The 72,089-nt window shown below is 44.6% G+C and overlaps 1 protein-coding gene across 1 annotated transcript; it reads left to right on the plus strand.

The window, feature by feature from the left end:
• Window positions 1-11,959: 11,959 nt before the first annotated feature.
• Window positions 11,960-52,723, plus strand: CHPF2 (chondroitin polymerizing factor 2). Its single transcript, XM_068126042.2, has 8 exons — window positions 11,960-12,448; window positions 17,583-17,883; window positions 25,002-25,277; window positions 28,576-28,758; window positions 31,571-31,912; window positions 34,885-35,139; window positions 35,827-36,093; window positions 51,811-52,723. Exons 1-8 carry the CDS (start codon window positions 12,135-12,137, stop codon window positions 52,204-52,206), a joined length of 2,334 nt encoding a protein of 777 aa, XP_067982143.1. The 5' UTR covers window positions 11,960-12,134; the 3' UTR covers window positions 52,207-52,723.
• Window positions 52,724-72,089: the final 19,366 nt, after the last annotated feature.

Genomic DNA, 72,089 nt, shown 5'->3' on the forward strand with positions numbered 1-72,089 from the left:
GCTCCGCCCATATGCCATCAGCACCGCCCATAAGCCGTTAGCTCCGCCCATATGCCATCAGCACCTCCCACATGCAGTCAGCACCGCCCATAAGCCGTTAGCTCCGCCCACATGTTGCCCACAGTTTACTTGCTGCTCCTGGAGTGACTCGCTTTCGTTGGCCAAGCAATACAAACCGTATTTCGTACACACATAACGGTTTAATTACAACCTGATAACGCGTCCCTGCCACAGCGAATACCCCATTTAAATACGTCATAAATCTTCCTAGTGACGTAGCGTAGCTTACCTAAGTTCACCATGACCACACCTGTTTTCCATATTAAATGAGGACAGAGTAATGTACCTTCCAGATTTTGTCCGCGGTTATCAAAGATTGAGAAGTGGAGGATTTTGTGAATCCATTTTCAACACAATGGAAATATTCAAAGGACTTCAAAGGTGTTAATTGTCAGTGTGGATTAAAGGTAGCCAGTGTGGATTAAAGGTAGTCAGTGTGGATTAAAGGTAGCCAGTGTGGATTAAAGGTAGCCAGTGTGGATTAAAGGTAGCCAGTGTGGATTAAAGGTAGTCAGTGTGGATTAAAGGTAGTCAGTGTGGATTAAAGGTAGTCAGTGTGGATTAAAGGTAGTCAGTGTGGATTAAAGGTAGCCAGTGTGGATTAAAGGCAGCCAGTGTGGATTAAAGGAAGTCAGTGTGCATTAGAGGTAGTCAGTGTGCATTAAAGGTAGTCAGTGTGGATTAAAGGTAGTCAGTGTAGATTAAAGGTAGTCAGTGTAGATTAAAGGTAGTTAGTGTGGATTAAATGTAGTCAGTGTGCATTAAAGGTAGCCAGTGTGGATTAAAGGTAGTCAGTGTGCATTAAAGGTAGTCAGTGTGGATTAAAAGTAGCCAGTGTGGATTAAAGGTAGTCAGTGTGGATTAAAGGTAGTCAGTGTGCATTAAAGGTAGTCAGTGTGCATTAAAGGTAGTCAGTGTGCATTAAAGGTAGTCAGTGTGGATTAAAGGTAGTCAGTGTGGATTAAAGGTAGTCAGTGTGCATTAAAGGAAGTCAGTGTGCATTAAAGGTAGTCAGTGTGGATTAAAGGTAGTCAGTGTGGATTAAAGGTAGTCATTGTGGATTAAAGGTCGTCATTGTGGATTAAAGGTAGTCAGTGTCGATTAAAGGTAGTCAGTGTGGATTAAAGGTAGCCTGTGTGGATTAAAGGTAGTCAGTGTGGATTAAAGGTAGCCAGTGTGGATTTACGAAAGACAGGTGTTTATAGATGTATTGTGTTACGTGCTCCTCCCCGACCCCCTGGTCACGGTGTACCTCCGAGCCCCGAGAGGAGTCACGGCAGAAAAATGGGTTATTCTTTATGTCAAAGATCAATGGTGAAGCCACACCAATTGTTACTCACGAACAAATATTGTATTAAGATCCCACAAGAATAACAGTACAACAATAATAGTAATCAAAAGTACAATCAATATATCCTATGATGGTACCATCAGTTTCACAATATATAACTCACTGTGCTCCAAGTGAGTGAAACCAGAACATTCCCAATGTCTCTTCCCCGGCCTCAAACCCAAGTTGATTCCGGTTTCAAGCCGAAGTCGATCCCGGCTTCAAGCCAAAGTCTATCTGCTCCAGCGATCGCCAGAACGATGTCCAATCGAGACCAGAAACCCGTTCGGATGGCAAGTACAGTCCCACTGCCAAAGTGGGGCAAAGGCGCCCTCAAGGCGACTGGGAAATCCAAAGGTGCCCCCCAGGCGACTGAGAGATCACACCCTCGGGTATGGACGTTTCACAGCTCACAGTTGGCGAACCGCAAATTAATCTTCAAAAGCCGCGTTGCACACACACACACCAGATACATCTGAATGCGGTGAAAACTGCTGAAGTGAAGCAAAGAAAAACCTTGTGCGACGCGCAAAGGCTGAAGTGAAGCAAAGAAACCTTGCTCGGCGTGCAAAGCGCGCCAGTCAAAATGGCCAACGGCCCGTGCTCGAGATGTAATGGCCCGATGATAATTCTCCTCGGAATCCACCGCCAAAAACCTGACACTCAGGTTGATCAGTCACAGCGATGACAACTCTGTTGCAGGAATCCCTTTCCCGGGAAACCCGAAAGTTCGCTAGTGACTCCCGTTCGACAATGTTCACTTCAGAACTCGGAGCAGCTCGGCTTTCTTGTCCGACTCCACTCTCTCCGCCTTCTTTTCTCTTCCCTCTTCGTCGTCGTCCGGTTCCCGATCCGGTTTCCGATTTCTTTTAACACTAACCTTTTCACCTTTTGAAAACAGTTCATAAACAATAAACCTTTTGAAAACAATAATAGTACATGGAACCAAAAATGTTTCAAGTGGATGAAAACCACCACAACGGAAGTGACGAATCCGTAACAATTGGAGTTGATGACGCAGTTTCTGATTGGGTGGATGATGGAAGTGCTGTGGATGTATTTTATCCAATCACAGGGCCAGATTTAGGTCATTGTCGGCCCAAGGCCCTTCTGTTTCCTAGGTCATTTGGTCGATTCATTTTATGTATTTTTACCTCCCCCATTGAAGGTGTATGAGGTGATGTTTTACTCCTGTTTGTTTGTCTGTGAACACGATATCTCAAAAAGGTGTGGACGGATTCGGACGAAACGTGGTGGACAGGTTGGTTCAGTGACAAAAACAAGCCGAGTCGATCTTGGTTCAGGTCCGAATCCAGGTCCAGCTTATCAGTGGATGCAAAACGTAACCTGTTCAGCCGGCGTAGGTATACGCTCTACCGAGTGCTGTTCTAGTTCCGGTTATAGCCATTTCTAGGGGTAATTAAATACTTGACCAAATGCAGCACTGGAGTATAAGGATGAACACAAAAAGACAAAGATGGAGTCATCAGGAGGAAGATGGATAGGATTCGGACTTCAACTGCTGCTCCTACACCCTCAAACCCAACCAGACGTGCTCAGGTGAACCCTACAAAAACTATTTGCAAGATTCACCCCTCCATAGACAAAAAATGAGAAGGAACGATAAAAATGGAGGGGAAATGAACAAACAAGAAGACGTCATGCAAGGCACGATACTTGCAAAATACATCCTCTCCTCCACCCCCCCCCCCCCCTCACCTTCACCCCCATCCCCCCAACGAAAGGTTGCAATTGATCCAGCAAATTGTCCATTTCATCAAGATTAAAAATGACGATCTTGATCAAAGCTCAGGTCAATAGAATGAAAACTGACAATTTTCAGATGAAAATTTATTGATGATTTTAGAAGTTTGACCTTTGACATTTTTACCTTTAAAAAGTTGCTTTCCCAATTCAGTAAGCACTGTACCACCTTTAGAGGCCATTAATTCAGTAAGCACTATACAATTGCTATATAATTTTCAAGTCAATCGCATGAAAATTGACGGTTTTCAGATGAAAATTGATTTTAGAAGATTGACCTTGAGTTGACCTTTGACCTCGAAAATAGTTGGTTTCCCAATTTAGTCACTCAATGTGCAAATGTTGTTCAATTTTCAAGTCAATCGGATGAAAAATGGCGATTTTAGAAATCTAACCTCCAGGTGACCTTTGACCATTGATCTCAACACCAGTAGGCTTTTCAATTTTGTCGACCTCTGCAATGTGGTGAAGTTTCATGACAATCGGTTTAGAATTGTGACCTGTAGGCGAGTGACAAACAGACAGAATTAAAAATCACTCACAGAGTGACACTTGGCAAAAGAAAACAAAGTAGGATTGGCACTCGGTAGAGCATACTCTTGTCCTCAAAAATAATTTGTGGTTGAATTATGTGACCTGATATACAAATCTTCTGCAAATTTTAAGTTAATCAGATGAAAATTGAAAATTTTAGAAATTTGGCCGAAGTTGACTTTTGACCTATGTTGACTTTTGGCCTATGTTGACTTTTGGCCTAAGTTGACCTTTGGCCTATGTTGACTTTTGGCCTATGTTGACTTTTGGCCGATGTTGACTTTTGGCCGAAGTTGACTTTTGGCTTAAGTTGACTTTTGGCCGAAGTTGACTTTTGGCCTATGTTGACCTTTTGGCCTATGTTGGTCTCAAAAATAGTTGGTGGTTGAATTCAGTTCGCTGATATGCAAATCCGATTCAAATTTCAAGTAAATCGGATGAAAATTGAGTATTTTAGAAATGTGAGAAAAGTGGATGACCTTTGGCCTATGTTGACCTTGTGATTTATGTTGATCTCAAAAATAGTTGGTGGTTGAATTTCATTCGCTGATGTGAAAATCCTATTCAAATTTCAAGTCAATCGGATGAAAATTGAGGATTTCAGGAATTTGAAACGGTTGTGGACCGTTTGGCCTATGTTGACCTTTTGACCTTTTAACCTCAAAAATATAGAAGATTTTGTCGGAACACGAACTCTACCGTTTCGTGAAGCTTCGTGAAGATCGGTTTAAAATTGCGACCTGTAGGCAAGTATAAGTGAATGGACAGACAAACAAACACACACACACACAAACACACAAACAAACACACAAACACACCCATACACATGCACACACATATACACACCCATACACATGCACACATATATATACACCCATACACATGCACACACATATACAGTATACACAAACACACACACACACATACAGTATACACAAACACACACACACACCCATACACATGCACACACATATATACACAAACACACACACACACCCATACACATGCACACACATATACACACACACACACATGCACACACATATACACACCCATACACATGCACACACATATATATACACAAACACACACACACACCCATACACATGCACACACATATACACACCCATACACATGCACACACATATACACACCCATACACATGCACACACATATATATATACACAAACACACACACACACACCCATACACATGCACACACATATACACACCCATACACATGCACACACATGCACACACATACATACACACACACACACACACACACACACACACACACACACATGTACACACATGTACACCCATACACATGCACACACATATACACACCCATACACATGCACACACATATACACACCCATACACATGCACACACATGCACACACATGCACATACATGCACACACATACACACACACACACACACACACATGCACACACATATACACACCCATACACATACACACACATATACACACCCATACACATGCACACACATGCACACACATACACACACACACACACACATATACACACACACATACACATACATATACACACATATACACACACATACACATGCACACGCATATACACACACACACACACACACACACACACACACACACACACACACACACACACCTAACCTAACCTAACCTAACCGAAACCTAAACCTATAACCAAACCACACCTGATCGTGACTTCAAAAGAATGTCATACTTACAACATTATTTGCCAACATGTTACAGGTATCCCCACCCTGATCATACTATCTATCCTCTTCAACCAAAGTATCAAACAAGGCCGACTACGCTGCTGCTCCACTTTCGGTCTTGTTGAAAGAACAACCAACACCGAGGATTTCTTATTTTCATGCATTCATGTTTTTGGCGGATGTTTGGGGCCTACTTATTGTTTTTTGCCCAAGAGGGCCCAAAAAACCTTTATAATCCGCCCCTGCACTGCATTCAAAAAGAAGTCGGAGTGACAGACATTGTACCAGTGATAGTCGAAGTACCTGGTGTGATGAAGCGGAAACTCAATGAGATTGTGAAAGTGATACCAGGAAATATCACAAGACAAGAACTCCAATCAGAGGCTGTTTGGGATGCAGTGACTCTCCTTAAAAGAGCCTTTTGGAACAAAGTTATGAGAACAGAACGAACACGGTGATGGAACATCAAAACATTCCAAATAAAAAGAGCCAAACAAGCAGCTCACCCAACACAGATAAGGGAGTCGATGGATGTTGGGAATGCGCTCACAGGGACAGCACAATGTGCTCCTTCCACCCGATAAGGCACCAAATTGGGTGCCAGGGATGCAGTACCAGGCCAAGGGGACAAATTAGGTCCCAGGGATGCAGTACCAGGCCAAGGGGGCCAAATTGGGCGCCAGGGATGCAGTACCAGGCCAAGGGGACAAATTGGGCGCCAGGGATGCAGTACCAGGCCAAGGGGACAAATTGGGTGCCAGGGATGCAGTACCAGGCCAAGGGGGACAAATTGGGTGCCAGGGATGCAGTACCAGGCCAAGGGGGCCAAATTGGGTGCCAGGGATGCAGTACCAGGCCAAGGGGGACAAATTGGGCGCCAGGGATGCAGTACCAGGCCAAGGGGACAAATTGGGCGCCAGGGATGCAGTACCAGGCCAAGGGGGGACAAATTGGGTGCCAGGGATGCAGTACCAGGCCAAGGGGGTGTTGATGCCTTCCTTGTTAAAGGGGGGGGGGGTCATTTTTAGCTCACCTGGAACGAAGTTCAGGGGAGCTTATGCGATGGCGCATCATCCGTCCCTCAGTCTGCCAGTCCGTCCATCCGTCCATCCATCCATCCGTCCGTAAACACTTGAAACTTCTTCTCCGAAACCGCTGATGGGATTGCGACCAAATTTGGCACAATTTATATTTGTTGTGTTGTGACTAAAGTTTGTTCACGGCATTAAAAAAAAACGGGTCTAAGGGGTCTACCGGGGGTCAAAGTGAGTCCAGGTTTGACCCCCAAATTAGGTATTTGCTTTCTTCTCTGAAACTTCACACGTAATTCCGATTAAACTTCACAACAACCTTCACCACCCGCGTTGTACCAACGTTCGTTCCTAGCATTTAAACAATCGGGGTCTAAGGTGGTCGATGGGGGTCTTGCCGCCCCCCCCCCCCTCCCCCAAAATAGGTATATGCTTTTTTTTCAGAACCTACACACACAATTTTGATGAAACGTCACCACAACCTTCACCATCCGTGATTTACCAATGTTTATGTTTGTTTGAGGCATTTCATAAATTGGGGTCTGAGGAGGTATACAGAATGGGAGGGGGAGGGGAGTAGGGGTTGCCCCCCAAAATAGGTATTTTTTTGTTTGTTTGTTTAAAGTCTTATGATTATGTTAGTATGATTCTACATGCTGCCCTGTCTCCTAGCAACCATTGAAATTGGTTTAAAATACCTTTATTCAGCTCAGTTTACTGTTTATTCTACCAGGTGAGCACCAGGGGTATTGCTCTTATGTTTTTCTTCTCTCTTTAAATTAGTTGAAACCCTGAAATGTATTTTTTACAGCGCAGCCGATAGGGCAATGCCGTCTGGAACAACGTTTGTCTGTCGGTATGTCCCTCACAAACGTCCACCAATCAGAGATGAGGATCTGGTCACATGACAGGGGGACAGCGTTTAATAATCATTACAGTTGCATATTTTCCTAAAAGGAAATATAATAATCTTCTGTGGAACTTTTTGGGGTCCCAGCAGGTGTAGTAAGGTAGGTAGGAGGTTTCAGAAATACCTCAATACAATTACGATTTTGAAATGTGATCGACACGGACCTTGTTCCTGAATCCGGAAGTGAACAGATGACCATGGTTCGCTGGTTTGATAATATCTCAATACAATCGTGATTTAACATTATATTTTGATATATTAATACTGTTGCGGTTTTGTGTTTTTGCAATAAAAGGTTAATTTCCCCCTCATAGTTAGTCACACTACAACATGTAGCCTCGTTTAAAATCAGTTATTTCTTAGTAAGTGTGAGCATAGACCTTTCCTATGTGTAGTTTTGCGTTGAGTAGAATAATGAGAGTTAGGTCCTTCCAATGCTTTATGCCGCCTCAATACTTTGGCTTTGGCGTGAAATGCCACGAGGCAGGCCTGGACAAGTCGAGGTAGGCCGAAGGAAGGCGGAGGAGGAGCCCACGGTAAGCGCGAGGCACCAATCAGGGCTCGAAGGGAGTGGCTTAGCACTGCATCAAAAGGCGTGGTTAGAACATTCGATGCGGGCTAAGGGCATGGCAATAAACCTTTTTGCGAAAAGCCCCCACCTCAGTTTTTGAGGAGAGAGGCGCTTGAACAAGTTATGGGGAGAGGCGCTTGAGAGTTGAACAAGTTCTGAGGAGAGGTGCTCTGAAACGAGTTCTCAGTTTCGAGGGGAGAGGCGCTTAAACAAGTTGAATGCTCGGTTGAGCTTGAGGCAGATCCTCCCTATTGAGTTACGTGAGTGAAAGCGCGCCGTTGATTAATCGCGCCGTGAGAAACCGCCGAGCCGGGCGAGAGACGTGAATATTCGCCAGCCTGCCTTTGTTCGAGAGACGTGCCGCAAGGATCCCTCCCGCCTGCCTGCTTGCCTTCATCGAGGGACGTGCTGTGACCGCGGGGGGCCACGCCGGCGAGCTGCTCCTGAACAACGGAGCCGGCGCGTTCAGCACATGAACATTTCCTTTCTTCATTTCCCCCTGTGAGTGTCAATAGGCCCGTGTCTGGGAATTAAGCTAAGACTGCTTAAGTGCCTGCCCTGTGTCTCTGCTTCTACCAATCATTGTAAATAATAATTATTAAACCTGTGTTCTTCCTTCTATTCGACCGTCTCGTCCCTTCCATTATTGACTGAGCGTGGTACGAATAATCACTCTAATCGGGTTCCAATACCAGGTAACTGCACGGACCACGTGGTACGCCATCCGCTCGGACGTACTCAAATTACGTATGGTTCGTGCGAGACTTGATCCCCGCTTCCGCGGCAGCGTGAGTACTTAGGTACGTGCGAACATCGTCCCGAAACCCTGTCTCGCATACGACCGGAAGTGGCGACTCAAGTCTCTCGGTTGCGACGACCCAAAAAGAACAAGGGGCTTAATCTCCCCTTGGTAAGGGCAGGAGGGTCGCGTGGAAACCGTAACAATACTATCTTACTTTATATCACCAAATGTCCGTCCGTCTGTCTGCCCGTCCGTCCGTTCGAAGGTACCGCAAAAACGGCTGAACAGATCGCAACGATATTTTGAGTGGGTAATCCTGGGATCTCCTGGAGTAAAATAGGCAAGATTGTTTTTCCAATTTCAGCTTTGGCCTCCAGCATTTTCAGGTTTGGAATCCCGCATAACGTTATTTTCCTGGGTGCCACACAAACGGCTGCACCGATCGCACTCGGTAACCTCGGACAAAGACCTTTTATAAGGACAGGGTTGAATCCCTGCTTGAGAGAATGCCAACCCCCTCCCCGCCATCACGGTCGTCTCTCCAACTCACAATCCCACAAGATATGCGGAAAGGATGACCCAAAACCAATTATCTGCTTTTTGATTCATATATAAACATTAAACATCATTAAAAATAAATAATGACATTGGCCAAAGTTCAAACGATGTGAGTTTAATCTCTACATGAGAGAATTCCACATAGCTATTTGGGCGGTGTATACGCTGACAGATCGTTGTCTCCATCGATCTTGCCAAGGCCGTAACACCTATCGGCTCAAAATCCTTTTAACTGTTGACTTGGTAGTTTTTACAATGAAGGAAACATTAACAATGTTGTTAAAAGTTTATTTTGTGATTAATTTGTGATTGGAGTTATGTTGTTTGGAATTATGTTGTCTAAATGTGAACTTTGCGGATCGCCATATTCCAGATTCGCCACGGACGCCACGGATTTGGGTGTGAGTTTTACTTTTGTTTGTTAAAAGAGGTTTTGCCTGCAAAGAAAGTTTTCACTATGTTCAAACTTTCTTTCTTGAGGGGGGGATGTGTTACGGATTCGTCACCTCCGTTGTGGTGGTTTTCATCTACTTGAAACCTTTCTGGTTCCATGTACTATTATTGTTTTCAAAAGGTTTATTGTGTATGAACTGTTTTCAAAAGGTGAAAAGTTAGTTTTAAAAGAAACAGGAAACCGGATCGGGAACCGGACGACGACGAAGAGGAAGAAGAAAAAAGAAGGCAGAGCGCGTGGAGTCGGACAAGAAGCATAGTTGCTTTGCGGTCTGGAGCAAACGTTGGCGAGCAAGAGTCACGAGTGAACTTTTGGTTTCCCAGGAAAGGGATTCCTGCGACAGAGTTGTTATCGCTGTGACAGATCAACCTGCGTGTCAGGTTTTCCGGTGGATTCTGAAGAGATTCATCGTCATCATCGTCGTGCCGTTGCGCCACGAGACCGGGCCGTCGGCCATTTTGACTCACGCAGGACTTGCGCTTCGCTCAAGGTTTCGTCTCGTTTCGACCATTTTCACTGCATTCAGACGTCGATCTGGGGTGTGTGTGTGTGTGACGTGGCTTTTGAGTGGAAAGTCTGCGTGTCGCCGACTGTGAGCCTTGGAACGTCCATACCCGAGGGTGTGATTTCCCAGTCGCCTGGAGGGCGCCTTTGGATTTCCCAGTCGCCTGGAGGGCGCCTTTGCACAGCTTTGGCAGCCGGACTGTACCTGCCAACCCAACGGGATTCTGGTCTCGATTGGACATTGATCTGTCGATCGCTGGAGCGGATCGACTTTGGCTTGAAGCCAGGGATTAGAGACATTGGGGATGTTCTGGTTTCACTCACTTGGAGCACAGTGAGTTATATATTACAAAACTGATGGTACCATCATAGGATATTGATTGTACTTTTGATTCATATTATTGTTGTACTGTTATTCTTGTGTGATCTTAATACAATATTTGTTTGTGAGTAACAATTCGTGTGGCTTCACCATTGATCTTTGACATACAGAATAACACATTTTTCTGCCGTGACTCCTCTCTGGGCTCGGAGGTACACCGTGACCCGGGGGTTGGGGAGGAGCACGTAACAGAAGTTTCCATACGTGAACGAACCCGTTTGTTTGCGAACGGGTACGTTTTTCATGGAAGTCCTTCACAAACTTGCTGTCCATGTTTGATGTGCGACTGAGGGTGCTACAGGAATGTGGAATTTATTGGTTTCATGCTTTAGCATTCGCCGTATCTGCATTGCCTGTTTGCTTCCGGCCTCCCACCCGTGCCTAGCACGGGTATCTCACTAGTAGTATTAATTACCTTCGCAAAAGCGGAAGGTTATGTTTTGATCGCTGTGTATTTATTTGTATGTCTGTGTGTGTGTGTGTATGTTATTCGCATAACTCAAAAAGTATTCAACCGAATTGCATGAAATTTGGTGGGATGATTGGTTATTATACGGGACACATTTGATTAGATTTTGGGAGCAATCGGGTCAAAGGTCAAGGTCAAGGTCACGAAAAGGTCAAAATCGTATTTTTACCAAGTACAGAACAGTAGCTGCGGCGAAGGTATGCGCTCTACCGAGTGCCCGTTCTAGTTTGTGATTGGAATGATGAATGATGCGGTTTGGAATGAAAATATAAAGAACCTGCTGTCAATGTCTGATTGACACAGAGCATGTGGACCGTTTCCATGGATACCATGTGCTGACATGATGAGACGAGCATGTGCACCGTTTCCATGGATACGGTGTGCTGACACGATTAGACGAGCATGTGGACCGTTTCCATGGATACGGTGTGCTGACACGATTAGACGAGCATGTGGACCGTTTCCATGGATACGGTGTGCTGACATGATTAGATGAGCATGTGAACCGTGCGTGCGGGGGGACTGAAGGTGACACAGGAATGTGGAATTCATTGGTTCACCGTTTGCCATTCACCGTTTTTTTACCCAAGTCATTCACGAACCGGCTGTCCATGCCTGAAGTCCCCCCAAAAAATTAAATACTTACATTATTTGCAAACTGGTATCCCAGACCCAGGTCATACTATCCTCTTCAACTAAAGTATCAAACAAGCCCTCCAAACCCCCCCACCCCGCCCCTGTAGTGGGTTCACTTCACGCGCTCCTTGTTAAACTGGGGGTTGGTGAAAGGCGGGATTTCAGTTTTCTTCGCTTTATTGTGACAAATGTTCTCGCTCGAGTTTTAAATTCAAATCGACGTCGCTGTTACAAAACGCACAATGATCGCGGCGAACGGAAAGACAGAGGCAGGGAATGAAGAAGAAGAAGTAGAAGGAGGAGAGGAAGAAGATTCGCGCGCGCGTTGCCGGTGTCACGAGCCGACGAGAGAATATCCCGGTCGCGGATCGACGTGCCCATCGGCCGCTTGTGGACTCGGCGATCGGCTCGTCATCCTGCCAGGCGGCGGTGCGCGGTGCGCTGCGCTCACCATGAGGCTCCGCGCGGCGCTCGCTCTTTGCCGCCCGCTGGCCCCGGTGCTCGTGGGGATATCTCTGGGCTTCACCCTCTCCCTGCTCGGTCTGAGCTGGGTGGACGAGGCGTGCGGGGGTCTCGGCGCGGACTCGGACGGTTTCCCTGCGCCCGGGCTCGACCCGCCGAGCATCACCGAGCCCGTTCGGAAAGCGAACTCGGACGGCGGGGCCGACAGACCGGGACGTGGAGGAGAACATCGGGACGAGTACCAGCCGCGCATCGTGCCGTACCGGCGACCCGTGGACAAGTCCCGCTCAGGGAAGGTGTACAGGTAAGAAGCGGGTCCGGACGGCGTGTTCGTGAGGGACCGCCCGCTCACTCACTCTACCGGTCGTGACTCCACTGTGTTGTGGCTCTGGGGAGTTCAAGGTTCGTAATCGAGTCCGTCTTGTCCGCCCTATCAGCGAACACCTCTCAGCAGATTCGTCACACGGTGTCCGAATGTAAACGCACGACAAGCGGAACGAAGCACCTCACGGACCGTTTCCATGGATACGGTGTGCTGACATGATTAGACGAGCATGTGGACCGTTTCCATGGATACGGTGTGCTGACATGATTAGACGAGCATGTGGACCGTTTCCATGGATACGGTGTGCTGACATGATTAAACGAGCATGTGGACCGTTTCCATGGATACCATGTGCTGACATGATTAGACGAGCATGTGGACCGTTTCCATGGATACCATGTGCTCACACGATTAGACGAGCATGTGGACCGTTTCCATGGATACGGTGTGCTGACATGATTAGACGAGCATGTGGACCGTTTCCATGGATACCATGTGCTCACACGATTAGACGAGCATGTGGACCGTTTCCATGGATACGGTGTGCTGACATGATTAAACGAGCATGTGGACCGTTTCCATGGATACCATGTGCTGACATGATTAGACGAGCATGTGGACCGTTTCCATGGATACGGTGTGCGGACATGATTAGACGAGCATGTGGACCGTTTCCATGGATACGGTGTGCTGACATGATTAGACGAGCATGTGGACCGTTTCCATGGATACCATGTGCTGACATGATTAGACGAGCACGTCACGGACTGTTTCCACACATACCATCCCATGTGCTGGCATGATTAGACGAGCACGTCACGGACTGTTTCCACACATACCAACCCATGTGCTGACATGATTAGACGAGCACGTCACGGACTGTTTCCACACATACCAACCCATGTGCTGACATGATTAGACGAGCACGTCACGGACTGTTTCCACACATACCAACCCATGTGCTGACATGATTAGACGAGCACATCACGGACTGTTTCCACACATACCAACCCATGTGCTGACATGATTAGACGAGCATGTCACGGACTGTTTCCACACATACCAACCCATGTGCTGACATGATTAGACGAGCACGTCACGGACTGTTTCCACATACCATCCCATGTGCTGACATGATTAGACGAGCACGTCACGGAATGTTTCCACATACCATCCCATGTGCTGACATGATGAGACGAGCACGTCACGGACTGTTTCCACATACCATCCCATGTGCTGACATGATTAGACGAGCACATCACGGACTGTTTTCACACATACCATCCCATGTGCTGGCATGATTAGACGAGCATGTCACGGACTGTTTCCACACATACCAACCCATGTGCTGGCATGATTAGACGAGCACGTCACGGACTGTTTCCACACATACCAACGCATGTGCTGACGTGATTAGACGAGCATGTCACGGACTGTTTCCACACATACCATCCCATGTGCTGACATGATTAGACGTGCACGTCACGGACTGTTTCCACACATACCATCCCATGTGCTGGCATGATTAGACGAGCACATCACGGACTGTTTCCACACATACCAACCCATGTGCTGACATAATTAGACGAGCACGTCACGGACTGTTTCCACACATACCATCCCATGTGCTGGCATGATTAGACGAGCATGTCACGGGCTGTTTCCACACATACCAACCCATGTGCTGGCATGATTAGACGAGCACGTCACGGACTGTTTCTACACATACCAACCCATGTGCTGACATGATTAGACGAGCACGTCACAGACTGTTTCCACATACCATCCCATGTGCTGACATGATTAGACAAGCACGTCACGGACTGTTTTCACATACCATCCCATGTGCTGACATGATTAGACGAGCATGTCACGGACTGTTTCCACACATACCATCCCATGTGCTGACATGATTAGACGTGCACGTCACGGACTGTTTCCACACATACCATCCCATGTGCTGGCATGATTAGACGAGCACGTCACAGACTGTTTCCACACATACCAACCCATGTGCTGACATGATTAGACGAGCACGTCACGGACTGTTTCCACACATACCATCCAATGTGCTGACATGATAAGACGAGCACATCACGGACTGTTTTCACATACCATCCCATGTGCTGACATGATTAGACGAGCATGTCACGGACTGTGTCCACACATACCATCCCATGTGCTGACATGATTAGACGAGCATGTCACGGACTGTTTCCACACATACCAACCCATGTGCTGACATGATTAGACGTGCACGTCACGGACTGTTTCCACACATACCATCCCATGTGCTGACATGATTAGACGAGCACGTCACGGACTGTTTCCACATACCATCCCATGTGCTGACATGATTAGACGAGCACATCATGGACTGTTTTCACACATACCATCCCATGTGCTGACATGATTAGATGAGCACGTCACGGACTGTGTCCACACATACCATCCCATGTGCTGACATGATTAGATGAGCACATCACGGACTGTTTCCACACATACCATCCCATGTGCTGACATGATTAGACGGGCACGTCACGGACTGTTTCCACACATACCATCCCATGTGCTGACATGATTAGACGAGCACGTCACGGACTGTTTCCACATATACCAACCCATGTGCTGACATGATTAGACGTGCACGTCACGGACTGTTTCCACACATACCATCCCATGTGCTGACATGATTAGACGTGCACGTCACGGACTGTTTCCATACATACCATCCCATGTGCTGACATGATTAGACGTGCACGTCACGGACTGTGTCCACACATACCATCCCATGTGCTGACATGATTAGACGAGCATGTCACGGACTGTTTCCACACATACCATCCCATGTGCTGACATGATTAGACGAGCACGTCACGGACTGTTTCCACATACCATCCCATGTGCTGACATGATTAGACGAGCACGTCACGGACTGTTTCCACATACCATCCCATGTGCTGACATGATTAGACGTGCACGTCACGGACTGTTTCCACATACCATCCCATGTGCTGACATGATTAGACGTGCGAAGTAAGATTTGATTGGTGTCGTGTCCTCGGGAAGTAATCTTCACATTGAGTTTTGCAGTTTACAAACAATGAAGTCACCATGAGGGACCACTTCACTCATCTTCAGAAATGTGGTGTTTTCGTCTCACACCTCACCACCCTCCCCCTCAGCCTCCTACCCTCTCTCCCACACAGCACATTGGAAAAGTTCCTGGGAGGTTCAAACTAGGGCGGGAGCACATACTGGGTGGGTAGAGGTTGGGAGCACCGACTGGGTGGGTAGAGGTTGGGAGCACCGACTGGGTGGGTAGAGGTCAGGACCACATACTGGGTGGGTGGAGGTTGGGAGCACGCACTAAGGGTGGTTAGAGGTCAGGACCACATACTGGGTGGGTGGAGGTTGGGAGCACCGACTGGGTGGGTAGAGGTCGGGAGCACATACTGGGTGGGTAGAGGTCGGGAGCACGCTCTAAGGGTGGGTGGAGGTTGGGAGCACGCACTAAGGGTGGGTGGAGGTTGGGAGCACACAATAAGGGAGGGTAGAGGTTGGGAGCACGCACTAAGGGTGGGTAGAGGTCGGGAGCACGCTCTAAGGGTGGGTGGAGGTTGGGAGCACACAATAAGGGAGGGTAGAGGTTGGGAGCACGCACTAAGGGTGGGTAGAGGTCGGGAGCACACAATAAGGGAGGGTAGAGGTCGGGAGCACACACTAAGGGTGGGTAGAGGTCGGGAGCACACAATAAGGGTGGGTAGAGGTCGGGAGCACACAATAAGGGAGGGTAGAGGTTGGGAGCATGCACTAAGGGTGGGTAGAGGTCGGGAGCACACAATAAGGGTGGGTAGAGGTCGGGAGCACACAATAAGGGAGGGTAGAGGTCGGGAGCACGCACTAAGGGTGGGTAGAGGTCGGGAGCACACAATAAGGGTGGGTAGAGGTCGGGAGCACACAATAAGGGAGGGTAGAGGTCGGGAGCACGCACTAAGGGTGGGTAGAGGTCGGGAGCACACAATAAGGGAGGGTAGAGGTCGGGAGCACACAATAAGGGAGGGTAGAGGTTGGGAGCACGCACTAAGGGTGGGTAGAGGTCGGGAGCACACAATAAGGGTGGGTAGAGGTCGGGAGCACACAATAAGGGAGGGTAGAGGTCGGGAGCACACACTAAGGGTGGGTAGAGGTCGGGAGCACACAATAAGGGTGGGTAGAGGTCGGGAGCACACAATAAGGGAGGGTAGAGGTTGGGAGCACGCACTAAGGGTGGGTAGAGGTCGGGAGCACACAATAAGGGTGGGTAGAGGTCGGGAGCACACAATAAGGGAGGGTAGAGGTCGGGAGCACGCTCTAAGGGTGGGTGGAGGTTGGGAGCACACAATAAGGGAGGGTAGAGGTTGGGAGCACGCACTAAGGGAGGGTAGAGGTCGGGAGCACGCACTAAGGGTGGGTGGAGGTTGGGAGCACACAATAAGGGAGGGTAGAGGTTGGGAGCACGCTCTAAGGGTGGGTAGAGGTCGGGAGCACACAATAAGGGAGGGTAGAGGTCGGGAGCACGCACTAAGGGTGGGTAGAGGTCGGGAGCACGCTCTAAGGGTGGGTGGAGGTTGGGAGCACACAATAAGGGAGGGTAGAGGTTGGGAGCACGCACTAAGGGTGGGTAGAGGTTGGGAGCACACAATAAGGGAGGGTAGAGGTCGGGAGCACGCTCTAAGGGAGGGTAGAGGTTGGGAGCACGCTCTAAGGGTGGGTAGAGGTTGGGAGCACACAATAAGGGAGGGTAGAGGTCGGGAGCACGCTCTAAGGGAGGGTAGAGGTTGGGAGCACGCTCTAAGGGAGGGTAGAGGTTGGGAGCACGCTCTAAGGGAGGGTAGAGGTTCGGAGCACGCACTAAGGGTGGGTAGAGGTCGGGAGCACACATTGTAGAGTTTGTTGGAGATCCATAGCGCATGTAAACTCTTATTATTGCACATAATAGCTGAACAAATGTGCTGAGTTCAGTTTGTAAAGTGAATTTGTTTTGTGTTATTAACGTTAATAATTCGCTTTCCTTGCCAATAGATGTAAAAGTAGTAACACCTTTTTCTTGGTCCCTTGCCTGTTTCCGCAGACCTCGTTACATCAGCTCGGAGTTAGGCTTACGTGATCAGCTCCTGGTTTCGGTGCTTTCATCCCGATCCTCGTTGGGAAGTCTGGCAGTAGCTATGAACCGCACCGTGGGACATCACTTCACCAAAGTGCTCTTTTTCACGGATGCACAAGGGGCCAAATTCCCAGGTGGGATGACCCTCGTCACTCAGGTCGACGAGCGCCCCATCTGGAAGATGTTCCAAACGCTCCATTACATACATGAGCACCACGCCGCCGAGTACGACTGGTTCTACTTCGTGCAGGACGACGCTTACGTTCAGGTGTGTGGGATTCATTGGCTACACACGAAGACAAGGACTCGATTGTTGAAGGACTCGGTGTTATGGACACGATAAAGATGTAAAACCAAATGTATATGTATCGATGCACTTGCAAATGTTTTGGGTTTGGAGTTCAGTGCCATTATCAAACTCAGTTTTGGTTTTTTTCCAAAAAAATTCCGAACTTGGGAACGTTTCAAAAAAGGTTTTAGGAACTGGAAAAGAAACGAATAGTGTGGTTTGTGAGGATCACTATGGCAACAGTCGATTGTTTTAATCACAGAACATTTGGAGACAATGGACCAGGATTTGTAAAGAAGAAGAAATGTAATAGGAGGTTTTGTAAGAAGTGCCCCCTCAGATGGCACAAGTTGGGGTGACTGGCATACAAGTGTGACGACCTTTTTTCCAATTTGTATTTTTCCCCATCATTAGCAATTCTCCACAACCTAATTGAATGACGAAGGATACATGGAATTGGTCACTTAAAATGACAATTACATCAATCTCTCTATCCTGTTCCTTGTTTCCACCCTCACACGACAACACTTATTTATCTCAAACTTCCATTTGAGTCTCAAAGGTAGAGCCTGGAGTGGAGCCCAGATTCTCAAAGGTAGAGCCAGGAGCGGAGCCCAGATTCTCAAAGGTAGAGCCAGGGGCGGAGCCCAGCTTCTCAAAGGTAGATTCTGGAGTGGAGCCCAGCTTGAAGGTAGAATCTGGAGTGGAGCCCAGATTCTCAAAGATAGGGCCTGGAGTGGAGCCCAGCTGAAAGGTAGAGACTGGAGTGGAGCCCAGCTTGAAGGTAGGGCCTGGAGTGGAGCCCAGCTTGAAGGTAGAGCCTGGAGTGGAGCCCAGCTTTAAGGTAGAGCCTGGAGTGGAGCCCAGCTTGGAGGTAGAGCCTGGAGTGGAGCCCAGCTTGAAGGTAGAGCCTGGAGTGGAGCCCAGCTTGAAGGTGGAGCCTGGAGTGGAGCCCAGCTTGAAGGTAGAGCCTGGAGTGGAGCCCAGCTTAAATGTAGAGCCTGGAGTGCAGCCCACCTTCTCAAAGGTAGAGCCAGGAGCGGAGCCCAGCTTCTCAAAGGTTGAGCCTGCAGTGGAGCCCAGCTTAAAGGTAGATCCTGGAGTGGAGGCCAGCTTCTCAAAGGTAGCGCCTGTAGTGGAGCCCAGCTTGTCAAAGGTAGAGCCTGGAATGGAGCCCAGCTTGTCAAAGGTAGAGCCGGGAGCAGAGCCCAGCTTCTCAAAGGTAGAGCCTGGAGTGGAGCCCAGCTTCTCAAAGGTAGAGCCTGGAGCAGAGCCCAGCTTCTCAAAGGTAGAGCCTGGAGTGGAGCCCAGCTTCTCAAAGGTAGGGCCAAGAGCAGATCCCAGCTTCTCAAAGGTCGAGCCTTGAGCGGACCCCAGTTTCTCAAAGGTCGAGCCTTGAGCGGACCCCAGTTTCTCAAAGGTTGAGCCTGGAGTGGAGCCCAGCTTGAAGGTAGAGCCTGGAGTGGAGCCCAGCTGAAATGTAGAGTCTGGAGTGGAGGCCAGCTTCTCAAAGGTAGAGCCTGGAGTGGAGCCCAGCTTCTCAAAGGTAGAGCCTGGAGTGGAGCCAGCTTCTCAAAGGTCGAGCCTTGAGCGGACCCCAGTTTCTCAAAGGTCGAGCCTTGAGCGGACCCCAGTTTCTCAAAGGTTGAGCCTGGAGTGGAGCCCAGCTTGAAGGTAGAGCCTGGAGTGGAGCCCAGCTGAAATGTAGAGTCTGGAGTGGAGGCCAGCTTCTCAAAGGTAGACCCTGGAGTGGAGCCCAGCTTCTCAAAAGTAGAGCCTGGAGTGGAGCCAGCTTCTCAAAGGTAGAGCCTGGAGTGGAGCCCAGCTTCTCAAAGGTAGAGCCTGGATTGGAGCCCAGCTTCTCAAAGGTCGAGCCTGGAGTGGAGCCTAGCTTCTCAAAGGTAGAGCCTGGAGCGGAGCCCAGCTTCTCAAAGAGGTAGGGCCTGGAGTCGAGCCCAGCTTCTCAAAGGTAGAGCCTGGAGCGGAACCCAGCTTCTCAAAGAGGTAGGGCCTGGAGTCGAGCCCAGCTTCTCAAAGGTAGAGCCTGGAGCGGAGCCCAGCTTCTCAAAGGTATAGCCAGGAGTGGAGCCCAGCTTTTCAAAGGTAGAGCCTGGAGTGGAGCCCAGCTTTTCAAAGGTAGAGACTGGAGTGGAGCCCAGCTTTTCAAAGGTAGAGCCTGGAGTGGAGCCCAGCTTTTCAAAGGTAGAGCCTGGAGTGGAGCCCAGCTTTTCAAAGGTAGAGCCTTGAGTGGAGCCTAGCTTTTCAAAGGTGGAGCCTGGCGTGGAGCCCATCTCAAATGTAGAGCCAGGAGCGGAGCCCAGCTTCTCACGAGCCTGGAGTGTAGCCCAGCTTCTCAAAGGTCGAGCCTGCAGTGGAGCCCAGCTTCTCAAAGGTAGAGCCTGGAGCAGAGCCTAGCTTCTCAAAGGTAGAGCCTGGAGTGGAGGCCAGCTTCTCAAATGTAGAGCCTGGAGTGGAGCCCAGCTTCTCAAAGGTAGAGCCTGGAGTGGAGCCCAGCTTCTCAAAGGTAGAGCCTGGAGTGGAACCCAGCTTCTCAAAGGTTGAGCCTGGAGTGGAGCCCAGCTTCTCAAAGGTAGAGCCTGGAGTGGAGCCCAGCTTCTCAAAGGTAGAGCCTGGAGCGGAATCCAGCTTCTCAAAGGTAGAGCCTGGAGCGGAGCCCAGCTTCTCAAAGGTATAGCCAGGAGTGGAGCCCAGCTTCTCAAAGGTAGAGCCAGGAGTGGAGCCCAGCTTCTCAAAGGTAGAGCCAGGAGTGGAGCCCAGCTTCTCAAAGGTAGAGCCAGGAGTGGAGCCCAGCTTCTCAAAGGTAGAGCCAGGAGTGGAGCCCAGCTTTTCAAAGGTAGAGCCAGGAGTGGAGCCCAGCTTTTCAAAGGTAGAGCCTGGAGTGGAGCCCAGCTTTTCAAAGGTAGAGCCTGGAGTGGAGCCCAGCTTTTCAAAGGTAGAGCCTGGAGTGGAGCCCAGCTTTTCAAAGGTAGAGCCTGGAGTGGAGCCCAGCTTTTCAAAGGTAGAGCCTGGAGTGGAGCCCAGCTCAAAGGTAGACCCAGGAGTGGAGCCCAGCTTCTCACGAGCCTGGAGTGGAGCCCAGCTTCTCAAAGGTCGAGCCTGCAGTGGAGCCCAGCTTCTCAAAGGTCGAGCCTGCAGTGGAGCCCAGCTTCTCAATGGTCGAGCCTGCAGTGGAGCCCAGCTTCTCAATGGTCGAGCCTGCAGTGGAGCCCAGCTTCTCAATGGTCGAGCCTGCAGTGGAGCCCAGCTTCTCAAAAGTAGAGCCTGGAGTGGAGCCCAGCTTTTCAAAGGTAGAGCCTGGAGTGGAGCCCAGATTCTCAAAGGAGAACGCATTCACTGGAAACGACCAAACTATTCCAACCTTTATCTTGCTTTATCAGGTACCTTATCTCTACCAAGCCTGGTGTTGGGCTAGCGGCTAGGGTGCCAGCTTATGGATCCTAGGATCCTGGGTTCGAATCCCGGTCGATCGCTGAATTATACGCCAGGGGGGTTGACTCAGCCTGTCATCCTTCCAAGGTCGGCAAATTGAGTACCAGTTCACTGGTAAATCCCTGTTTGTCGTAACAAAAAGGCGACAAAAAGGGTTGGCGACAAAAAGGGTTGGCGACAAAAAGGGTTGGTGGCAGGAAGGGCATCCGGCCGTAAAACATTGCTTCAAAAAGGGGACCAACAAAAACAACAACAACCACTGTGCCCGAAAAAGGCCAACCCCCGCTTTGCGGGGAAAAATGGCCTCTAAAGGTGGTTTATCAGGTACCTTATCTCCTGGCGGAGTGTACAACAAACAACAACAGGCATTTTAAAGGCCATTTTCCCTGCAAGAGCGGGGGTTAGCCTTGCGGTCCCCATGACAATGTTCTCCATTTTGCCCTATTTTCTGCATCTCGCCTTGTTAACCCCCTTGCCCGCATTTCTTCTTCGACCATCTTTAGCCAAGTCTTTCTCGGTCTTCCCCGTCCTCTACTTCCTTCTACATTCATTTCCATCACTCTTCTCAACCAGTCACTTTCATCCTTCCTCAACACATGACCAAACCATCTCAACCTGTTCCTCTTCACAGCATACATCACAGGCTCTATTCCCATCATCTTTCCAATTCATCATTTGTCTTCCTCTCTCTCAACGATACTCCGCACATCCGTCGAACCATTCGCATTTCCACCCTTTCCAGCCTTCGTTGCTGCTCTACATTCATTACCCATGTCTCGCTCCCATAAATCATAAGACTTCTCACACATACAGCATACACCTTTCCCTTCAGCTTCAACGACACTGCCCTCCTCGTCAGCACGCCACTCAGTTCCCGATACTTCTTCCATGCACATCTCACTGAGTGTGTTAGCGCCAAATTTTGATCAAGGAATCTCCGGCTCCTCCTATATGGAGCATTCATGTAAATTACCAACAGCAGTAGTTCCTCAACTGATGCATTTGCTCTTGAAGTATTGACTACAGCATGTTGTTGTTCAACATATGCCCATTTACTCAGACTACTTATCTTTGTTTCTTGTCCTTAAACCAACTATCTATACAGACTATCTATACTATCTATACAGGTGAGATACGTCTTGTTGTTGTACTTGTTGTTACAAGAGAGTACTTGTTGTTTAGAATACAGTACCGTATATGCCTAACAGTAGGACAAGGACGGTAGTAGACATGATTATAATCTACATGAATTACAAGGATGTTGGAGACAACTTCTGTTGTCATACCCTTCCTCCCGTCCATGGTACACGGAATCTTGTGGTGAGGCTATTGCCCAGAAACAACTTGCTTTCGTCTCCTGGAAAGCAAATCCAACGGAAGGAAATCTCATTTCCTTTCACAAAGCCCGAAACAAGTGTGTGTCCACCCTCAGGAGAGCCAGGAAACAATATCTCTCCGTTCTCAGGACCGAACTCTCTTATCTGTCTCCCTCTTCCAAATCCTGGTGGCGTCTGGTCAAATCTGTTTCTGGTGTTTGTTCCCCCTCCATCCCCTCCCTCACCTCAAATGGCCACACGGCTGACTCCGCACGTGAAAAAGCTGAATGCCTCAACTCTGTGTTTGCCTCTAAATCTTGTGTCCCAAACCCATCCCTCTCTGTACCCACCGTACCCAGTCGTACCCAGCTGCTCCTGGACTCTGTGTCCTTTCCTCCTGACAAGGTGGAAAAGTTTCTGTCAACCCTCGACTCGGATTCTGCAACTGGACCTGACGGCATCAGCCCACGGGTCCTAAAATCCTGTTCTTCCGCTCTTTCACTCCCTCTCTCTGTTCTCTTCACCCTCTCTTTTGCTCAAGGTCATCTTCCATCTGCTTGGAAATCTGCCAACATCACCGCTTTGCACAAAAAAGGTGCAAAAACAGATCGCAGCAACTACAGACCAATCAGCCTTCGCCCAATTATCAGCAAAGTCATGGAATCCATCATTGCTTCAGATATGAAATCTTTCCTCTTCTCCAATGGCTTGATCTCTGATCATCAATTTGGTTTCAGACCTGGACACTCTACTCTGGACATGCTGCTTCTGCTTTCTCAACAATGGATGGAGGTCCTCAATGCCAAACAGGAAATTAGAGCAGTCTCCCTTGACATATCACGTGCCTTCGATACGGTCTGGCACCCCGCTCTGCTCACCAAACTCTCCTCTTTTGGTATCCATGGAAATCTCCACGCATGGCTGGCGGACTTCCTCTCTAGTCATAGTCAACGTGTGGCCCTGAATGGGTTTCTCTCATCTCCTCTTCCTGTTCAGGCTGGAGTTCCACAAGGCAGTGTTCTGGGCCCTGTGCTTTTTCTGGTCTTCATCAATGATCTCTCTGACTCTCTTGAAAATCCTCTGTATCTCTTTGCTGATGACTCTACTCTCTGTCGCTCCATTCTTCATCCCTCAGATCGGCAGTCTGCAGCCTCCTCACTCTCTGCAGACCTGGACAAAATCACAGACTGGGCAAACAAGTGGAACATGTCTTTCAATCCTGACAAATCTCACACTCTTACGATGTCTCTCCGAAAAGACCGACTGGACAACCCTCCCATCCACTTTCTGAATAATCCTCTCCAAGAAGTTCTGTCACTCAAGCTTTTGGGTCTCACTATCTGCCATGATCTTTCCTGGGAAAACCACATTTCAAATCTGGCCTCCAAAGCCAGTTGCCGACTGGGCATCCTCCGTCGTGCGAAGTCCTTCCTTGGCACACCTGAGCTCCTCACCACATACAAGGCTTTCATCCGCAGCTCAATGGAATACTGCTCTCCCCTCTGGGCTGGTGCTCCTGCCTCACACCTAGCTTGTCTTCACGCTGTTGAAGCCAAAGCATTCAGAATCATTGGAATCTCCCGTGATGAAGCTAACTCCAAGGGCCTCTCACTCACTCACCGCAGGCAGGTTGGTGGTCTTTCCGTCTTCTACCGACTCCTCTCTGGCCTTGCCCCCCCCCCCCAGCTCTCTCTGGGCTCTGTCCCCCAAATATTCCTACAGGTCGCACAAGATCTGCCTGCAACCCTCTTATGGTCAAACTGCCAAAATCAAGACTCTCTGCTCACCTTCACTCCTTCATTCCTCTTTTCTCCTGCCTCTGGAACAAACTCCCTCACTCTCTTCAATCCCACTCCACCCTCCAGGTCTTTAAAACAGCTGTTCACCACCATCTCTTATCTTCCCCCATCCAAAACCTTGATCTTTTCTACCCCCGCTAATTTCACCCCAATTCCACTTTTTTGAAATACCAACTTCTGTCCTCGAAGTCCTTGGTGTCCTTGTGTTTTATACTTCTCCCTCCCCCCCCCCCCCCTTCCCACGCCTCCTCCCCCCAAGCCCTCTCCCTTCCACACATCTCCCTGCTCTCAAATGTTGTGTTTGTGTGCTTCCCCTTCTCTCCCCATCTTGTTTTCCGCTCCCTCCTTTTATATATTTTGTTTGTCTGGTTGATTTGTTTGTGAATTAAATGTTAGCTCTTTCACGAGCCTCGATTCAGTATACAAAAAAAAAAAAAAAATGTCCGAATCGAAACAGTGATCTGAACTTGTGATGTCACGATCATCAGACGAGTGGTCTGCTTTTAATCTTTTGTCTTTTGTGGTTGGACAGGCTGACCGAATTAAAGCCTTGGTGGATCACCTCAGTATTGACGAACTTGTGTACATGGGCTGCCCGGAAGAGTTTATCGGAGGCTCGGGTGGCGAGGCAGGCAAAGGGAGGTACTGCCACGCTGGCTACGGCTTCTTGCTGTCACGCAAAGCCCTCCTTGCTGCGAAGCCTTATCTCAAAGTTTGCCGGGACAACATCGTCGGTACGAGGGGCGATGAGTGGTTTGGCCGATGTCTCGTTGACTCCTTACGTCTTTCCTGCTCCGACAGATACCAGGTGAGATACGTTTTGGTCATAATGAGATGTGAATCTTCACTCAACAACTCGTATCCGTAAACACACGTTCGTTGTGCTTTGGCTTTTCCCCAAAGTGCTTTGCCTTCTTGAGAAAAAAAAAAAAATCGACATGACCCAAATCTTTGTGGTGTTCATAAACTTCATGGGCATTATCTCCATAGCATTTGCTGTGCTGCTGATAAAATTTAATTCGCTCACCCCTCCTCCTGCTCCCTTATCACCCCCCCCCCCTCTTCCCCCCAAAAATAAGTATTTGTTTTCTTCTCAGACACTACAAGAAGGGCAGGATAGCTGAAGACAAGATGGATGAATCTGTGCATGAGAGAGAGAGAGAGCAGGTTTCTGTGGAAGAATTCCCAGACCGAGTTAACATAATCAGCAGTAGATATGGGAGACCAGTCCTGAAGAGAGATGGCTGCTTGCAGTTCCTGCCAATCAGTCTGAGTGAACTGCCAGACACACCATTGCTGAGGTGGCTTTCTGAGAATAGCCAGAGAGATGTTGACTCTCACAATCACATGATCAGATTAACTAGTGGGAGTGGAAGAATAGAAGAACAGAAGACTTATTTTTTGCCATGTGTAGAATTGACTATGTAATTATGCACACCATGTCCTGTGCTGTTTGCGATGGAGTTTTGAGCAGAAAAGCAAGTCTGGCTGCTCGGCACCGCTCAAAAGGGTAAACTCCTTCACATGCTCTCACATCATGGTGTGAATGAGGTACAACAGGCTAGCGCATTCTTTAGTAGTAATTGCATCAAAATTTCGGAATTTTAGTGGATCACATTTATTCACTGGAGTAACGTATTGTTGCGGATACCGTATTCGTCGACGTACTAAGGGGGGGGGGGTTATGACCCCGTTCCCCCTCGAACTCCGGTTCCACAGGCCGTTGAACCAAGCGACTAAACTCGTGATCGACGGGTTGCTAGGCAACTCCGATCACCAACCTCTCAGCCACGCGCCGAAGAGTTTGCTGGTCAAATAATCCCAAATACCTTCAAGACACGCGACTGAAGAAACTGGGGATCGAACCCTCACTTCCCACACTTTATTGCGTGCCGAGCGTGTTGCGGTGGAAGCGGCGTTACCTGACGTGATTTACGGACCTGATTCAAGCCAAATTCGGTCTTGGATGATGCTAGGCCAATGGAGAAAAGACGGACCCTAACAGGTTTGAAAGTAAGAACAAAAATGTACAGCCTTTTATTTAGAAGGCAAATAAAAAAAGAGACGAAGATGCAACCTTATTCATTCCTTACCTCCAATAAACCCCGCAGGCACCTTCACACACTCACACACAGGGAATGACACACTGGTTATTCTCGTACCGATGTACGTGCTGGGATTGACTCCAGGATGGCCGCGGGTTTGCGCAGCGCGCAGTTTGATCCACGATCCGGACGTGCAGCCTGGATGAGGTATCTGGATGATGAACTTCAACGCAGGCAGATGAGCTTCAGCGCAGGTTGGACGAGCTTCAAGATGAGTCGCGGGAGGGGCCAACGCTTACAGGTTAGCTCAGATAGACAAAGGGCGTCCGCGAAGTCAAAGCTGATGAGGGGCGTCGGGCGAAGCAAAAAGCAAGCAGTCTCGTCGGCGAAGCAAAACGCAAGAGGGTGAAAATGCGATGGGCGGGGTTTTTTATCAGACTCAAAAAGCTTCCAGAATGTTCCACAGCCTCCCATTGGCTGAGGTTGGTCACGTGCTGGCCTTCAATCCCTCCTCCCCCAATGAAGGTTTCAGTCCTCCTTCCCTCTTTCATTCGGGGAGGTTTCACAACCCATTGGTCGCTTGCTGGTGACGTGCCCCCGACCCCTCATTGGTCACGTGGGCCTGTTCTTTTGTCCACGCCTTCCTGCACATTAAAAATGTCTTCCCTTAACCACACAAAGGTTTGAAATCCTGCCTACTCTCAACGCATATTGGTGTGGATTATTACACAATGGGAAGGGGCTAATCTTTACATTCAATAAGAAATAACTAACTACTGCAGTCTACATATTGTCATGCAATTAACTAAAGGGGGTTTGCCTTTATGGCAAAACCGCAACAGTATTGTGAGGAATTTCACCTCCGGATAAATCCGAGAGGATGGCGCATCATAAAAGACGCCAATCATCAGTAGCCCCAAAACCTCTCACTGGATCCCATGCCCATATGTCGTGTTACCATACAAAGAATGTCGGAAACAAGCGAGTACCGTGCCTACGATCACTTAATTGATCGTATTTAGTTGGCCGAGCGAGGCCAATGATTACCTAATCATTTCTAGCGCTAATGAAGTGTGCGAGGCGAAGTGCGGCCTGTGAGGCAACCAGACGGCACGAGCGTAGCAACCGGCCGGACTCGATGCGATATGTGCAAAGACGAGAGGTGTTGGATGCGTGCGGATGGTGAAAGAAATACAGGTGTGAGAATGAGAGGAAAGGTGAATGAAAGCATGAAATGTGGTGAAAGAAAGAAGTGGGAACGAGCAAGCAAAGTGAAAGGTCAAGAGGAAACCGCAAAGAACTTTGTGTGTGTGAAGAAGAAGCGAGCAGCTCAATAGAATCCGCAAACTCTCTTGAGTCTTTGAGTCTAACAAGCTCTCTGCCCCGCCTTTCATGGAGCCTTCCAACACACTTCGCTCGGCACTTCCCCCCACCCCTCCCCCCCCCCCCCCATTCCCCGTGTCCATGAGAGGAGCCGCCTTGGGGTTTGGCGTGACACGTGGTCCCAGGCATTCATAAAACCGGTCCGAAGCAGTTTCGGGTGGAGTCTGTGAGGAGAATGTGTTTGTGGTATTTAGGATGTGGAAAATGGCTGCAGGAAAGGGTGTAGAATAAGGAAATTCCACATATGGGATTTCTAACTACACACTCACAAACCAGACGTATCAACACAGACTTCAGACAGTTAAACTAAACAGTATACCTCTGAAATAACGAGCTCTAACTATGTGAGGATCTCTCACGGACTCCCCAAAACATCAACAGCATGTAACGATGGATTGAACATCACTCGAATTATTTAGGTTTATTTTATTTTGCTGTTTCTTTGAGGAAAAAGACCCCCGAAACTTCTGACATTTCCAAGTTTATTATGAATTTGCATTTTTATTCATAATAAGGGATCAATATTTCATGCGTTTGAAACATAATCTTTATTGTTTTTTCCAAGCCTTCTCTGTGGAACGTATTATGTAACCGGTCTGGTGGAGGACACCAAATGCAAGCTCAAGTGTGACTGCAATTGAATATGTACCGGTCACATCGACATCTTCTTCTTTATAGGAGCAAAGGTACCGGTACTTTGAGCTGGATGGAAAGATGGATCTTGAAAAGGAAGAGCGGGTTGAATTCTTGAATGCTTACGCCGTCCATCCAGTGGAGGAACCTGTCCTGATGTATCTGCTCCATAAGCGGTTCACGCAGAATGAGCTGGACAGGACGTATGAAGAAATTGCACAGCTACAGGTGTGTGTGTTTCGCAATGCATACACAGGTATACAAAGCAAAATGCATACCTGGGTATGCATATCCATATAAATCATCTTGTATATCCTTCATTCGGAATGCATAATGCCATAGTGTAGTATGCTATTTTAAGCGGTTACGTGACCCTCACTTTGTGTGGGTAAAGGGACATCTGCATCTGGCTTCAAAGCTTCGGTAGAGCACCTGTTACTGCTCCTGAGTGTGGTGTTGCAGGAAACCTGTGCTGGTGCATCGCGTCATCTCCTCCTTGATTTTTAAAATGTCAAACGGCGGTACACTCGTGAAGTCATTCGGTGCATTCCTTATGTAAACCATTCACGTTGCTGCAAACTTCCAAGGGAACTTTCGTATGAGCAATTATTTAATTTTGGTCTCAGTTGATAGTTTAGGTTTACACAAATAATATGTTAACCAAAACCTTGATCTTTTCTACCCCCGTTAATCCACCCCAAATCCACCTTTTTAAAATTCCGTTTTCTTTCCTGAAAGTCCTTGTAGTGTCCATCTGTTTTTTTTTTATACCGTGTACCCCGCCGCATCCCTTTCCCTTCCACAGATCTCCCGATGTCCCTGTTCTCTACTCTTGTTGTGTTTCCCTCTCTTCCTCTCTTGTGTCCCGCTCCCTTTATTGTATGTTCTATGTGTGTACAAAAAAAACAAAAACTTTTCTTCTTCTTTTCTTGTACACTTTTTTCTTATCCCAAAAAAAAAGAAAGAAGATTTTTGGCCCTATGCTTTCATGACAAAGCTGGTGAGGCCTAAAGTTCGACTGAAGCACAGGTATTTGAATTTGCTCAGGGTGTCTGATAACTCACCTTCTCTTTGCGAAACATACCATGGGATGTTTAACATTCACTAACTAAGGCTATCAGATGGGACACCCAGTTTTACCTTAGTCTGAGGGAAGGCACACGTTGTGATGCAACTCCCTCCCTGCTTGCGAAGCACCAGTCTGAGGGTTTATAGTGGGGCCAGAAATCAAACCCCAACCCCACAGTTAAAAGTTAAGTGCGTTACTCTGCATAATCCTATCATACTCAATTTATCCTAACACAGCCTGGTGTTGGCTTAGCGGTTAGGGTGCCGGCTTGGGATCCTAGGATCCCGGGTTCGAATCCCGGTCGATCGCTAAATTAACACCAGGGGGTTGGTTGACTCAGCCTGTCATCCTTCCGAGGTCGGCAAATTGAGTGCCAGCTTGCTGGGATGAATGATCCCGGTGTGTACCCCAATTTAGAATAGGTACACCGTATCCCTGCGCATCGTAACAGGCGACTAAGAGTTGGCGTCAGGAAGGGCGTCCGGCCATAAAAACATTGCTTCAAACAGGGAACCATGATTGTCATGGGGCCCGCAAGGCTAACCCCCGCTCCAGCGGGGAGAAATGGCCTTAAAACGATCATTCATTCATTCATGCATTCATTCACACCTAATTTTATTATCCATTCTGACTGCTATTTACAGTATTCCTATTTCATTCCTTGTCACCTCCGCCACTGAAGGTAAGCGGATGTTATCTTTTCACCCCTGTCTGCCTGTTTATCTGTGAGCAGGATATCTCAAAAAGTTGTTTACAGATTCAGACGAAGTTTGGTAGACAGGTTAGGTGTGTGACGCGAGGAAGAATTGATTTGGTTTTGGTGAAGATCCAGATCCAGATACTAGAATTTTTGTTTTTAATACTAGAATTTTTTACTATTTACCGGATACTATAATTATTTTTCATTACTACGTTATGAAATGATTCTTTACCATTAAGAGATGGGACCAAAAACGATATATAGCATGATATTTCAAGAATTTGTGGACGAGTTGTGACAAAACTATATGGATGAGTTTGTTGTAGGTGTCAAGTACACACTGATACGATTTATGTTCCTGGTCTGAATCAAGATCCGGGCTATCAGTCGGATACAAATCGTATTTAAAGTGTTCAGCCTGGTGGAGGTATGCGCACTACCGGGTGCTGTTCTGGTTAGTTCCTGTTGCTGCTGGTGCTGGGTTCGAATCCAGACAAAGCTATGAACTGTCATCCTGGTGTTTCACAGGTGGGGTGATTCATCAACGTGCGTGCCATCCCTCGGATGGATGTTAAACAGGCCTCCTGTCTGCCGGCATTCTTTTGTGGACATTAAAGATCCCATGGTGTCCTTCACGAAGAGTAGGCGATCTATTGCTGCCACCCTGAACAAATTACAAAATCCATTCATCACTACTTCGTTGAACATCAGGCCTAGTTAACCGGTTCAAGAAAGACTTGAGCCAAAAACGTCCCCAGGCCAACCCCACAAGAATGTGGGAATAATTGTTACTTTAAAGAAGAAGAATATTCCTGTTGCAACCTCTCCGTCATCCAATATCTACCACTCAACAGTGATTTGATAGGTAGCCTTTCTTGGCATTGACGATCCGTTTTACCGAGTTTAATTTACTACCCCTCATCTCTCAAAAGCGTTTTCTAAAAACAGTTGAATGAATGAATGAATGATCGTTTTAAGGCCATTTTCCCCGCTAGAGCGGGGGTTAGCCTTACGGGGCCCATGACAATCATGGTTCCCTGTTTGAGGCAATGTTTTTATGGCCGGATGCCCTTCCTGACCAACCCTTGGTCACCTCTTACGATGCGCAGGGATACGGTGTACCTATTCTAAATTGGGGTACACACCGGGTTTTCTAAAAACAGTTGAAATATGATTTTGGTTCCTCTCATTCAAATACACTTTTTATGACATATCAGTTCATTACAAACTTAGTTGTTTTCCTTGCTTCTTTTTTGCATTGTTTGGGGCAGATGGAGATAAAGAACATAAGTGTTGAAACACCTGAGGGTGAAAATGTGGTGACGTGGCCTGTGGGGATAAATCCTCCTTTCAAGGCCCGAACACGCTTCGAAGTCATTCCTTGGCAGCATTTCACGGAAGAATACATCTTCTCGTGCGTGGACGGGCGTCCGATGTGCGAGCTACACGGAGTGGACAGGGCAGACGTGTCCGACATTCTGGACACCGTATTGGAACGTCTCAACCAATGGTACCATCCGCACCTGCACTTTCGGCTTCTTGCATTGTCGTCTGGCTACCGGCGCTTTGATCCCACTCGCGGCATGGAATACATGTTGGACCTTTCGCTGGAGGTGAGCTGCCCACTGATCCATTTATTTTGTTCCACCGTGTTGGGTTCTACTAATTCTCCATAACACACACTAACGGTTACCATAATCCACACTGTTACCATAATTAACGGTTACCATAATCATCAAATTCCAATAAAACTGTCAAGATTCTTCAAGCCATACGATGAAAAACGACAAGATGGTTCGGGTATGGTTCACCAAGAAATCTTAAGAGCGAGATAAATAATGTAATAAATTACTCGGTCTTCTTCCCTTTTTATGGTAACTGCCCTCTTGAGAGTCTAACACATTTATATTATGGAATATCTTTGTCGTTGGTAATCACATAAACGTCACATATCTTGAATTAATTATTTTAATTATAATATAAATTAATATAATTAATTATTATATCGATTCTTAAATTAATTATTTACTTGTGCTGTTCATGCTAAAACACATGAAACACTGTTCATGCTTATCCACCTTCGGGTCAGTGCCTTGGATGTTTGTGTGTACTTTGGGAAATTATGCGTATTGTGCTGTGATGGAGGAGTGGGACGACAATTGGCAAAAATAAGAAAAACCACCTTTCGAGGCCATTTTTGCCTTTTTTGGGCACCATTATCCCCTTTTTTGAAGTGATGTTTTATGGCCGGATGCCCTTCCTGCCGCCAACCCTGTTAGTCGCCTCTTGCGACACGCAGGGAATTACCAGTGAATTGGTGCTCGATTTGCCGACCTCAGAACGATGACAGGCTGAGAATTTGCCGACCCCTTGCGTTAATTCAACGATCGACTGGGATTCGAACCCAGGATCCGAGGATCCCAAGCCAGCTCCCTAACCGTTAAGCCAACACAAGGCTCGACAATTGGCAAAAAAAATAATTGGATAAAATGAAGAGAAAGGGGAGACTGTGAGAAATAATGGATCATGAGGAGTTCTCTGAGCTCTGGACTACCAATAACCAAGTGGCTTATACGGGATTTGCATGATGCTTGCAACAAAGTACAAACCGTTGTTCTACAAAACTCTGCATTCAACAAAAGCCATGACGATTTCAATAAAATGTGTTCCAGATTTATGGCCTAGTACCGCAAATAGTGCTGTGATTAGTGCGAGCGATCAAATTTGCATTGAAAGTGCCAATTCACTTGAAGCTTTGCACTTCTTTCCGGCCCTGTGATTTTATTTGCCACCAGATACAAACCCAAAGCTGGATTTATTTCCCATATTTGTTGTTCCTGAAATATCTAACAGCTCATTCTTGACCATTTTTCATTCCACGGAGCAACTAACATACTGCAAGAAAAAGTACAGAAATCAGAGATTACTTCGATCTTGGGCTTCGATGGAATTTAATACGACCGTATCCGTTTTCTCTCTTTTTGAGTAAAACCTTGCCTTGTACATTTTTACTTGCTCTTTTTTTGTTACACCTCCGCAGCCAAAGGCAGGAGGCATTATGTTTCCAGGTTGTCTGTCCTGGTATTCATCCGCGCGTATGTGCATCCCTTGTAGGTTTTTTGTTACCACGATAACTTGTGAACCACTGCAGAGGTTTTTACAAAACTTGGCAACAGTATGGATTGTAATAAAAAGATGAACTATTTTGGGGTCAAAAGGTCAAAGGACATGTGCACTTTGAAAATGATTTTGTTGATCATAACTCAAGTTAGAAGCATCTGATGTTGTCTCTCTTCTACTTATCTCCTTTCTCTCTCATGTAACCGTGACTTTTTCGTGTGACCTTTAATTGAGATCAAACATTACAGCGGGTTGACGTCTAACGTAGGCAAAGGCACATCCATTGGTGCGCTCGTGTCAAATTGCACTTCCTTCTTTATTCAACTTATACTGTACTTTACTACTCATGGGAGAGATTACATTTTGAATATGAGCATTTGTGTAAGCTTTTTTTTATCCAATAAATCCATAAATTTCTAAATTAATTCACATTATTTGTTGGCTGATCTGAATTTAATTTTGATGATAGGCTGATCAATGTTTTATTAGACTGCGCACGTAAAGTGAAAGGTGGGGTTACGCAATTGCTTCACTTTGTCTCTTTGTATACAAGCGTCAGTTTAGGATCGAGGAGCAACTTTATTTCAATCGAACGTTATATTTTGAACACAAATCGGAAAAATAACCTCTGGTTTAACAATATGTACTTTGTCTTTGAATTCGCCCCGAACGCACATGCACAGAGAGGAGTGAGATGTTTTTTTTAAGTGGTGAAGCCGCTTCAATATTTGGCTATGTCATTCCTTTCATCCATAAAAATGAAGAAGAAGAACCTTTCCTACCCACATTGTTTAATTCTAAAGGTTTTCAAGGGTAATTATAATAGGTTCTAAAGGGTTATTGTAAGTGTTCTAAAGTGGAATTGTAATGGGTTCTAAAGGGTTATTCTAATGGGTTGTGTTTGTTTCTAGGCTTTGCCTATTTCATATTAAAAATGCCAAATTGAACCGCTTCCTTCGGACACTGGTGTGATTTATTTAGTTATTTTTACTCTGCCTGTCTGGCAATCAAACAGAATTGAAAATCATTCCAACCAGGAAACGTACTGTTTTAGGGACATTATAAAGGACATAAACAACAGGCATGAAGAACAAATGTAACATGTAAAATAAGGTGGTGTAATAGACTCCGCCTCAACAGTGGTAAGCTTCTGCATTTTTTTTTCTACAAACTTTAAAATATTCATTTTGTTTCAAATGAACTATACGCTTTAACACTGTAGAACACAAATCGCCTTTTTCCCACTTTCAAAACATTTTCATTTATCATTACCTGAACAAAATATTGTGGCATTTTACGTCATCACCACCAATCAAATTTGCCACTCGCAGACCCCGCCCATGCCCTTGTTTCCCAAAGTCAAGTGGGATAAGTTGTTCTATGAACTCTCTAGTTTATTCCTTTATTTGTTTATTTATTAATTTATACTTTTGTTTACCTCCATACTGAACCTGACCATTTCTAGACCTCGACCCAACGAGGAAACAAGCGTGTTCTGTCAAAGCGCGTTCAGCTTCTGCGCCCCCTCAACACTGTGGAGATTGTTCCAATGCCGTACGTTACGGAGGGGACACGTCTGCATGTTCTGCTTCCACTCACCGTGCACGATCGAGTGCATTTCCCACAATTCCTTCAGAACTTTGCTGCCAATGCACTTGATACCCATGAGAACCTCTTGCTCACTCTGCTCTTCATCTATGATCCCTTTGATGCTCAGAAGGTGAAAGCTGTAAATTCCAGGTTTTAGTCTTTTATGGTATGGAAATCTGTGCCAATGCACATTTATAGATTTATTGTGAAGAAACTAATATGACAAGAGATGTGCTGTATGTTTTGTATTACCTCAGGCAACAAAGGTGAAAGGAGATAAGGTTTTCACCCCTGTCCGTCCGATTGTGAGCAGGATATCTCAAAAACCTATGGACCAACTTGGATGAAATTTGGTGTGCAAGATGGCTGTGTAACAATGGCGAAATGATTAGATTTTGTGAAGATCTGGATACTATAATTTTTTTAAGTGATTCTTCACCATTGAGATATGGGGCCAAAAACGATATAGATCATGATATCTCAAAATGTTATGGACGGAGTATGACAAAAGTAGGTGGACGAGTTGGTTAGGTGACAACAGCAAGCCGATTAGATTTTGGTTCAGGTACAGATGCAGATTTGGCCTATCGGTGGGATGCAAACGTAACCTGTTCAGCCTGGTGGAGGTATGCACTCTACTGAGTGCCGTTATAGTTTTAATTATTTAATGAGATGGTTCAACGTTCAACTTGTATAAGCATTGAAGTGGGTGATTGATGCTCACACATTATGGCTGGGTGTGTAAAGTTCAATTGATTATTATTGAAGAAAAGTCCAGCGAATACCAACACCTCATCAATGTTTGTCCACTTCACAGGTCAGCCAGGACGACATCTTTGCAGAGGTAAAAGAGCTCATTGGAGAATACGAGCAGCGCTATGAAGACGTGAAGTTTCCATGGATTAGTGTAAAAACCGATGTGCCATCTCAAATCAAGCTTATGGACATTATCTCGAAAAAAAATCCATTGGAAACCCTCTTCCTGGTAACGTCCGTGGCCTCTGAGCTGAGCGTAGAATTTCTCAACAGGTGTCGCATGAATGCCATTGCCAACTGGCAGGTTTTCTTTCCAATCCATTTCCAGGTAACATTACTTATTTACATTTTTTTTGTTACAGGTATTGCCCGGTGGTGTTTTAATCCTGTTGTATTTTTCAAGAAATCAATTTTTTTTTTCTATTTATTTGTGTGGGGCTAAAACAATTCCATACACCCACTATGGAATAGGATCAGGGATCTATTAATATTACCTTTCATGGAGCTACAAAGGCTTAGGCACTACAGAGCGATTAAAAAAAAAATCAAACTTTCTTTTTCAATTTTTTTTTTTTGCCTTGATCAATCACTGATAAACCTCTGAAAGTTTGAAGATACATTCAGCCATCTGAGAAAAATGGCGACACACACACACACACACACACACACACAACTCACAGAAGGTAACACCTTCCTTGTCCCAAAATCTAAAAAGACCCAACAACCCCACAAATATCAGCCAGTAACCTGTCTACAAATACCTTGTAGAAGAAGAGGGCCACCAAATTTGTCATAAAAAATGCACAAAACAATTACCAAATAATACCTGCATAGAACGAGGCAGGCTGATCCTGAAAACATATCTCACCCCAAGAAACAAAATCAAAGCCATAAACCAACTAGCAGTGCCAGTGTTTCAGTACAGCTGCGGAATAGTAAACTGGCCACACGCGGATATCAAAAAACTAGATATCAAAACAACGAAACTCCTCACTATCCACAAAATGCTCTACAAAAATCAGTGCATCTCAAGAATGTACCTGCCGAGGAAAGAAGGAGGTGGCGGCCTGATGGAATTCAGTCAAGTGCACAGAGCGACGACTGTAGGAATAGCAGAGTATGTGAAAAGCTCGACAGACTACCGAATACAATTTGTGTACAAGCATGAACACAACAAACCAGGAAAGGTATCTCTCACTCACCTTGCAAAAAAACTTCTAAAAACAGGTGCGATTAGAAGATGTCACTCACCAAACCGAAACAGCAACAAATACAGCCCCAACAATTGCAAAAAATACAAAAAAATATATACAGTGAAATACCAGCAGATATACAGTGATCTGGGAGAAAGACAAAAGAGTAGGGAAATACAGTCATGGCCAAAAATATTGGCACACTTGCACTTTTTTCAAATAACTCACAATTTTCTCTAAAAATAGGTTGAAATTGACGAAAGTATTTATCCTTTTACATTAATATATCCTTTTTAAATCAGAAAATAAAAAGAAATGGCATTAACAAAATTATTGACACCCTTGACTTAATATTTGGTAGCACGGCCTTTGGACAAACTAACCGCAGTCAGGCGCTTCTTATAGCCCTGAATGAGATTCCTACACCTCTCTACTGGCAGTTTGGCCTATTCTTCTTGTGCAAACTGCTCCAGTTCTCTCAGATTTGAAGGGTGCCTTCTCCCAACTGCTGTTTTCAGATCTCCCCACAGGTGTTCAATAGGATTTAGATCTGGACTCATTGCTGGCCACTTCAGAACAGCCCAACATTTTGTCTTGAACCATTCCTGGGTGCTTTTTGAAGTGTTTTTTTTTTTTTTTTTTTTTTTTTTTTTAATACTGAATCGAGGCTCGTGAAAGTGCAAACTGCTCCAATCGGGTTCATTGTTCTGCTGCAAGACCCATGACCTTTGACGGAAACCCAGCTTTCTGACACTTGGTTTAACATTGCACTCTACAATGCCTTGGTAATCTCCTGATTTCATGATGCCATGCACACATTCAAGGTACTCGGTGCCAGAGGCAGCACAGCAACCCCAAAACATCACTGAACCTCTTCCATGTTTGACTGTAGGGAAGGTGTTCTTTTCTTTGAAGGCTTCATTTTGTTTTCTGTAAACATAGAGATGATTTGCTTTACCAGAGAGCTCTAATTTGGTCTCATCTGTCCACAGGACATTCTCCCAGAAGGATTTTGGCTTGTTCAGGTATGTTTTGGCAAACTCCAGTTGGGCTTTCTCAGCAGTGGTATCTTCCTGGGTATTCTACAATAGAACCCCTTTCATTGAGTTGGTGATGGATGGTGTGAGTTGAAACTGGTTACCTTGTGTCTGAAGGTCAGCTTGAATCTGTTTGGCAGTTGACCGAGGTGCTTTCTCCACCATTCGATCAATCCTTCGCTGCAATCTTCGGTCAAGTTTTCTCTTGCGGCCGCGTCCAGGGAGGTTGGCTACAGTGCCATGGGCCTTAAACATCCTGATAACATTGCGTATGGTGGACACAGAAACATCAAGGTCTCTGGAGATGGACTTGTAGCCTTGAGATTGTCCATGCTTGGCTACAATCTTGTGTCTGACCTCCTCAGACAATTCTCTGGTTTTCTTTCTTTTCTCCATGCTCATTGCAGTACACACAGTGACACAAAACAGCAGAATGACTCCTTTTCCCCATTCAAACTGGTTGAATGAGTGATTTTTATATTGTAGACACCTGGACACCAAAATATGTTTTTCATTTCAACAATTTTCTGGAAGAAATGGTGCATTATTTGAAAAAAGTGCAAGGGTGCCAATATTTTTAGCCACAACTGTATATACAACTAGAGCAATGCGACTGTGTCGCCAATATGCTTCCGCATAGTCCCACAATGGGTAGATGCCCTCGTGCACTGTCCTAAAAATTTACAAGTTTTATTTAAATCTCTTCAGCTGTTTTCAAGTATCACATTTTCACCAGCCATGAAACCAGGTTTCACATCGATCAGTGAAGCGGTTGCAGAGAAGGGATTTTTTAAAATATAGGCTTTCAAGCTAATATGGGTGCCACACCACATGACATATGACCTTTAAAAATGTACACTCTGCATATTTATGGGTAGGGGATCACATTTGTGAAGTTTCATGTTGATCCGATAAGGTTCGTTTTTCTATCCAAGATGGCTGCCAAACCATGTGACATACATCATTTTCAACCTATATGCAACAATGGTGCTCGATGATATTTGTAAATTTCGCATCGATAGGGTAAGCGGATTCAGAGATATGATTATTTACTTTTTCCTTCACTCAAATATGGCTGCCACACCATGTGACCAATGATGTTTTCATGATCATCTTTTAATTGCCATGCCTAGTCAATGACACATGTAAAGTTTTGAGTCAATCGATTTGGTGGTTTGGGAGAAGATCCTTTTTTAAGGTTTTTGGTTAAATCCAATATGGCTGCCAAACCATGTGACCTATGATGTCATAATATTTCGATACAAATGGGTCATAGATCCTAGAAGTGCAGGCAATTTCAGATTTTTAGGATAAGGAATTCGATTAAAACATTTTTGGCTGGTATACCACTTCACCCATTATGTCATCATTATCATGCTTTTGTTCCCCATTGGGAGTTCTTGACAATGTGCCAAGTTTGAAATTTTTCCATTCAGTGGTTTCCGAGAAATAATTTTTAAATTATTTGTGTTTAATTCAAGATGGCTGCCATACCACGTGACCTATAACGTCACAATTATCATAAAAACATTCTACATGGCTGTCACTCTTACCCTGAAAGTTTCATCTCAATCGGACATGTGGTTGCTGAGAAAAACGAGGTTGAGCCCGGACGGACAGACGGACAACCTGAAAACGTAATGCCTCTGGCCACCTTCGGGGGCGGAGGCATAACAAGTTGGTCAGATTAGGGATAGACAAATAAGTATCACTGGAATGGCGAAGGCTAAGAAGAGGTCAGCTCAATTGGGACAGACAATTATATGCCCAAGACCAAGGACACTACTTCAATGGCTTTAAGAAAATGGTGGGACTGAGTCTAATGTAGGTTCTGCAATGTTGAAGCAAAAAGCACAAGTCACCTCCAATCAGTATACAAAAACTCATATCAGAGCAGCTGTACACCCAAAGGCACAACAAGGTACAGTCATGTGAAAAAGTAAGTACACCCCATGTAAAGTTTTGACTTTTTCTACGTATATCAACATACAGCTATTTGATCTTCATTTCAACAATATTGATAGATGAAGGTGATATAATATAACAAATATCATGAAACATTTACATTTTGTAGTCAATTGTATAATTTAAAGAAACATAAATGCAAATTTCGCATGTGGAAAAAGTAAGTACACCCCTAATTTTATCACTACTTCAAATACCTAAAATTAGAATCAGGTGCACCAGCTCAGGTGCAAATGATTAGAACATCGTTAGAGAGGATTTTGGAGGAACTTGTCTTATTTAAACCTCAGACATTTAGTTTGGTTTGCTCTTTATTGTTGAAGTGTACGGCGTCACCATGCCGAGATCAAAAGAGCTCACTGAGGCCTTCAGAAAGAAGGTTATAGATGCCTACGAGTCTGAGAAGGGATTCAAAAAGATCTCCAAACAATTTGAAATCAATCATTCGACTGTCCGGAAGATCATCTACTAGTGGAGAAGATTCCAAACATCTGCAAACTTGTTCAGGCCAGGCCGCCCCAGCAAGTTCAACCCGAGAGCAGACCGCAAGATGCTGAAATAAGTCTCTAAGAACCCCAGAATGTCATCACGGGACCTACAGATAGCTCTTGCCACTGTTGATGTCAAAGTGCACGAGTCCACCATAAGAAAGAGGCTGCACAAATTTGATCTACCTGGGAGGTGTGCCAGGAGGAAACCTTTGCTGTCCAGAAAGAACATCAGGGCAAGACTAAAGTTTGCCAATGAAAACCTCGGCAAAGACCAGCACTTCTGGAACAATGTGGTCTGGACAGATGAGTCAAAGGTAGAGCTATTTGGCCACAGTACCAGAAGACATGTTTGGCGAAAACCAAAGACAGAATTTGACCACAAGAACCTGATACCAACTGTAAAGCATGGTGGTGGAAATATTATGGTTTGGGGCAGCTTTGCTGCATCAGGGCCTGGGCAGCTCACCATCATAGAATCCACTATGAATTCTTCATCGGACCAGAGGGTGCTTGACGATAATGTGAGGCCATCTGTCGGAAAGTTGAAGCTCAACCGAAGGTAGACCTTGCAACATGACAATGACCCGAAACATACCAGTAAATCCACCAAGGAATGGCTGAAAATAAAGAAATGGAGGGTTCTGGAATGGCCAAGTCAAAGCCCGGATCTAAATCCCATCGAGATGTTGTGGGGGGATTTGAAACGAGCTGTGCATGCAAGAAACCCCTCAAACATCGCACAGCTGAAAGAATTCTGCACGGAGGAGTGGGCAAAAATTTCTCCCAGTCGATGTCAGAGACTGGTAGACAGTTATAAAAAACGCCTACTTGAGGTTGTTTCTGCCAAAGGGGGCAATACCACATATTAGAGCGAAGGGTGTACTTACTTTTTCCTCATGCGAAATTTGCATTTATGTTTATTTAAATTATACAATGTACTACAAAATGTAAATGTTTCATGATATTTGTTATATTATATCACCTTTATCTACCAATATTGTTGAAATGAAGATCAAATGGCTGTATGTTGAAATATGTTGAAAAAGTCAAAACTTTACATGGGGTGTACTTACTTTTTCACGTGACTGTACATAGATAGAGTAATCCACTGGCACATGTACAAAAAATTTAATATCCCAGTCCCCCAAAACTCATGAAAACATTAACCAAAAGCAATCATTTGAAAACTAGGAAGTAATGCTCATGTTCGACCTGATGATCACATTGAGCATGAACATACAAAACATATTCTCTTCCTGTTTTGTTTCCATTTGTAATCCTCTTCCTTTTTTTGTTTCCATGTGTAATCCTCTTCCTTTTTTCTTTCCATGTGTAATCCTCTTCCTTTTTTTGTTTCCATGTGTAAACTTCTTCCTTTTTTTGTTTCCATGTGTAATCCTCTTCCTTTTTTCTTTCCATGTGTAATCCTCTTCTTTTTTTGTTTCCATGTGTAATCCTCTTCCTTTTTTTGTTTCCATGTGTAATCCTCTTCCTTTTTTTGTTTCCATGTGTAAACCTCTTCCTTTTTTTGTTTCCATGTGTAAACCTCTTCCATTTTTCTTTCCATGTGTAAACCTCTTCCTTTTTTCTTTCCATGTGTAAACCTCTTCCTTTTTTCTTTCCATGTGTAATCCTCTTCCTTTTTTGTTTCCATGTGTAAACCTCTTCCTTTTTTTGTTTCCATGTGTAATCCTCTTCCTTTTTTGTTTCCATGTGTAATCCTCTTCCTTTTTTTGTTTCCATGTGTAAACCTCTTCCTTTTTTTGTTTCCATGTGTAAACCTCTTCCATTTTTGTTTCCATGTGTAATCCTCTTCCTTTTTTTGTTTCCATGTGTAAACCTCTTCCTTTTTTTGTTTCCATGTGTAAACCTCTTCCATTTTTGTTTCCATGTGTAATCCTCTTCCTTTTTTCTTTCCATGTGTAAACCTCTTCCTTTTTTCTTTCCATGTGTAAACCTCTTCCTTTTTTCTTTCCATGTGTAATCCTCTTCTTTTTTTGTTTCCATGTGTAATCCTCTTCCTTTTTTTGTTTCCATGTGTAATCCTCTTCCTTTTTTCTTTCCATGTGTAATCCTCTTCCTTTTTTCTTTCCATGTGTAATCCTCTTCTTTTTTTGTTTCCATGTGTAATCCTCTTCCTTTTTTTGTTTCCATGTGTAAGCCTCTTCCTTTTTTTGTTTCCATGTGTAAACCTCTTCCTTTTTTGTTTCCAGGTGTAAACCTCTTCCTTTTTTCTTTCCATGTGTAATCCTCTTCTTTTTTTGTTTCCATTTGTAATCCTCTTCCTTTTTTGTTTCCATGTGTAATCCTCTTCCTTTTTTGTTTCCATTTGTAAACCTCTTCCTTTTTTTGTTTCCATGTGTAATCCTCTTCCTTTTTTCTTTCCATGTGTAATCCTCTTCCTTTTTTGTTTCCATGTGTAAATTTCTTCCTTTGTTTCCATTTGTAATCCTCTTCCTTTTTTCTTTCCATGTGTAATCCTCTTCTTTTTTTGTTTCCATGTGTAATCCTCTTCCTTTTTTCTTTCCATGTGTAAACCTCTTCCTTTTTTGTTTCCATGTGTAAATTTCTTCCTTTGTTTCCATTTGTAATCCTCTTCCTTTTTTCTTTCCATGTGTAATCCTCTTCTTTTTTTGTTTCCATGTGTAATCCTCTTCCTTTTTTGTTTCCATGTGTAATCCTCTTCCTTTTTTGTTTCCATGTGTAAATTTCTTCTTTTTTTGTTTCCATGTGTAAACCTCTTCCTTTTTTGTTTCCATGTGTAAATTTCTTCTTTTTTTGTTTCCATTTGTAATCCTCTTCCTTTTTTGTTTCCATGTGTAATCCTCTTCCTTTTTTCTTTCCATGTGTAATCCTCTTCTTTTTTTGTTTCCATGTGTAATCCTCTTCCTTTTTTGTTTCCATGTGTAATCCTCTTCCTTTTTTGTTTCCATGTGTAAATTTCTTCTTTTTTTGTTTCCATGTGTAATCCTCTTCCTTTTTTGTTTCCATGTGTAAATTTCTTCCTTTGTTTCCATTTGTAATCCTCTTCCTTTTTTCTTTCCATGTGTAATCCTCTTCTTTTTTTGTTTCCATGTGTAATCCTCTTCCTTTTTTGTTTCCAGGTGTAAACCTCTTCCTTTTTTCTTTCCATGTGTAATCCTCTTCCTTTTTTCTTTCCATGTGTAATCCTCTTCTTTTTTTGTTTCCATGTGTAATCCTCTTCCTTTTTTTGTTTCCATGTGTAATCCTCTTCCTTTTTTGTTTCCATATGTAATCCTCTTCCTTTTTTCTTTCCATGTGTAATCCTCTTCCTTTTTTCTTTCCATTTGTAATCCTCTTCTTTTTTTGTTTCCATTTGTAAACCTCTTCCTTTTTTTGTTTCCATTTGTAATCCTCTTCCTTTTTTGTTTCCATGTGTAAATTTCTTCCTTTGTTTCCATTTGTAATCCTCTTCCTTTTTTCTTTCCATGTGTAATCCTCTTCTTTTTTTGTTTCCATGTGTAATCCTCTTCCTTTTTTGTTTCCATGTGTAATCCTCTTCCTTTTTTGTTTCCATGTGTAAATTTCTTCTTTTTTTGTTTCCATGTGTAATCCTCTTCCTTTTTTGTTTCCATGTGTAAATTTCTTCCTTTGTTTCCATTTGTAATCCTCTTCCTTTTTTCTTTCCATGTGTAATCCTCTTCTTTTTTTGTTTCCATTTGTAATCCTCTTCTTTTTTTGTTTCCATGTGTAATCCTCTTCCTTTTTTGTTTCCATGTGTAAATTTCTTCCTTTGTTTCCATTTGTAATCCTCTTCCTTTTTTCTTTCCATGTGTAATCCTCTTCTTTTTTTGTTTCCATGTGTAATCCTCTTCCTTTTTTGTTTCCATGTGTAAATTTCTTCCTTTGTTTCCATTTGTAATCCTCTTCCTTTTTTCTTTCCATGTGTAATCCTCTTCTTTTTTTGTTTCCATTTGTAATCCTCTTCCTTTTTTTGTTTCCATTTGTAATCCTCTTCTTTTTTTGTTTCCATGTGTAAACCTCTTCCTTTTTTCTTTCCATGTGTAATCCTCTTCCTTTTTTCTTTCCATGTGTAATCCTCTTCTTTTTTTCTTTCCATGTGTAATCCTCTCCTTTTTTGTTTCCATGTGTAAACCTCTTCCTTTATTGTTTCCATGTGTAATCCTCTTCCTTTTTTTGTTTCCATGTGTAAATTTCTTCCTTTGTTTCCATTTGTAATCCTCTTCCTTTTTTCTTTCCATGTGTAATCCTCTTCCTTTTTTCTTTCCATGTGTAATCCTCTTCTTTTTTTGTTTCCATTTGTAATCCTCTTCCTTTTTTGTTTCCATTTGTAAATTTCTTCCTTTGTTTCCATTTGTAATCCTCTTCCTTTTTTCTTTCCATGTGTAATCCTCTTCTTTTTTTGTTTCCATTTGTAATCCTCTTCCTTTTTTTGTTTCCATGTGTAAACCTCTTCCTTTTTTCTTTCCATGTGTAATCCTCTTCCTTTTTTCTTTCCATGTGTAATCCTCTTCCTTTGTTTCCATGTGTAAATTTCTTCCTTTGTTTCCATTTGTAATCCTCTTCCTTTTTTCTTTCCATGTGTAATCCTCTTCCTTTTTTCTTTCCATGTGTAATCCTCTTCTTTTTTTGTTTCCATGTGTAATCCTCTTCCTTTTTTGTTTCCATGTGTAAATTTCTTCCTTTGTTTCCATTTGTAATCCTCTTCCTTTTTTCTTTCCATGTGTAATCCTCTTCTTTTTTTGTTTCCATTTGTAATCCTCTTCCTTTTTTTGTTTCCATGTGTAAACCTCTTCCTTTTTTCTTTCCATGTGTAATCCTCTTCCTTTTTTCTTTCCATGTGTAATCCTCTTCTTTTTTTGTTTCCATTTGTAATCCTCTTCCTTTTTTTGTTTCCATGTGTAATCCTCTTCCTTTTTTCTTTCCATGTGTAATCCTCTTCCTTTTTTGTTTCCATGTGTAAATTTCTTCCTTTGTTTCCATTTGTAATCCTCTTCCTTTTTTCTTTCCATGTGTAATCCTCTTCTTTTTTTGTTTCCATGTGTAATCCTCTTCCTTTTTCTTTCCATGTGTAATCCTCTTCTTTTTTTTGTTTCCATGTGTAATCCTCTTCCTTTTTTTGTTTCCATTTGTAAATTTCTTCCTTTGTTTCCATTTGTAATCCTCTTCCTTTTTTCTTTCCATGTGTAATCCTCTTCCTTTTTTCTTTCCATGTGTAATCCTCTTCTTTTTTTGTTTCCATTTGTAATCCTCTTCCTTTTTTGTTTCCATGTGTAAATTTCTTCCTTTGTTTCCATTTGTAATCCTCTTCCTTTTTTCTTTCCATGTGTAATCCTCTTCTTTTTTTGTTTCCATTTGTAATCCTCTTCCTTTTTTTGTTTCCATGTGTAAACCTCTTCCTTTTTTCTTTCCATGTGTAATCCTCTTCCTTTTTTCTTTCCATGTGTAATCCTCTTCCTTTGTTTCCATGTGTAAATTTCTTCCTTTGTTTCCATTTGTAATCCTCTTCCTTTTTTGTTTCCATTTGTAATCCTCTTCCTTTTTTGTTTCCATGTGTAAATTTCTTCCTTTGTTTCCATTTGTAATCCTCTTCCTTTTTTCTTTCCATGTGTAATCCTCTCCTTTTTTTGTTTCCATGTGTAATCCTCTTCCTTTTTTGTTTCCATTTGTAATCCTCTTCCTTTTTTGTTTCCATGTGTAAATTTCTTCCTTTGTTTCCATTTGTAATCCTCTTCCTTTTTTCTTTCCATGTGTAATCCTCTCCTTTTTTTGTTTCCATGTGTAATCCTCTTCCTTTTTTCTTTCCATGTGTAATCCTCTCCTTTTTTTGTTTCCATTTGTAATCCTCTTCCTTTTTTTGTTTCCATTTGTAATCCTCTTCCTTTTTTCTTTCCATGTGTAATCCTCTCCTTTTTTTGTTTCCATGTGTAATCCTCTTCCTTTTTTGTTTCCATGTGTAAATTTCTTCCTTTGTTTCCATTTGTAATCCTCTTCCTTTTTTCTTTCCATGTGTAATCCTCTCCTTTTTTTGTTTCCATTTGTAATCCTCTTCTTTTTTTTGTTTCCATTTGTAATCCTCTTCCTTTTTTCTTTCCATGTGTAATCCTCTCCTTTTTTTGTTTCCATGTGTAATCCTCTTCCTTTTTTGTTTCCATGTGTAAATTTCTTCCTTTGTTTCCATTTGTAATCCTCTTCCTTTTTTCTTTCCATGTGTAATCCTCTTCTTTTTTTGTTTCCATGTGTAATCCTCTTCTTTTTTTTGTTTCCATTTGTAATCCTCTTCCTTTTTTCTTTCCATGTGTAATCCTCTTCCTTTTTTCTTTCCATGTGTAATCCTCTTCTTTTTTTTGTTTCCATTTGTAATCCTCTTCCTTTTTTCTTTCCATGTGTAATCCTCTCCTTTTTTTGTTTCCATGTGTAATCCTCTTCCTTTTTTGTTTCCATGTGTAAATTTCTTCCTTTGTTTCCATTTGTAATCCTCTTCCTTTTTTCTTTCCATGTGTAATCCTCTTCTTTTTTTGTTTCCATGTGTAATCCTCTTCTTTTTTTTGTTTCCATTTGTAATCCTCTTCCATTTTTCTTTCTATGTGTAATCCTCTTCCTTTTTTCTTTCCATGTGTAATCCTCTTCCTTTTTTTGTTTCCATTTGTAAATTTCTTCCTTTGTTTCCATTTGTAATCCTCTTCCTTTTTTGTTTCCATGTGTAAATTTCTTCCTTTGTTTCCATTTGTAATCCTCTTCCTTTTTTCTTTCCATGTGTAATCCTCTTCTTTTTTTGTTTCCATTTGTAATCCTCTTCCTTTTTTTGTTTCCATGTGTAAACCTCTTCCTTTTTTCTTTCCATGTGTAATCCTCTCCTTTTTTTGTTTCCATTTGTAATCCTCTTCCTTTTTTTGTTTCCATGTGTAATCCTCTTCCTTTGTTTCCATGTGTAAATTTCTTCCTTTGTTTCCATTTGTAATCCTCTTCCTTTTTTGTTTCCATTTGTAATCCTCTTCCTTTTTTGTTTCCATGTGTAATCCTCTTCCTTTTTTTGTTTCCATGTGTAATCCTCTTCCTTTGTTTCCATGTGTAAATTTCTTCCTTTGTTTCCATTTGTAATCCTCTTCCTTTTTTGTTTCCATTTGTAATCCTCTTCCTTTTTTGTTTCCATGTGTAAATTTCTTCCTTTGTTTCCATTTGTAATCCTCTTCCTTTTTTCTTTCCATGTGTAATCCTCTCCTTTTTTTGTTTCCATTTGTAATCCTCTTCCTTTTTTTGTTTCCATGTGTAATCCTCTTCCTTTTTTGTTTCCATGTGTAAATTTCTTCCTTTGTTTCCATTTGTAATCCTCTTCCTTTTTTGTTTCCATTTGTAATCCTCTTCCTTTTTTGTTTCCATGTGTAAATTTCTTCCTTTGTTTCCATTTGTAATCCTCTTCCTTTTTTCTTTCCATGTGTAATCCTCTTCCTTTTTTCTTTCCATGTGTAATCCTCTTCTTTTTTTGTTTCCATGTGTAATCCTCTTCCTTTTTTCTTTCCATGTGTAATCCTCTCCTTTTTTTGTTTCCATGTGTAATCCTCTTCCTTTTTTCTTTCCATGTGTAATCCTCTTCCTTTTTTCTTTCCATGTGTAATCCTCTTCTTTTTTTTGTTTCCATTTGTAATCCTCTTCCTTTTTTCTTTCCATGTGTAATCCTCTCCTTTTTTTGTTTCCATGTGTAATCCTCTTCCTTTTTTGTTTCCATGTGTAAATTTCTTCCTTTGTTTCCATTTGTAATCCTCTTCCTTTTTTCTTTCCATGTGTAATCCTCTTCTTTTTTTGTTTCCATTTGTAATCCTCTTCTTTTTTTGTTTCCATGTGTAATCCTCTTCCTTTTTTGTTTCCATGTGTAAATTTCTTCCTTTGTTTCCATTTGTAATCCTCTTCCTTTTTTCTTTCCATGTGTAATCCTCTTCCTTTTTTGTTTCCATGTGTAAATTTCTTCCTTTGTTTCCATTTGTAATCCTCTTCTTTTTTTCTTTCCATGTGTAATCCTCTTCTTTTTTTGTTTCCATTTGTAATCCTCTTCTTTTTTTGTTTCCATGTGTAATCCTCTTCCTTTTTTGTTTCCATGTGTAAATTTCTTCCTTTGTTTCCATTTGTAATCCTCTTCCTTTTTTCTTTCCATGTGTAATCCTCTTCCTTTTTTGTTTCCATGTGTAAATTTCTTCCTTTGTTTCCAATTGTAATCCTCTTCCTTTTTTCTTTCCATGTGTAATCCTCTTCCTTTTTTGTTTCCATGTGTAAATTTCTTCCTTTGTTTCCATTTGTAATCCTCTTCCTTTTTTGTTTCCATGTGTAAATTTCTTCCTTTGTTTCCATTTGTAATCCTCTTCTTTTTTTGTTTCCATGTGTAATCCTCTTCCTTTTTTGTTTCCATGTGTAAATTTCTTCCTTTGTTTCCATTTGTAATCCTCTTCTTTTTTTCTTTCCATGTGTAATCCTCTTCTTTTTTTTGTTTCCATTTGTAATCCTCTTCCTTTTTTCTTTCCATGTGTAATCCTCTTCCTTTTTTCTTTCCATGTGTAGTCCTCTTCTTTTTTTGTTTCCATTTGTAATCCTCTTCCTTTTTTCTTTCCATGTGTAATCCTCTTCTTTTTTTTGTTTCCATGTGTAATCCTCTTCTTTTTTTTGTTTCCATTTGTAATCCTCTTCCATTTTTCTTTCTATGTGTAATCCTCTTCCTTTTTTCTTTCCATGTGTAATCCTCTTCTTTTTTTGTTTCCATGTGTAATCCTCTTCTTTTTTTTGTTTCCATTTGTAATCCTCTTCCATTTTTCTTTCTATGTGTAAGCCTCTTCCTTTTTTTGTTTCCATGTGTAATCCTCTTCTTTTTTTTGTTTCCATTTGTAATCCTCTTCCATTTTTCTTTCTATGTGTAAGCCTCTTCCTTTTTTTGTTTCCATGTGTAATCCTCTTCTTTTTTTGTTTCCATGTGTAATCCTCTTCTTTTTTTTGTTTCCATTTGTAATCCTCTTCCATTTTTCTTTCTATGTGTAAGCCTCTTCCTTTTTTTCTTTCCATGTGTAATCCTCTTCTTTTTTTGTTTCCATGTGTAATCCTCTTCTTTTTTTTGTTTCCATTTGTAATCCTCTTCCATTTTTCTTTCTATGTGTAATCCTCTTCCTTTTTTGTTTCCATGTGTAAATTTCTTCCTTTGTTTCCATGTGTAATCCTCCTCCTTTCTTTGTTTCCATGTGTAATCCACTTCCTTTCTTTGTGTCTGTGAACCTTTTTTGTAATATACGTGCATTTTGTGGTGTATGATATATTGTCATGTCTGAGGCTCTGTTGACACGGTATGCCGAAGCGCCAAACAGCCTTTTACTTCGTCCAATTATTACTAATCCTTTCCCGTTAATCAATGTCGTCCAAATGAGACCAAAATTGATGGCACACACATTGGAGACCGATAACTTGAGCATGTTGTCTTACTTTTCAAAGGGTTTAGTTTCAGAAAAGAAAGCAAACACCTATTTTGGGGGGTCTGGGCCCACAGCAAATACCTGGGTCCATTTTGACCCCCGTAGACCATCTTCGACCCTGATTTTCTTAGTGCCGTCAACAAATTTTGGTACATCACGGGGGATGAAGGTTGTGGTCAAGTTTCATCGAAATATTGTGTGTAGTTTCAGAGAATTCCTCTTTCATTCCTCTTTTCTCCCGCCTGTGGAACAAACTCCCACACTCCCTTCAATCCCTCTCCTCCCTCCAGGTCTTTAAAACAGCTGTTCACCACCATCTCTTATCTTCCCCCATCCATAACCTTGATCTTTTCTACCCCCACTAATTCACCCCAGATCCACCTTGTTTGAAATTCCAACTTATTTCCTGGAAATCCTGGCAGTGTCCATATGTTTATACCTCTCCCACCCCCCCCCCCTTCACATGCCTCCCCCCCTTCACATGCCTCCCCCCCTTCACATGCCTCCCCCCCAAAGCCCTCTCCCTCCCACAGATCTCTCGATGTCTCCATGTCTCTCGGTCCCTGCTCTCAAATGTTGTGTTTGTGTCCTTCCCCCTCTCTCCCCATCTTGTCTACCGCTCCCGATGTTATTTGTTTTATGTGTCTGTTTGTCTTTCTGTGTGATTAATGTTCGCTCTTTCACGAGCCTCGATCTTGTATACAAAAAACAAAAAAAAAAAAAAAAAAAAACATAAAAAAAAAAACAAAGAAGAAAGCAAATACCTATTTTGGTTTGACCCCCAAAAATTGTTTTTTGCTCTCTTCTCTGAAACTAAAAAAAAAAAGGCGTGCTGACGAAGAGGGGAGTGTCGTTGAAGCTGAAGGGAAAGGTGTATGCTGCACGTGTGAGAAGTGTTATGATTTATGGGAGTGAGACATGGGTAATGAATGTAGAGCAGCAACGAAGGCTGGAAAGGGTGGAAATGCGAATGGTTCGACGGATGTGCGGAGTATCGTTGAGAGAGAGGAAGACAAATGATGAATTGCGAAAGATGATGGGAATAGAGCCTGTGATTGATGCTGTGAAGAGGAACAGGTTGAGATGGTTTGGTCATGTGTTGAGGAAGGATGAAAGTGACTGGTTGAGAAGAGTGATGGAAATGAATGTAGAAGGAAGTAGAGGACGGGGAAGACCGAGAAAGACTTGGCTGAAGATGGTCGAAGAAGAAATGCGGGCAAGGGGGTTAACAAGGAGAGATGCAGAAAATAGGGCAAAATGGAGAAGATTGTCATGGGGACCGCAAGGCTAACCCCCGCTCTAGCAGGGAAAATGGCCTTAAAATGCATGTCGTTTTGTTGTTGTCTCTGAAACCAAATACACAATTTTGATGAAACTCGATCACAACCTTCATCACCCGAGATGTAAAATCTCAGGGTCTCAGGGGGTCTACGTTGTTTGGGGGGGGGGGGGCGGGTTGGGGAGGGGGAATTGTTGTATGATTATGTATGATTATGATTTGTGTATGATTTATGTATGATTATGAAACAATTGTATGATTATGCAAGTATGATTGTACATGCCGCCCTGGCTCCTAACAACCATTGAAATTGGTTTAAAATACCGTGATACTGTTTTAAATACCTTTAGTCGGTGTAGTATACTGCCTTATTCCACCAGGTGAGCGCCCAAGGGTATTTCCCCTATTTTTATATGAAAAAATAATGTATTTTTTATATTATTTACATATAAGTGATAACTTTTTTTGTCTGGGTTTATTGAGGGACATGGGGTGTATAGGTAGGGGAGGGAGTTTGTATGCAAAGCACATGGGACAGAAAGAGGGAGAAAGTATGGCAATAGAAAGGACCAAGAACAATGTAGTCCTTTAACTCCATAAATGTAGTTAGATTTCTTACTAACTACACCTTGTTGTCTAATTTACTTTCTAGGAATTCGACCCTGAGCTGCTTCATCCAGACCGGCAGGCTCATGTGGCTACAGACTTGTCTCGTGAGGCCGGACACTTCGATCGCGCTGCTTTTGACGAGGCGTGCTTCTACAACTCGGATTACATGGCGGCACGGACGCGCATGGCGCAGGTCCTGGCAAACTCGCAGAGCGACGTCGGCGACGAAGACATCTTTGACCTTTTTGTGCATCATTCCTCGCTGCACTTGCTTCGTGCCGCAGAGCCGGCGCTGCGACACCGTCATCGTCACCGCGCGTGCAATCCGCGCCTCAGCGAAGACGTCTACCACCGCTGTCTGCAGAACAATTTACAGAGCCTCGCCTCGCACTCTCAGCTCGCTGCGCTGCTGTTACAAAACGAGCAGAACAGCACTTGAGCGGCAGCCTGCTACCTTTTCTGACTGCCTCGGGTGTTGCTGCTAACTTTTGGATCCTTTTGTTGTGTGAAAATTTCAATTCCTTCAAATAACCAGAAGGCTTGGCGTCCTGGCCTTTCTACACGATGCCGAGTTGAGCAAACATCGCTGGCGTGTTTGTAATAAGCAATGACGGTAGAGCATTTTTGCACATTATGATAGGAGTTTTATTAATTTTGGCCTAAAGGGGAAGAAAAATAAAAGTGAATGCAATGAAAAATGGGAAAGTGTTTTCGTGAAGGGAAATTCCATTTAATTTGTCTGTTTGGATCCTTCATTCCACCTTCTTTGTTATCATCACTGTAACACAATTCCCTGTTTTTATCTAGTATTTTTATTTGTAGGACCTTTTGAGTTTGTTTTTTATTTTTATTTTTTTCTTCCTCGATAAAGTCAGAATAACATTTGAAACTGATTGATGGTAAAGTAAATGAATACTGTTTACACTTCGTTGATTAAAAAGAACTTTTTACAAATACCCAGGAAGTACATTCAACCATTTTGCTCTGCAGTTCATCGGTGGCTAGTCACACCATTGGCACAACATTGTTGCAGCAGGAATTATAAAAATAATTTCTTGAGTTCAAACCCAAGAATATGAAAAACTTTCAATTTCAAATCAGGTTTAACAGCAGCAAAACATGCGTTTTGTTCTGTTTTAAATGATCCACATCTTTGGTCGGGTGGGGTACCTGTGAGGATTTGGTCACACAAGAAACAGTAGAGTAAGACGGCGCTATTCGCGGTCCTGCTCTTCGCGGGTGAAAAAATGCGACCTGTTTCTTTATTCACAGAAAAGTGTCCCGCAAATTCGCGGTTTTTTCCCTATTTGCAGCCGTGTTCCGTGAAATCGTGTTTTTTTTTCTTTTCCTATTTGTGGTCTGCAAAAAATCATGGTTTGTTTTTTTCCTATTTGCGGCCATGTTCTGCGAAATCATGGTTTGTTTTTTTCCTATTTGCGGCCATGTTCTGCAAAGCATGGTTTGTTTTTTTCCAATTTGCGGCCGTGTTCCACGAAATCGTGTTTTTGTTTTTTTTCCTATTCGCTGCCGTGTTCCGCGAAATCGTGTTTTTTTCCAATTTGCGGCCGTGTTCCACAAAATCGTGTTTTTTTCATATTTGCGGCTGGGTTACACGAAATCCTGTTTTTTTTTGTTTTTTTCCTATTTGTGGTCTGCGAAAAATCATGGTTTGTTTTTTTCCTATTTGCAGCCGTGTTCCACGAAATCGTGTTTTGTTTTTTCCTATTTGTTTCCGTGTTCCGCTAAATCATGGTTTTGTTTCCTATTTGCGGCCGTGTTCCACGAAATCGTGTTTTGTTTTTTCCTATTCGTTGCCGTGTTCCGCGAAATCATGTTTTTTTTCATATTTGCGGCTGGGTTGCACAAAATCGTGTTTTGTTTTGTTGTTTTTTTCCTATTTGTGGTCTGCGAAAAATCATGGTTTGTTTTTTTCCTATTTGCGGCCATGTTCTGCGAAATCATGGTTTGTTTTTTTCCTATTTGTGGCTGGGTTCCATGAAATTGTGTTTTGTTTTTTTCCTATTTGTGGCCATGTTCTGCGAATCATGGTTTGTTTTTTTCCAATTTGCGGCCGTGTTCCACGAATTTTTTTATTTTTTTCCTATTTGTGGCCATGTTCTGCGAAGCATGGTTTGTTTTTTTCCAATTTGCGGCCGTGTTCCACGAAATCGTTTTTTTTTTTTTTTTCCTATTCACTGCCGTGTTCCGCGAAATCGTGTTTTTTTTTCTTTTCCTATTTGTGGTCTGCAAAAAATCATGGTTTGTTTTTTTCCTATTTGCGGCCATGTTCTGCGAAATCATGGTTTGTTTTTTTTCCTATTTGTGGCTGGGTTCCATGAAATTGTGTTTTTTTTTTTTTTTCCTATTTGTGGCCATGTTCTGCGAATCATGATTTTTTTTTTTTCAATTTGCGGCCGTGTTCCACGAATTTTTTTTTTTTTCTATTTGTGGCCATGTTCTGCGAAGCATGGTTTGTTTTTTTCCAATTTGCGGCCGTGTTCCGCGAAATCATGTTTTTTTCATATTTGCGGCCGTGTTCCACGAAATCGTGTTTTTTTCATATTTGCGGCTGGGTTGCACGAAATCCTGTTTTTTTTGTTGTTTTTTTTTCCTATTTGTGGTCTGCGAAAAAGCATGGTTTGTTTTTTTCCTATTTGCGGCCGTGTTCCGCTAAATCATGGTTTTGTTTCCTATTTGCTGCCGTGTTCCACGAAATCGTGTTTTGTTTTTTCCTATTTGTTTCCGTGTTCCGCTAAATCATGGTTTTGTTTCCTATTTGCTGCCGTGTTCCACGAAATCGTGTTTTGTTTTTTCCTATTCGTTGCTGTGTTCCGCGAAATCATGTTTTTTTTCATATTTGCGGCTGGGTTGCACAAAATCGTGTTTTGTTTTGTTGTTTTTTTCCTATTTGTGGTCTGCGAAAAATCATGGTTTGTTTTTTTCCTATTTGCGGCCATGTTCCACGAAATCGTGTTTTGTTTTTTCCTATTCGTTGCCGTGTTCCGCGAAATCATGGTTTTTTTCATATTTGCGGCTGGGTTGCACAAAATCGTGTTTTTGTTTTTCCTGTTTGCGGCCATGGTCCGCGAATTCGTGGTTATTCAGGGGCGAGCAAAAAAAAAAAAAATTCACGAGCCGCTAGCTTGACACGTTTATAAAACCCATCTTTCACCAGCCATGCACAAAGCAATTGGACATATGCAAAAAAAACATCTACAAGCCGTGAGCATGACCTGCTTCTACATTCGCTACCGTGTGCTTCGCATTCTCATCAACCTTCACGGATTATCGTCGACATTTGTGGGTTTTGTCTCGCCATTTCCAGGACTTTCATCGACCTTTGCAGATTATCGTTGACATTCTCGGGATTTGCCACACCATTCGCGGTTTGGTCCTCTCTATTCGCGGATTTTTGCAACTCGGGAACTTATCTTCCCCCCCCCCCCCCCCCCCCCCGTTTTCCATTGAAACAATGCCCCCCTATTCTCGGTTTCGTAATTCGCGGCATTTTCCAGGAACATATCCCCCCGCGAATAGCGGGGTCCCACAGTACAAACTTCTTTGGTTACTTAAACAAATCCAAGTGGGCTTTTTGTTCTTGTTGGTTTTTTTGTATTCCAGTCAAGGCTCGTGGAAGAGCTACAACAAATAAAGGATGAGGATGCAGCAGAACAAAAGGAACAGCAGAAAGGGAGGGGTGGGGGGGGGGGAGTACATCAACAGCAGGGTCGATGGACAAAATACATGGAGACGGATAAACGAGGGATGTGGGTACGGATAAGGGGAAGGAGAGGATGCAGGGGATAGACAACATGTTTTGTCTCTTTCAAAACCCATTTTGATTTGACTTGACAGGCTTGTTTCTCTCCACAGCAGGATGAAGGCCTCTTTTATAATCTTCACAATTCATGGATATTGAACTCCCATGGATTTTCAATTCTGTGTCTCAATCTCAACGTTCTTATTCCTTTGTTCCTTCCACCTCATTGTCTCGGTTTCCAGTCCGTTACTTCTTGTCATACATTCTTGCGATGTGTCTGGCACAGTCCATTTATGGGTTTTTTTTGGTGACCATTGTTTCATTGAATGGAATTTCATGTCTGATCCACTGACATCTCTTCTTGTCTCTTTTTATTACTCTAATACAGCAGCTCTTTGTGTGTTGATATTTTTTTCGTCCATCTTTGTAAGGTCATGTTTCACTGCAATACATCATTGCTGACATAATGCACGATTGTAAACTTTATTTTTGCTTTAATTCTCTCGTCAATGTGCGTTCCCTTTCATTGACTCACTTCCGCTGATCAGGGCACTTTTAACCTGCCATTGCTAGGTCCAAATCAAATCGTGTTTTAAACACAATTTACAGCATTACAACGAAAAACAGTGAAACTGAGGGCAGTTCCATGGATGGGAGGTGTAGTGTTCCTAGCATTTCCTGTTAATACAAAGGGTGCATAAGGAAAGTGTGACGGCCCGATGACTGGTGGCCTGCACACAACTCAAGGGTGTATGGAAGTGGGAAGAAAACTCCTTCTTGGAAGCAGCAACAATTTTCACCACTGTAGCGGCTGGGTGCCCGTGGTGTTTGCCTTCTGGAACGTTACTCCTGACTCAGAGTCGCAAATCACCTCGTCGTGTGAAGCTCATATTGAGCAACCGGTTGTGCAACAATGGTCACAGTCACAGTGTTGTACCTGACCAGAAATCACAGTGTTGTACCTGACCAGAAGTGAGTGTTGTACCTGACCAGAAGTCACAGTGTTGAACCTGACCAGAGAGATGAATAGCTGACCGGAAGGGCATGAAGATTGGTGGTGGATGGAAATTGTCCCACAATGTGTTTCTCACAAGTGGAGGACCACAGAGGGTGCGTGCTGGGACCCGTCTTGGTTATCTTCTTCATCAAGGATCTTCCAGTTGTGGTACTGAAGCTCTTTGCTGATGACACCAAGATGTACAGAGTTGTGGGTTGTCATGAGGATGTTGAAGCACTACATAGGGATGTTGAGACAGTCATTGACTGATGGAGAATGTGGCAACTACCATTCAATGCAAGCAAATTTAAAGTCGTGTATTATGGAAGGAATAACCAGAGGTAGGCCTATGTGTACTCAATGTAAGTTGGCCCCGGACAGGTGGCAGTTGAAGCCGAGAAGTTATGTTGCAGTGTAATAGTAACAATTACAACTAAACTACATAAGAGGAGTATTACAGGTAGTAGAGCATTATGCAATACTAAAATATGTTCAACAGCATCAAAGCAGTCTGAGTCAATCATCCGATGTCTTCTTTAGGGCATCAGGGTATCACTGTTAGTGTTCTTGTACGACCGAAAGCACAAACTGCAGCTCTTCTTCATCTTTCGCCAGCAGTCCAGAGTCCCAGCCAGTCACGCATCCACGTCTTCCCTTCTAGATGGGTCAATTTATGAAAAAAAACCACCCTAACCCCCAAAAAATTGCTACAAAAGGTTTTTCAACGGTTTTTGGTACTATTGGACATCAGGAATAACATATTAAAAATCTAATAAAATCGGACCACCGCAAAGCTGTTATTTTCAGGATGGCGTCCAAGATGGCCACCAATACCCTAAAATGGCTATGTCATTTATAATTCACCCTAGAGTTGTAATTTTGGTGTCTACCCCTAGGTTTTAGGGGTCAAGAATCCCATTTAGAGCATTTAAAGTATTGACTAATCAGGTAATCAATAAATTCAAGAAGATGGCACCTATGCGCTGTTGCTGACTGCTGGCCAATTGTGTCCGTGGCTGGGCATTACAACTACTTGAAATCTGCATATTTTTATGTTCAGGAAATGAGTGAACTTGAGACCAAACATCCAGACGTGTTCAGGAAATTCACTTACGGTTTCCATGTCATTTGTCGCAGTAATCAGTTCTGGGAGGGCCTTAGCTCTGATCTTATAATCGAACAGACCTTGATGAGATCACTGAAGAGTACTAGAGGTTTGACATGCGGAAGCGGTATGAATGAAGAACAGCGATCATTGTGGACAATGTCTACACCCATAACATCTGAGTACAACAATGCCATGCAAGAATTCAACAGCCTCTCCTCCACAACAAGTGAGCAGCATAAAGAATTGACTGAAGCAAGGATCAAGAGAGATTCATCTGAACTGTTAAAGATTAGTTCAAAACGAAATGCCTGCACACCTTTTTCTCCAGACTCTTCCTTGAGAAATGTTGTTAATGGTGTGGTGGCTACAGCAGATGTGAATGTACATGAATTTGAGCCCGTTGGAAGGAAAATCATTGAAAAAATGATTGGGCAGCCTCTGCTTTCACATTCTCTTTCAAATGGAAACACAAAGCCAAAACCCTCGGAGATATGTCTACCCTCAAGGTTGCTCCTGAACAGACCATTGACCCCACCCTGTTGTTCCAACGGTTTATGGTAGTGTCCAAAACAGGAGACCTTTTATTGCAAGACGTAATGAGTTATGAGCTCAGCTCATTCCCTCCTGCCCTTTTTGAGGCCAGAAACGGTTTCTGAAAGGCTGATAAGCCTCAATTAGCTCATGCTATCATTGATCATTCGAGCAAAGGTGGCAAGTGACGCCATCGCAGATTCTGCTCTAAAAACTGAACATTATGTCCTTGACGGAGGCTCCTTGCTGCATCATTTACTGTGGAAGACAGGAGACGGTTATGGTGCAATAGCGCAGGCATATGCAGACTTCCCCATTATGCTTTGGCAACCGTGGTCTTTGATGGGTATGGTGTAGATCCGTCCATTAAGGACAATACACACCAACGGTGTGGGTACAATATCCATCCAGTTGTCAACTTCACTGCAGAGACAGAGTTTTCAGGCAAAAAGAATGATTTTTTGTCAAGAGATAGCAACAAGCGAGGACTAATCAATCTCATAAGTGATGAACTGAAGAAAAGGGACTGCAATGTGATCAATGCACCTGGGGATGCAGAGGTAGATATTGTTAAAGCTGCAGTCGAAACCTCGTGTCATCAAATCCACCACTTTGATTGGGGAAGATACTGACCTATTAGTTTTGCTCCTTTACCAGGCGCACACAGATAACAAGGAACTATATTTCCATTCGGACAACACGTCTAAGGCTACCAAAGTATATAACATCAACCGACTACGAGCAATCCTAGGTAAGGACCTGTGTTCACAGTTACTCTTCATTCACTCCTTCACTGGTTGTGATACAACCTCCCGGATTTTTGGTATTGGTAAGAAGTCAGCCTTCCAAAAGCTTGTGAAAGGCGATTCCATTATACAATCCTGCACAAATACATTCGTTCTCCCAAGTCAGCCAAGGGATGTGATAGAGGACCTCGACAGCAAAGCGATGGCTGTCATGTTTGGTGGCAATTGTATAGATTCGCTTGCATCCTTGCGCTACAACATGTTTGTTATAAAAATAACGTCTGCAAAATCGTTTGTGACACCTGAACGTCTCCCCCCTACTGCATCCTCCACCAAATTACATTGCCTCAGAACTTACGACCAGATCATGGTCTGGATTGGGAGGGAAGGTGACATGGATGTCATGAACTGGGGTTGGAAACTGGAGGACAATCAGTTGGTATGGTTCCAATAATCTCGGAAATAACGCTGCCCCTGATAATCTCTTGAAGATGATACATTGAAACTGCTCACCTGCCTGTAGAACACCCCGTTGCAGCTGTAGAGGCTATGGACTACCGTGTCATAGAGTCTGTGGACCGTGCCAACTTGAAACATGTGACAATCCATATAACCAGTCTATAGAGGAAGAGCAAGAGTGACAATGAATCATTGATTACCTGATTACTCAATGGTACTAGGGGTAGACACAAAAATTACAACACAAGGCTGAATAATAAATGACTTATAGCCATTTTAGGGTATTGGCGGACATCTTGGACACCATCTTGAAAATAACAGCTTTCCAGTGGTTCAATTTTATTACATTTTTAATATGTTATTCCTGATGTCCAATAGTACCAACAACCGTTGAAAAACCTTTTGTAGCAATTGTTTTGGGGGTCAAACTGTATATTGTCCCGACAAAGAACCCTTACCCATTCTATCACTAAACTAATATAGTGTAAATTTCAACCTCTTGTGTTTCAATATACAAATGGACACTATCAAACATTTTCCAGAAGAAATCATTTATGAGTGTAGCATCAGTATTATTCGCAGCCTTAGTGAATTTAAATTTACACAACAAGAAACTATCAGCTAGATTCAAGTAAATTTGTTGATTATTTATTTCAAAACTTCTTGTTCCGTTTGTATTCCAGTCTGTTCCCGTAATAGCATTTAACTTAAAATAGTCTTACTTTTTAGTCGAGTTTGAAATAATCGTATCATCCAAATCATAGATACTATCAATTGCTTCCATACTTGTATTTCTTTAGTAAAAAAGTTGTTAAAACTTTTGAAACCCTGACCCAAGTATTTGAATGATTGTTTGTCGTTCTTGTCAAGATAGTTGAGTTTTGCCTTTCTTAATAATTTATTTGATTGCTTGTAATTTATGAGACTCCTTTTGAGCGTCTTTTATACTCTTTATAGCACCCGCTACATTTCCCATGGCAGAAGTGGTTGAACCAATTAGGTCTTTCTGCTTAAGAATGGTTGAGCCAATACCCATTAGATTAGAGTATCAATTATCCCATCTCCTTTATTTCTAAATTGATGTCCTACACCCCGTTGTCTCTTAGGTTTATAGTATCCTCTACCAAGAAACATACCTTCACCCTTATAGTATGGTGAAAGGTACATGCCTTCCCCTGTAATTATTTTATATTTTCCCAACTCGTGTTTTCTCACAATCATCGTATTTATTTATTGTAAAACTTCACGGAGGTGAATTCCGATGGATATAATTTCATCATTGAAAGAAATCATCCGATTATCTTGATCGGTTATCCTAAAATTTACTCTGTATATGGTTTTTCCTGACACGGGTAAATAGACGAGATTTTTCGGTTTCATATTGAATTTATAACCCATCAGGGTTGAGTATACGCTGAGTGAAAATATTGTATTTGTTCTTATTCCATCGTTATAAGCACCATCAATCAAATCACAATTAATACCAAATTTATACCGGAGGATATTTGAATAACATTATCAGTGTAAAACGTTCCGTTAGTTTCAATCTTTTTTGAAGAGAAACCCAATTCGACTTCCGTTTCCGGTCCCTGGAGCAAGGAAGCGTGTTCGACCTCTGGACGGCAGCAAAAGTTAAAGTATTTTTTCCATTCGTGCATTCGTCAATTTCTACTCGTTTTTTATTGTGCATGTGTTGCAGGGTGTTTTCCAGTTGCTGTTGATTCGCAATTCCTGCAAACTTTTGTTTAATTTAACCCTTTTCTGTCCCACCGCGTGCGCGGCCTAGTTTATCTCGGCCCATCGGTGTTCATAGGTGTTCTGCGAATTTAAGTTCTTTCCTTCGCTGTATTGCTTATTTCTTAGATTTTCTCTTCTCCCCCTAACTTCCCCGAACATTGACCACTTGTCCAACGTTTTAAATCTCTTCAAAGTCTCTACACGTCTCTTCTCGTCTCGGGAAGTCACGTGACGTCACGTCTCTTCAAAGCTGTGCATGCGCGCACGCTTTCGAAGTTAATAAGTAACTTTTCACAAGTGTCATAATACCGGCTTTACCACAGGTCGAAACTTTATCTTTCTTTCGGTGTGTTTGTAACTATTGGTGTGTCTCTAATAGTATTCTTGGTGTTGGTTTTTCATACCTGTGTACAGAATCGTCGGTACAGTTCGTGTCGCATATTCTGACGCCTCGTGTAGTACTAGGAGGCTACCGTGTCTGACCTTGGCTTGAGGCTTTGTTTCTGTCTCAGCGGTTTCTTCGATTGTGCTCGCAATTCCTTTCGGTCTCTATTTTTCACGTTCCACGTTCGGTCTCTGTCTCTGTTTTCATCCCAACTAAATAAAAATAAAATAAAAACCAAAAAATATATATTCCCTTCTCTGTTCTTATCCGTTTCGTTCTTATTTGTTCGTTCGTTCTTTGACCACGTTGTCCGTGATCACGTGTTCACGTCATTAAAAAATGTTTCATCTGTCCCCTGAAGAATGGTATTCTGTCATATTCTATAACACCTTTTTCTTCTTGTTCTATAAAAGGATGCTTTCGACTTGCTCACCAAATGTATTCATTCCAAAAAAAAATTCCATCTCTTACAGCTACAGTGCCTCTTTCATTCATTCCCTAAACTCTCCAGAACTCCACCCATCCTTCAGCATCCTCAAACGTATTTTTGACTCAAAGGTCGCAAGAAACTCATTTTGCAAGAAATGTTCGTTTCCCATTAATCGTACATTTTTCAAAATCCAATCTCACCCCTCCCCTCCAAATCTTCCCCATCACCCATCCCTTTCAAATCTTCCCCCTTGCCCCTCCCCTCCAAATCTTCCCCATCACCCATCCCTTTCAGATCTCCCCCCTTGCCCCTTCCCTCCTAAACTCCCCCCACACCCCTCCCCTCTGAGACCCTCCCTCACTCCTCCCCTCCTAGACTCCCCTCTCACCCCTCCTCCTCAAAGCGTCCTCCCCGCTTCTTCCCCCTTCCAACTCTCACCTTCATCTCCCTCAACCTTCTGCCTCACTCTTCCCCCTCCTCAAACAACACCTCACTGCGCCTCACCCAATCACCATCAAACCTTTTGTCCGCCCCACCCTTCCCTTTCTCCGAGCTATTTTGAAATATCCGACACACCTTCAACAGCTCTCCCTACCTCTTCCTCCTCTTCCACATCTTACCCTCCCCCTCCTCCCCCCTGTTCTGTATCCGATGCTCCCCCTTCCTCTTCGTTGATGGTATGGACCTCAAACATCCGGGGCCTTCGCTCAAACTTGACTGATCTCTCCATACAGGTTGCTTCTGACAAACCAGACGTGATCTGCTTAACAGAAACTTTCCTCCTTCATGATGTCTCTGATTCCTTGGTATCTCTCCCAGGTTACTCCCTCCTCCGGTATGATAGACCTGAGCCTCGTCCTGGAGGTGGGGTTGCTATCTTTATCAAAAACTCTCTCCCTCACTCGCCCTGCACTGCACTCTCTCCACCTCACCCCCAGGAATACCTTTGGCTACGGCTTCCCCTTCGCTCCCACCTTTTGTTCATATGTGTGTTGTACCGTCCACCAAACAGTGATGACTCCATCTACATCTCGCTGTCTGATAACATGGACCAACTTCTATCTACCCATCCCAACTCTCTCTTCCTCATATGTGGTGATTTCAATTGTCACGATGCCAGTTGGCTGGGTGTGGGTACCTCTCTCACCAGCCATGGCTCTTCAGCAAAGGACTTCTGTGACTCACTGGGACTGACACAATCTGTCAATTTCCCGACCCGGATCTCAATCAACGGAGCATCTTCTCTTCTGGACTTGGTTATGAGTAACTTCCCTGAAAATGTCTGCTGCTCTTCTTCTGCTCCAATCGGCTCATCTGATCATGTGCTTGTTAAAGTGGACATCTCTCTGACCATTCTCAGAGAGCCTCCTCAGCGTCGACGAGTCTGGCATTTCACTCAGGCCAACTGGCATGGTCTTCAAGCAGCCATCAATCATCTGGACTGGTCTCCCATCTCTACCGCCTCTGACATCAACTCATCCTGGGAATTCTTCCAAAGTAAACTGCTCTCTCTCATGCACAGATTTATCCCATCTCGTCTTCAGTTGTCATACCCTTCCTCCCGTCCATGGTACACGGAATCTTGTGGTGAGGCAATTGCCCAGAAACAACTTGCTTTCGTCTCCTGGAAAGCAAATCCAATGGAAGGAAATCTCATTTCCTTTCACAAAGCACGAAACAAGTGTGTGTCCACCCTCAGGAGAGCCAGGAAACAATATCTCTCCGTTCTCAGGACAGAACTCTCTTATCTGTCTCCCTCTTCCAAATCCTGGTGGCGTCTGGTCAAATCTGTTGTTTTTTTTTTGTTTTTTTTGTTTTTTGTTTTTTTTGTATACAAGATCGAGGCTCGTGAAAGAGCTAACATTAATCACACAAAAAGACAAACCGACACACAAAACACAAAAAACAAGGGGAGCGGCAGACAAGATGGGGAGAGAGGGGGAAGGACGCAAAAGAGAGGGGGAAGAGGGGGAAGGACACAAACACAACATTTGAGAGCAGGGACATCGGGAGGACTTGGGGGGAGGTGGGAGAGGAATAAAACATATGAACACTGCAAGGACTCTGGGGTGAATTACCGGGGGTAGAAAAGATCAAGGTTTTCGATGGGGGAAGATAAGAGATGGTGGTGAACAGCTGTTTTAAAGACCTGGAGGGAGGAGTGGGATTGAAGGGAGTGGGGGAGTTTGTTCCAGAGGCGGGAGAAAAGGGGAATGAAAGAGTGAAGGTGAGCAGAGAGCCTAGACTTTGGCAGTTTAACCATAAGAGGGTTGCAGGCAGATCTTGTGCGACCTGAAGGAATATTGGGGGGACAGAGCACAGAGAGAGCTGGGGGAGCAAGGCCGGAGAGGAGTCGGTATAAGACAGAAAGACCACCAACCTGCCTGCGGTGAGTGAGTGAAAGGCCCTCGGTGTTGACTACATCGCAGGAGATTCCAATGATTCTGAAAGCTTTGGCCTCAACAGCGTGAAGCCGAGCAAGGTGTGAGGCAGGAGCACCAGCCCAGAGGGGGGAACAGTATTCCATTGAGCTGTGGATGAAAGTCTTGTATGTGGTGAGTGTTGTGAAAATCAACCAAATCCACAACTCGTTCCATAGATAGGTTTAATTTCAATTAGATCGTAACATCATCCTGTAAAATACACCATGCAACATATATGTCAGGATCAATAGTGGGGCGGCTTAGCCCAAATATTCAAAAGAATTGTGCATTTTGTGATACAAGCACCAAATTTGGCACACTAGTAGACTATCATATTATGAAAAGATATGGATATTGGGCCATCTCAGATTCAGAGATTTGATTTTTGCAAGATTTGCAGATTTTGCAAGCTGAGATTGCAACGCCAGGGACGGCCGACTCCTTCCTACGAGCTGCCCACGTCACCCGCACAAGAAGAGCTCATCAAATCACTGCAGCGGCACTGCACATCCTGCAACACCGTGCGTATGAACGCCACTGTATGACATATGCTGATGATGCAGAAGACCTGCCTGAGTTCGAAGACTGATGTCACCAGAGAGGAGAAGACATTCCCAACTTTCAGTACTGGGCAACTGTGCTGGAACTAGAGATGTTGGTACTGGTCTACGTGCGTTCTCTGCGGCAGGCTTCATTCACGACGTACCTTGATGCCCTGACGGAACTGGTCCCATGGTTCCATGCCTTAGACCACACACACTATGCCAGGTGGGTCCCTGTTCACCTGAGGGACACGGTTGCACTCCCAATGAAGCACCCAGATGTAGCCAGAGAATTCAGGGCTGGCAACTTCACTGTACAGAAGACGAAGAAGGTGTTCTCTTCGATCCCAATCGAATCGAAATCTTGCAAAAATCAAATCTCTGAATCTGAGATGGCCCAATATCCAGATCTTTTCATAATATGATAGTCTACTAGTGTACCAAATTTGGTGCTTGTATCACAAAATGCACAACAGGTTTGCTATGCTGCTACACTACAAGGCATCATATGAGAAAGATTGGATTGCAAATCAATGATCAGTGAAAGATCAATGAAATCAAATCAATGAAATCAAATCAATGAAAGATCAGTCAATGCAAGCAAGCCTAGAATATAAGTGGGTACGTACCATTCAATTCTACATGTCATTGTATAAAGTCGCAGGAGTGGCCTCGAGTCGCGGACGTCCCGAGGTCTTATAGACACCGCCCAGTGGTTTAAGTGAGCGTCACACCTGGGTTCAACTTACATTTTCACCACATTCTCCCCGCCGTTAGAACTATGCTGCCACTAGGCAGGAAGCGAGCGCGCATCAGCATTAATGGGTAGAGGAAGTCATTATATCATTATTAGGGTGTCAAAGAAATATCCCTATTGATTCATGTCTTTGCGCCATTGTGTTATGTTTCGCACACTGTCAAAGCGTCTTTAGGGCTTCCTGGAAAGCGCTATACGAAACAAATCCATTATCAGTAGTACAGGTCAGTCGGTCCATCCGTAGAGGTCAGTGTGGCGAATTACCCTGCCAGCACAAGTTCAGAAACTACCGGGTACGACGTCCCCAAATCCGGAGTCCCCTGCTTCGGAGTAGCCGCTGGAGGCAGGTGTCGGAGGGGCACCTCAGTGCCATCACCGCTTCAGGCAGGGGTGTATCAGGCGAAGGGAGGGACGGCAGATGTTCTCTAGGCGCACTCATAGCCTGGTTAGCAAACATGTCCGATACTGGCAGACGATGAGCCTGTGGGTCACAATAGTCTAGTCTCACAGGCCTATGTGCTGGATAAGGTGTACCTTTGCGATATGCAACTCATTACATAAGGTGTACCTTGTCGAAGAGCGAATGTCCATTCGTCGCAATGCAACGCATTTCAGGCAGATGTGTCGATGTGGAAGATGTGTAAATCAGTAAGCCATGTCTATTCGTCGCAAGGCAACACATTACAGGAAGATGTGTCGATGTGGAAGATGTGTAAATCAGTAAGCCTCTTTACAGTAAGCTGTAACAGAAAGTAAGATTACATGACAGGAGGCCATGACAGCGTAAGTCAATTACAATAAGTCTGTACCGGCCTAGGAGTTGTAACAGTAAGTAAGATTACATGACAGGAGGCCATTACAGTAAGTCCATTACAGTAAGTCTGTACCTGCCTTGGCTCCCAAGGGTACATGGTCGATCCACATTAGATCCATGTCATGGAATTGCCGAGGGAGAGAACCGACGAGAGCCATAACGAGAGTTACGCGATACCCCGGAGTCCCCCTGTTTTGAAATCACGAGACTCGAGCGCTCTCTGACGGCAGCGCGTACGAATTACAAGCTCCGGCAAATAGTTTCAAGCAAAACGTTTGCCACGAGTGCCCTCCGTAGGCTGCCCGAACGACCGGCATGGCAGTTACGACGACGCACAAAACGACCGAAATGCGCCTTCCCAGCGAAGCGCGCAGAATCTCCCGACCCGATACCAGCTATACCGGCTACCGTCCCGGAGGGATTGTCCCGGAGAGAAAACGTCGAGATCGAGAAATGGAAAACGTCCCGGATGGATCGACATCCAAGAGAATGGCCCGGATCGATGGATCGACATCCAAGAGGATGGCCCGGATGGATGGATCGACATCCAAGAGGATGGCCTGGATGGATGGATCGACATCCAAGAGGATGGCCCGGATGGATGGATCGACAGCCAAGAGGATGGCCCGGATGGATGGATCGACAGCCAAGAGGATGGCCCGGATGGATGGATCGACAGCCAAGAGGATGGCCCGGATGGATGGATCGACAGCTAAGAGGATGGCCCGGATGGATGGATCGACAGCCAAGAGGATGGCCCGGATGGATGGATCGACAGCCAAGAGGATGGCCCGGATGGATGGATCGACAGCCAAGAGGATGGCCCGGATGGATGGATCGACAGCCAAGAGGATGGCCCGGATGGATGGATCGACATCCAAGAGGATGGCCCGGATGGATGGACCATCATCTCACCCCCTCACTCATCCATCCCCCCCCACCCCCCCCCCCCCCCCCCCCCATCGTGAAGTGTGAGATAACAGCCGCGCACCGAAGTCGAGCGACCTTCACAGTCTGGGTCAGAGGGAACGCAATCAGGCAGTGGCCGGGCGAGGCGTCTCGCAGTCTCGAAATGTGTGGAGGCGAGCCAGGTGACCTGTCCTAGAAGCAACAAGCCCAGAGTCAAGGGCGATCCGGCGGGCCGGTGCCCACGTGGCTTGCTCAGGAGACGAGGGAGTCGGGCGCAACGCTCAATGTCACCGTGTCATGGGGTCACCGTGCACCCCCAAATGCCCCGCGCCTTATCGATTAACGGCATAAGTCCTCGATGTTGGCTAGTCGCCCTCGAAGGCCGCCACGTTATGACACGCACTTTCGGGCAGGGGCGGTCAGATTGAGTATTTCTGCTATCTGTAGAGGTACCCAGGTAGACGAACTCTGATGACGCAAGCGCGGGAAACAGTTAAATGGCGCTGTAAAGCAAACGCATGATTTAGTCGATGACGTCATCAATTGGTTCGGGCGCGTGCGGGCGGGTTTGACGGCGAGTTCCAGCTGAGCGGTATCCCCAGACGGAGTAAAGTAGCACTCCGAAATCTAAAGTCTCGCGTCCATTGGGCAGCAGCATTCGAGCGGGCTCGAGATCGGTGTACGGAATACGAACCCGGCCGACGAGCGAAAAGTATTATCTAGGGCGCACCGCGTACGAGGGAAACCGAAAGTTGAGCTCGGCCCGTTGAACCAGTGCGGCTTCGCCGAGTCGAGAGGGCGAGCACGCCGAGTCGAGAGGGTGAGCATGCTTGGCAGCGATAGACTGCACGACCTGAAGTAGCGTCTCGTTTGTTTAGCTGTCGGGTCAAAGGATCAAATACATATCACGCCCTGAAGTAGCGTCTCGTTTGTTAGCTTTCGGGTCAGAGGATCGAATACATATCACGCCCTGAAGTAGCATCTCGTTTGTTAGCTTTCGGGTCAAAGGATCGAATACATATCACGCCCTGAAGTAGCGTCTCGTTTGTTAGCTTTCGGGTCAAAGGATCGAATACATATCACGCCCTGAAGTAGCGTCTCGTTTGTTTAGCTTTCGGGCCGTGTTTTGTCCGGAGTTTTAGACATAGTTAGTCATATAGAATACACATGGTATACGATCATCTATCATAAGCATAAGCCTGAGTGTCGTGAAAGGCTATGAAGGTCCCGCTCGACGTCCTTAGAAACTCATCCGTGCTGCGGCGAGTCCTCAAATGGTGCCAAGCGAGCCTCCATTGAGGCGATTCCGGGCAGCGGAGTTCGCTGGCCTCGTTGAGTAGCCACATGTAGGTGGGATTTCGACGAGCCGCGATCAGAATCGCCGGCCTCGCAGAGTGGTGCCCGCGAAGGGCGCAGTGCGCGATTTGCGCGTAGGAGGTGATTCCACCGAGCAGCGATTGATCGGGTTGTGCCCGCGATGGGGCAGCGCGCGATTCGCGTGTAGGAGGTGATTCCGACGGGCAGCGATTGGAATCGCCGGCCTCGCAGAGTGGTGCCCGCGTTGGGCGCAGCGTGGCTTCACGTGGGAGGAGGTGATTCCGACGTGCAGCGATTGGAATCGCCGGCCTCACAGAGTGGTGCCCGCGTTGGGCGCAGCGTGGCTGCGTGTAGGAGGAGGTGATTCCGAGCAGCGATCGGAATCGTAGGCCTCTCGTAGGCCTCACAGAGTAGCGCACGCGACGGGTGCAGCGCGCGCGATTCGCGCGGGGAGGTGCTTCCGAGCAGCGATCGGTCGGGCACAGAGTAGTGCACGCGACGGGTGCAGCGTGCGGCGTCGCGTAGGAGGAGGTGATTCCGAGCAGCGATCGGAATCATAGGCCTCACAGAGCGGTGCACGCGACGGGTGCCGCGCGCGCGATTCGCGCGTGGAGGTGCTTCCGAGCGCGGCATGACAGTCAAGGGAGTCGTGAACACTCGCGTGGTCATCTCATCTCGGGCCGAGGCACGCAAATCAGTTGGTCGGGCCGTCGGCTCCAAGCGGGTCCGTCGTTCCGACGGGGTTTCGGCTGCAGGACGTTGCCCAGTAGCATCGTTCTCCAGGCGTCTTGCCGGAGTCCGTCATGCCTGCTCCGGCGTTCGGGCCTCAGGAGAGCAGTTCGCGTTTTGACGACGCGGTCCCGCAAAAGGCTTGCGAGGTCCCCATCGCATCCGGTCCTTTTGAGGCAGACCGGCGGCGAGAGTAGTCGGAGCTCCGTAGCTGGCGCTAGCTCGACGGGTCCTCCGCCGGTCATCCTTCTCCGAGGTGGGCCTCGCAGGAGCGCGGAGAATGTCGGGAACGCTCGTCTGTGATCTGCGTTCATCCGGCCATCGCAAGACTCGTGTCCCGCCATTTCCGAAGATCATAATTGAAATTAAGTGTTGTGAAAATCAACCAAATCCACAACTCGTTCCATAGATAGGTTTAATTTCAATTAGATCGTAACATCATCCTGTAAAATACACCATGCAACATATATGTCAGGATCAAGGCATCATATGAGAAAGATTGGATATATCAGTCAATGCAAGCAAGCCTAGAATATAAGTGGGTACGTACCATTCAATTCTACATGTCATTGTATAAAGTCGCAGGAGTGGCCTCGAGTCGCGGACATCCCGAGGTCTTATAGACACCGCCCAGTGGTTTAAGTGAGCGTCACACCTGGGTTCAACTTACATTTTCACCACAGTGAGGAGCTCAGGTGTGCCAAGGAAGGACTTCGCACGACGGAGGATGCCCAGTCGGCGACTGGCTTTGGAGGCCAGCTTGGAAATGTGGTTTTCCCAAGAAAGATCATGGCAGATAGTGAGACCCAAAAGCTTGAGTGACAGAACTTCTTGGAGAGGATTGTTGAGAAAGTAGATGGGAGGATTGTCCAGTCGGTCCTTTCGGAGAGACATTGTAAGAGTGTGAGATTTGTCAGGATTGAAAGACATGTTACACTTGTTTGACCAGTCCGTGATTTTGTCCAGGTCTGCAGAGAGTGAGGAGGCTGCAGACTGCTGATCTGAGGGATGAGGAATGGAGCGACAGAGAGTAGAGTCGTCAGCAAAGAGATAGAGAGGATTTTCAAGAGAGTCAGAGAGATCATTGATGAAGACCAGAAAAAGCACAGGGCCCAGAACACTACCTTGGGGAACTCCAGCCTGAACAGGAAGAGGAGATGAGAGAAACCCATTCAGGGCCACACGTTGACTACGACCAGAGAGGAAGTCCGCCAGCCATGCGTGGAGATTTCCATGGATACCAAAGGAGGAGAGTTTGGTGAGCAGAGCAGGGTGCCAGACCGTATCGAAGGCACGTGAAATGTCAAGGGAGACAGCTCTAATTTCCTGTTTGGCGTTGAGGACCTCCATCCATTGTTGAGAAAGCAGAAGCAGCATGTCCAGAGTAGAGTGACCAGGTCTGAAACCAAATTGATGATCAGAGATCAAGCCATTGGAGAAGAGGAAAGATTTAATATCTGAAGCAATGATGGAAATCCATGACTTTTCTGATAATTGGGAGAAGGCTGATTGGTCTGTAGTTGCTGGGATCTGTTTTTGCACCTTTTTTGTGCAAAGCGGTGATGTTGGCTGATTTCCAAGCAGATGGCAGATGACCTTGAGCAAAAGAGAGGGTGAAGAGAACAGAAAGAGGGAGTTAAAGAGCAGAAGAACATGATTTTAGGACCCGTGGGCTGATGCCGTCAGGACCAGTTGCAGAATCAGAGTCGAGGGTTGACAGAAACTTTTCCACCTTGTCAGGAGGAAAGGACACAGAGTCCAGGAGCAGCTGGGTATGACTGGGTACGGTGGGTACAGAGAGGGATGGGTTTGGGACACAAGATTTAGAGGCAAACACAGAGTTGAGGCATTCAGCTTTTTCACGTGCGGAGTCAGCCGTTAAGCCGTTTGAGGTGAGGGAGGGGATGGAGGGGGAACAAACACCAGAAACAGATTTGACCAGACGCCACCAGGATTTGGAAGAGGGAGACAGATAAGAGAGTTCGGTCTTGAGAATGGTGAGATATTGTTTCCTGGCTCTCCTGAGGGTGGACACACAATTGTTTCGGGCTTTGTGAAAGGAAATGAGATTTCCTTCCGTTGGATTTGCTTTCCAGGAGACGAAAGCAAGTTGTTTCAGGGCAACAGCCTCACCACAAGATTCCGTGTACCATGGACGGGAGGAAGGGTATGACAACTGAAGACGAGATGGTATAAATCTGTGCATGAGAGAGAGCAATTTACTTTGAAAGAATTCCCAGGATGAGTTGATGTCAGAGGCGGTAGAGATGGGAGACCAGTCCAGATGATTGATGGCTGCTTGAATACCGTGCCAGTTGGCCTGAGTGAAATGCCAGACTCGTCGACGCTGAGGAGGCTCTCTGAGAATGGTCAGAGAGATGTCCACTTTGACAAGCACATGATCAGATGAGCCGATTGGAGCAGAAGAAGAGCAGCAGACATTTTCAGGGAAGTTTGTCATAACCAAATCCAGAAGAGAAGATGCTCCGTTGACTGAGATCCGGGTCGGGAAATTGACAGATTGTGTCAGTCCCAGTGAGTCGCAGAAGTCCTTTGCTGAAGAGCCATGGCTGGTGAGAGAGGTACCCACACCCAGCCAACTGGCATGGTGACAATTGAAATCACCACATATGAGGAAGAGAGAGTTGGGATGGGTAGATAGAAGTTGTAGTCCAGCG

This window comes from Myxine glutinosa, chromosome 10 (genome assembly GCF_964187855.1).
Source record: "Myxine glutinosa chromosome 10, kmMyxGlut1.1, whole genome shotgun sequence".
Taxonomy (NCBI): Eukaryota; Metazoa; Chordata; class Myxini; order Myxiniformes; family Myxinidae; genus Myxine; species Myxine glutinosa.

What these genes read in the sequence shown, in the direction of transcription:
- CHPF2 (XM_068126042.2), top strand. Translation starts at nt 12,135, where the DNA reads ATGAGGCTCCGCGCGGCGCTCGCTCTTTGCCGCCCGCTGGCCCCGGTG. An exon ending in TGTTGGACCTTTCGCTGGAG is followed by an intron (nt 31,913 to 34,884) that starts GTGAGCTGCCCA and finishes GACCATTTCTAG; the next exon opens with ACCTCGACCCAACGAGGAAA. An exon ending in ATCCCTTTGATGCTCAGAAG is followed by an intron (nt 35,140 to 35,826) that starts GTGAAAGCTGTA and finishes TCCACTTCACAG; the next exon opens with GTCAGCCAGGACGACATCTT.